This window comes from Natator depressus, chromosome 1, assembly GCF_965152275.1.
Source record: "Natator depressus isolate rNatDep1 chromosome 1, rNatDep2.hap1, whole genome shotgun sequence".
NCBI classification, from domain to species: domain Eukaryota; kingdom Metazoa; phylum Chordata; order Testudines; family Cheloniidae; genus Natator; species Natator depressus.
The window spans coordinates 11,630,345-11,702,433 of record NC_134234.1 but is presented as its reverse complement, the minus strand read 5'-3'; positions in this window follow the sequence as shown (position 1 = coordinate 11,702,433).

Here is a 72,089-nt window from a genome sequence, read left to right as displayed (position 1 = left end):
GTCGAACTCAAGGCATTGGGCCTGATTTTCAAGGATGTGGAGGACCCCCAGAGATCCCTTTGCAGCCAACAGGGATAATCAGGCACAAGGGCCTAGATCCACCAAGGTACTTACGTACCGTTGAGGATCTCAGCCAAGGAGCCTCAAGTTGGATGTCCAAAGACTGAGGCCCTGCAAGTTGGCAGACACCTCTAAAAATGGGATCGTCTCTGTGCTTCAGTTTCTCCTCCAGGGGATAACCTGGGGGCCAGGGGCTGCTAATCAGGTGATGCCTCACAGGAAAGCGGGGCTTCCCCCAGGAGAGCCAGCGCAGTGGGGAACGTTCCCTTTGGGGTGAGAGATTAGCCCCCCGTAGACTGAGGTGGACAGCAGGGCCATCCGCCCCGTTTTGTTTGGATCCAGCTCTCTGTTTTCTGAACCCTCGGGGTTGGCAGCAGTGGAGGAAAAGGCTCAAAAAAAAAAAAGAGAAAACAGCAGCCTAGAAGCAAAGGGAGAAGGAACGAGACAAGTCTGCGTTTGTGTCCTTTTGATGAAGGTAACTGAGAGGGTCGGAGCAGGCAGCATCCTTGGCTCCATGCGTCGCTGGGCTGTGAAGAAGAGGGAGCGGGAAGCCAAAACCCACCAGTCTGTGTGTGTCTCATTAAACATGACAGATACCATTAGATCACACCTGTCAGTTTAAGGTCAAGGCTGAGATGCCTGGGCAGACCTGTGGGGGAGCCCAGGACAGGCTCCAATCAGAGGTACATTGACACAGCTGTGTGTGGGCTCCAAGGATTTACCGCAGGCTTCACCTGGGGGTGCATTAGCAGAGCAGTGTGGGAGCCCAGGACTGCAATAGCGGGGCTAAGAACAGGCCATAAGTGAGGTGCATTAGCAGGGTGTGTGTGTGTGTGTGTGTGTGCTCAGCACTGGAATAGGGGAGGCAGGGGGCTCCAGGTCAAGGCTGAGGGGCACTAGCACAGCAGGGTGGGAGTCCAGCCCAAGAATCGAGTGGCTCAGGGCCTCAGCACTGACAGGCTTTAGGGGCTCAGGAACAGCCCAGCAAGGATTAGTACAGGTCACAACTGAGGGATATTAGTGGGAATGGAGGTCTGTGGGTGCACACTCAGGACTGGCATAGCAGGGCCACTGTAAACCAGGGCAGGGGGTTCACTAGCAGAGCTGTGGGGGAGCGCTGCACATGACCAGCAGGGGGTGCTGTAGCTCAGGGGCGAGGTGCATTAGCAGAGCTGTGGGGGAGCCCTGCACCTGCCCAGCAGGGGGTGCTGTAGCTCAGGGGCGAGGTGCATTAGCAGAGCTGTGGGGGAGCCCTGCACCTGCCCAGCAGGGCGTGCTGTAGCTCAGGGGCGAGGTGCATTAGCAGAGCTGTGGGGGAGCCCTGCACCTGCCCAGCAGGGGGTGCTGTAGCTCAGGGGCGAGGTGCATTAGCAGAGCTGTGGGGGAGCCCTGCACCTGCCCAGCAGGGGGTGCTGTAGCTCAGGGGCGAGGTGCATTAGCAGAGCTGTGGGGGAGCCCTGCACGTGCCCAGCAGGGGGTGCTGTAGCTCAGGGGAGAGGTGCATTAGCAAAGCTGTGGGGGAGCCCTGCACCTGCCCAGCAGGGGGTGCTGTAGCTCAGGGGCGAGGTGCATTAGCAGAGCTGTGGGGGAGCCCTGCACCTGCCCAGCAGGGCGTGCTGTAGCTCAGGGGCGAGGTGCATTAGCAAAGCTGTGGGGGAGCCCTGCACCTGCCCAGCAGGGGGTGCTGTAGCTCAGGGGAGAGGTGCATTAGCAAAGCTGTGGGGGAGCCCTGCACCTGCCCAGCAGGGGGTGCTGTAGCTCAGGGGCGAGGTGCATTAGCAGAGCTGTGGGGGAGCCCTGCACCTGCCCAGCAGGGCGTGCTGTAGCTCATGAGCAAGGTGCATTAGCAGAGCTGTGGGGGATAGACTAGATGACCCTTGCAGTCCCTTCTAACCCTATGATTCTATCTCTTCCCCCTCCCACCCCCAAGATCTATGTATGGGGGAGAGGGGAAACAGTGGCAGCAATTACCTTGGGGGTGCTAATTACCTTTCCTTGGGCCTATAATCTTGTCAGCAGAATTGTTTGTTTGGGGGAAGTCGATTGGTTTGGAGCCAGGCATCTCGGGAGGGACCCACGCTGTCCCGTCCCTCCAGGGATCTCTGTTTTACAGACTCAGGCAGCTCGGCTGTAGAGGGGCAGTGACTCACCCAAGGTCTCCCGTGTGCGTGCGACGGGAGTAGATGCCACTCTCCTACAAGGCCAGACTTGCCCTTCTGAGTGGCCCCATCCCCCAGGAGTCCAGCTCCTCGTTCTCCTAGTAACCTGCCTGGTGAGCCTGCAGCAGCTCCACACAGGCCCCTCATGATGGTGCTGAGAATAGCTGGGGCAGAGCTCCCAACCCCAGTGATGGGCACGGAGAGGAAGGCTGGGAGGTTTGGTTGGAGGGATGGGGTTAGGAGTGGGATCTGGGTTTTGAAGGGGGGATTGGAAGAGGCTCAGGTCGCCTCATAGCTCATGCCAACCGGTTCTCCTCCATCCTTCAGCCTGTGGGCGGGCAGTCAGGCACAATCCCGGAAGGTGGCAAAGGCTCTCAGCATGGCTGTGATGTTACCCACCAAGAGAGACGCTTGGCAGAGGTGAAGGCACTGTCGGTTCACGGGTCACTTACAAGTAGATCAGACAGTCTGGCTTCCATCAGCTGGTACCGGGGTGGTCCTCCCCATGCATGGCATTGCCATGGCAGGGGAACGTGAGGAGTTCAGCTCAGTGAGACTGGCATGACAGCAGAAGAACACTGGTGCTTCCTGACCGGATCAGAGCCAGGGTCCAGCTCCACTGGTCAGCACTTGCAGAGGAAGGTGTCCGATCTCCACAGGAGGCTGATGTGCCATACAAACTATACAAGTGTTACCTTCCTCCGAGGCATCTGTTGGCTGCAGCCAGAGGCAGGCTAGCTGGTTTGATGGGCCATTGGTGAGATCCTGCGTGGTGAATCCTACATTCCACCAGGCAGAGCCTCCTTCTATCCAAAGCACCATCGCCCGGGTGGCATAAACACTGCCCTCCCTGGTACCCTACAAAGCCAACAGCACGGGGCCGGCCCATAGGCTACAGCTATTTTTCATCCTGGCGGCCCTGTATGGGAACGCCAGGAAATCCAATAAAATTAAAACTTATTAAGCACTTAGAAAGGGGTTTGTATTTAAGGGCTTGGGGAACAGGGGCAAGGGAGGAAAGGGGTGGGGTGGGGCAGGGAAGGAGCCTGGTTCAATACTGTGCTATTTAGAAGAGCAGAATTCAATAACAGGGAGTTTGATTTTTATGGCAATAGATTTATTCCACCTGGGCTAAGAAATACATTCCACATCTGCTGAGCCGTGTAACCAGACGCTAATTAAAATCGTATGCCGAGTGAGCTCCCCGTTGTAAAATACAAAGCTGGCTTTTAGAGAGGGCTGGGAACAGTGGCCCGAGCTGAGCCCTGGCTCCGGGCCAAGCTGTGGAGGGGGGGCCAACCAGATCTCAGGAGATGATGACAGGGATAAATGAGAAACAAGGGGGAAACAGGCAGGGTTTGTTGGGTGCATTTATTTGTTTCTTTATTCGGAGGAGAGGCTCTCATAAAAGAGAGGGATGGCGGTGGGGGGAGATGGGCACTGCTGCTGGTCCCAGGTGCTTTCCTGAAACAACGTCTCCCTCACCAGCCCATCGCTGCCCCTCCACGGGGCACTTCTGCTGAGCGATCGCAGCGTCAAACAAGGGACCTGCACGTGAGCCACAGGGCAGCTCCCTTGGGCGCTGGGAGCCCTGTGGCAACATGGAGGGGAGCTATTATGATCCAATGGGGCACTGCTCCTGTTCCTTCTGTGCCCCTGCGGCTTTAGGCCACTGCAGAAGTCAAGACACTGAGGTCTGTCTGGGCAGGGATTCAGGTGACTTGGGCCCTGACCTGGCTCTGCTGTGGGCCCTGTGGCCTAATCTACACTTAAAAGTTAGGTCAACATAGCTCCAGTGGTCGGGGGGGCGGGGTGAAGAAGTCACACCCCTGAGCGCCGTAGTGAAGCCAACCTATGTGTAGACAAGGGAGGTGGATTACCACATGAATGAAAAAATCCCTTCTCTCGATCCAGGGAGCATCTACACTAGAGCACGTTAGTGGCAGAGCTGCAGCGCCCTAGCTGTGCCGATGTAGGGCCAGTAGCGTAGATATGGCCTTAAATGCCTCGGTGTTCCCTGCCATCTTTTGTATGTTTTGTCTGTAAGCGCCTTGAGGCAGGGACTGTCTCTTTTTATGTGTCTATGCAGCACCAAGCGCAACAGGGCACTGATCTCAGTGGGGACCTTCCTCCACTACTGGAACCCACATAACAGTTACGCTGCAGGGTTGGAAGCCGAGCAGGTGCATCCCAGTGACATGTGAAGGCAGACCAAAGGCTGTGTCCATGATTCCAGCCCGCTGAGAAGGTACTCAGGTGTAACTTGTGAACAGTGAGAATAATTAACCATTTGCACAATTCACCAAGGGTCGCAGTGGATTCTCCATCACTGACCATTTTTAAATCAAGATCGGAGGTTTTTCTAAAAGATCTCTGCTATTTTATACAGGGGATCAGACTAGATATCACAGTGTCCCTTCTGGCCTTGGGCTCTATGAATGGAGAGATGAAGGGAGGGAAAGAATTCTCGGAGATATAGCTTAGATGGAGCTACTATAAGGTGGGTGCAAAACTGGTTGGAAAACCATTCCCAGAGAGTAGTTATCAGTGGTTCACGGTCAAGCTGGAAGGGCATATCGAGTGGGGTCCTGCAGGGATCTGTCCTAGGTTCAGTTCAGTTCAATATCTTCATCAATGATTTAGATAATGGCAGAGAGAGTACACTTATAAAGTTTGTGGATGATACCAAGTTGGGAGGGGTTGTAAGTGCTTTGGAGGATAGGATTAAAATTAAAAATGATCTGGAAAAACTGGAGAAATGGTCTGAAGTAAATAGGATGAAATTCAATAAGGACAAATGCAAAGTACTCCACTTAGGAAGGAACAATCAGGTGCACACGTACAAAATGGGAAATGACTGCTTAGGAAGGAGTACTGCAGAAAGGGATCTGGGGGTTATAGTGGATCACAAGCTAAATATGAGTCAACAGTATAACACCTTTGCAAAAAAAGCAAACATCATTCTGGGATGTATAAGCAGGAATGCTGTAAGCAAGACACGAGAAGTAATTCTTCTGCTCTACTCCACATTGATAAGGCCTCAACTGGAGTATTGTGTCCTGTTCTGAACGCCACATTTCAGGAAAGATGGGGACAAATTGGAGAAAGTCCAGAGAAGAGAGACAAAATGAGTACAAGTCTAGAAAACGTGACCTATGAGTGAAGACTGAAAAAATTAGGTTTGTTTTGTCTGGAGAAGAGAAGACTGATAGGGGACATGATAACAGTTTTCAAGTACATAAAAGGTTGTTACAAGGAGGGAGAAAAATTGTTCTCTTTGACCTCTGAGGATGGGAGAAGCAATGGGCTTAAATTGCAGCAAGAGTGGTTTAGGCTGGACATTAAGAAAAACTTAAGTTAAACACTGGAACAAATTGCCGAGCGAGGTTGTGGAATCGCCGTCATTGGAGGGTTTTAAGAGCAGGTTAGACAAACACCTGTCAGGGATGGTTTAGCTATTACATAGTCCTGCCTTGAGTGCAGGGGACTGGACTAGACGACCTATTGCAGTCCCTTCCAGTCCTACACTGCTATGATTCACCTGCAAGGGCAGGGGGCAGGTGACCAAAGCCCACAGGTAAGTCAAGAATATGGAGACCTGGGAGAAGGTTTGGAATTTGGGGGGAGCATGGGCTGTTATAGCGGGGATAAAGGAGAGACAAGACAGAAAGGGGGGCGGGGGCAGGGGGTGGAATCAAGTCAGTATCTTAGATGTCTGTATACTAATGCAAGAAGTATGGGGAATAAGCAGGAAGAACTCGAAATGCTAGTAAGTAAACACAACTATGACATCGTTGGCATCACAGAGACTTGGTGGGATAATACGCATGACTTGAATATTGGTATAGAAGGGTACAGCTTGCTCAGGAAGGACAGGCAGGGGAAAAGGGGAGGAGGTGTTGCCTTATATATTAAAAATGTATACACTTGGACTGAGGTGAAGATGGAAATAGGAGACAGACTTATTGAAAGTAAAAGGGGTACAAAACAAGGGTCATGTCATGGTAGGGGTCTACTACAGACCACCAAACCAGGAAGAAGAGGTGGATGAGGCTTCTTTAAACAGCTATCAGCTGTTAAACAGCTAACAGAATCATCCAAAGCACAGGACTTGGTGGTGATGGGCGACTTCAACTACCCAGACATCTGTTGGGAAAATAACACAGCAGGGCACAGATTATCCAACAAGTTCTTGGAATGCATTGGAGACAATTTTTTATTTCAGAAGGTGGAGACAACTACCAGGGGAGAGGCTGTTCTAGATTTGATATTGACAAATAGGGAGGAACTGGCTGAGAATTTGAAAGTGGAAGGCAGCTTGGGTGAAAGTGATCGTGAAATGATAAGAGTTCATGATTCTAAGGAATGGTAGGAGGGAGAACAGCAAAATAAAGACAATGAATTTCAGGAAGGCAGACTTTAGCAAACTCAGGGAGTTGGTAGGTAAAATCCCATGGGAAGCAAGTCTAAGGGGAAAAACAATAGAAGACAGTTGGCAGTTTTTCAGAGACATTATTAAGGGCACAAGAGCAAACTATCCCACTGTGGAGGAAAGATAGGAAGTATGGCAAGGGACCATCCTCGCTTAACCAGGAGATCTTCAATCATCTGAAAATCAAAAAAGAGTCCCACATAAAGTGGAAACTAGGTCACATTACAAAGGATGAATATAAACAAATAACACAAGTACGTAGGGACCAAATTAGAAAGGCCCAGGCACAAAACGAGATTAAACTAGCTAGAGACATAAAGGGTAACAAGAAAACATTCTACAAACACATTAGAAGCAAGAGAAAGACCAAGGACAGGATAGGCCCATTACTCAATGAGGGGGAGAAAATAATAACAGAAAATGTGGAAATGGCAGAGGTGCTTAATGACTTCTTTATTTTGGTTTTCACCAAGAAGGTTGGTGGCTATTGCATGTCTAACGTAGTGAATGCCAGTGAAAATGAGGTAGGATCAGAGGCTAAAATAGGGAAAGAATGAGTTAAAAATGACTTAGACAAGTTAGATGTCTTCAAGTCACCAGGGTCTGATTAAATGCATCCTAGAATACTCAAGGAGCTGATTGAGGAGATATCTGAGCCATTAGCAATTATCTTTGAAAAGTCATGTAAGATGGGAGAGATTCCAGAAGACTGGAAAAGGACAAATATAGTGCCCATCTATAAAAAGGGAATAAAAACAACCCGGGGAATTGCAGACCAGTCAGCTTAACTTCTGTATCCGGAAAGATAATGGCGCAAATAAGTAAGCAATCAATATGCAAACATCTAGAAGATAACAAGGTGATAAGTAACAGTCAGCATGGATTTGTCAAAAACAAATCGTGTCAAACCAACCTGATAGCTTTCTTTGACAGGGTAACAAGCCTTGTGGATGGAGGGAAGTAGTAGATGTGGTATATCTTGACTTTAGTAAAGCTTTTGATACTGTCTCACATGACCTTCTCATAAATAAACTAGGGAAATGCAACCTAGATGGAGCTACTATAAGGTGGGTGCAAAACTGGTGGGAAAACCATTCCCAGAGAGTAGTTATCAGTGGTTCACAGTCATGCTGGAAGGGTTTGGCTTATCGAGTGGGGTCCCGCAGGGATCAGTTCCGGATCCGGTTCTGTTCAATATCTTCATCTGTGTTTTAGCATCTAAACAGTGGCCAATGGGAGCAGCAGGGGTGGTGCCTGCAGATGGGGCAGCACGCAGAGCCGTCTGGCTGCGCCACCGCATAGGAGTTGAGCGGGGACATGCTGTTGCTTCCGGGAGCTGCTTAAGGTACATGCCACCTGGAGCCTGCGCCCCCTGACTCCCTCCTGTGCCCCAACCCCCTACCCCAGTCCTGATCCCCCTCCTGCCCTCTGAACCCCTTGGTCCCAGCCTGGAGCACCCTCCTGCACCCCCAACCCCTCATCCCCATCCCAGAGTCTGCACCCCTAGCTGGAGCGCTCACCCCCCCCCGCACCCCAACATCCTTCCCCAGCCCAGAGCCCCCTCCTGCACCCTGAAATCCTCATTTCTGGCCTCACACCAGAGCCAGCACCCCCCGGCCAGAGCCCTCACGCCCTCCCACACCCTAACCCCCAATTTTGTGAGCATTCATGGCCCACCATACAATTTCCATATCCAGATGTGGCCCTCAGGCCAAAAAGTTTGCCCACCCCTGGTTTAGATAATGGCATAGAGAGCACACTTATAAAGTTTGCGGACAATACCAAGCTGGGAGAGGTTGCAAATGCTTTGGAGAATAGGATTAAAATTCAAAATAATCTGGACAAACTGGAGAAATGGTCTGAAGTAAATAGGATGAAATTCAATAAGGACAAATGCAAAGTACTCTACGTAGGAAGGAACAATCAATTGCACACTTACAAAATGGGAAATGCCTGCCTAGGAAGGAGTACTGCGGAAAGGGATCTGGGGGTCATAGTGGATCACAAGCTAAATATTAGTCAACAGTGTAACAGCTGTTGCAAAAAAAGCAAACATCATTCTGGGATGTATAAGCCAGGAGTGTTGTCAGCAAGACACGAGAAGTAATTCTTCCGTTCTACTCCGCGCTGATTAGGCCTCAACTGGAGTATTGTGTCCAGTTCTGGGTGTCACGTTTCAGGAAGGATGTGGACAAATTGGAGAGAGTCCAGAGAAGAGCAACAAAAATTATTAAAGGTCTAGAAAACATGACCTAAGTGAGAAGATTAAAAAAAATGGGTTTGTTTAGTCTGGAAAAGAGAAGACTGAGAGGGGACATGATAACAGTTCTCAAGTATGTAAAAAGTTGTTAGAAGAAGGAGGGAGAAAAATTGTTGTTCTTAACCTCTGAGGATAGGACAAGAAGCAATGGGCTTAAATTGCAGCAAGGGAGGTTTAGGTTGGACATTAGGAAAAACTTCCTATCTGCCAGGGTGGTCAAGCACTGGAATAAATTGCCTAAGGAGGTTGTGGAGTCTCCATCATTGGCGATTTTTAAGAGCAGGTTAGACAAACACCTGTCAGGGATGGTCTAGATAATTAGTCCTGCCACGAGTGCAGGGGATGGGACTAGATGACCTCTCGAGGTCATAAGAACATAAGACTGGCCCTACTGGGTCAGACCAAGGGTCCATCTAGCCCAGTGTCCTGTCTTCCAACCGTGACCAGTGCCAGGTACCCCAGAGGGAATGAACAGAACAGGAAATTATCAAGTGATCCATTCCCTGTCGCCCATTCCCAGCTTCTGGCAAACAGAGGCTAGGGACACCATCCCTGCCCATCCTGGCTATTAGCCATTGATGGACCTAGCCTCCATGAATTCATCTAGTTCGTTTTTGAACCCTATTATAGTCTTGGCCTTCACAACATCCTCCAGCAAGGAGTTCCACAGGTTGACTGTGCGTTGTGTGAAGAAATACTTCCTTTTGTTTGTTTTAAACCTGCTGCCTATTAATTTCATTTGGTGACCCCTAGTTCTTGTGTTATGAGAAGTAGTAAACAAACACTTCCTTATCTACTTTCTCTACACCAGTCATGATTTTATAGCCCTCAATCATATCTCCCCTTAGCCGTCTCTTTTCCAAGCTGAAAAGTCCCCGTCTTATTAATCTCTACCAGTCCCTACCAGTTCTATGGTTCTATGATTCTATGTAAGCTCCTGGGGGCAGGGACTGGGTCTGTTTGCATGGACAGAGCCTGGTGCATTGTGGGTGCACTATAAATAACAGTAATTCAGATAGTGCTGTGCTTTTGGACATCACTCCCTGACATATCTAGAGCCCAGATCTTAGCCTGGGGTCGGAGATGGGGTGGGGAACGCACCTGGGACCTTCCCTATTGCAAGGGCCAGCTTGCTCCCACTGAAGTCCACAGGGGTTATTCTCCCCCTGTGAGTGGTTCAGGTGGCGGAGGGAAGCAGCCCCACGAGCTGTTGTTTTCCAGTATCGTCCTTCGTAATTCAGTTCCCCTCCTCCTTCCTAAACAGCACAGAACCCGTTCTTCTTTTTCATGTTCCCCACAAAACTGGTCAGAGTGACCCTCTCCCGCTGAGAGGCGCCAGCCTCTGTCCTCTCCTTTCATCTGTGCCTAAGCTCTTTCTCCTGCCAAGAAGCCCTGTTAATTCTGGGGTCGAGTTGCAAGTGTGTTGCTGGCAGCCGGAGCTGGGGGCTGCTATGAGGGTCTGGTCTGCCATGATTATTAGGGCCAGAGCCTCCGCTGGTGCAAATCGCCATAGCTCCAGTGACTTCCAAGCCTCAGTGAACTGCCTCCTCCCCCATCCCATCTCCTCTCCCGCCCCCCCTTGCTGCCATCCTACCCTCTCCCCCACTCGCTCCTGTGCGTGCCCCTTGCCAGCTGCTGGTTCCAGTTTCATACTGGAGCTCAGACAGCTTGGGCGGGATCGCCTATATCCAAGGCTCTGGGCACGGTGGGGGCAAACTATCGAAGCCTTAGAGGTTAGGCTAACGAGAGGTGCAATTAATCCCAAATCAGTCAGCCGATCCCCACCCCAAGTGCTGCGTCCCAAGCCGAGAAAGGGGGTGAATAATAGACGTGGAATGTGTTTATACTGACTCTGGCGATGGCTTAGTGTAGGCTATAGTATAGCACAGTGTATAGTACAGTAGGAGCCTTTGTTATAAGCCATTCATGGAAATTGGGCAGCTAAATCCCTCACACAGCTTTGTAAATTTCAGCCTAAACCTTTGTCTGAAACATGAACTGTGATTCCGCTGCCCCTCACCCCCCGGCAATGTCAGTAATAGTCTTGTGGTGCCTTTTTCAGGAGTTAGATCTATAGCCCTGGGATCCTGTCCTGATTCCAGATAGGAAATTGCAATCTTCCTTGCTAATCCCGACCCCCACAGTTTCCGTTGGACATAAATGTTCTTCCTTACACCCTGATCTGTGCCGTGTTACTGTGTGCTGTAAGCTGCTCCACTGTTCCCCAGAGGTGGCTGCATTTCAGTGGTGGTTCTTGAGCATTTTAGGATCCTGCCAGGCAAAAGACCTTGGCTGCTAGGGCCACCAGACCCTCATTATTCACTGGTAAGTGAGAAACTAAAAAGAGAGGCCACACCCTCAGTAAGAACATAAGAACAGCCAGAGTGGGTCAGACCAAAGGCCCATCTGGCCCAGTCTCCTGTCTTCGGACAATGGCCAATATCATGTGCTTCAAAGGGAATGAACGGAACAGGGCAATCATCAAGTGATCCATCCCCCATTGTCCAGTCCCAGCAGTCAGACGTTTAGGGACACCCAGAGGATGGGGTTGCAGCCACTGATGGACCTGTCCTCCAGTGCAGGGCTTCTCAGCCATTGGTAAATCACTCCTGTGCCCTTCAGCCCATCTGTGTACACTACAGATCAAAGCAGGGTCCCAGCCTCAAACGCTATGTCTCCGCAAGCCAGTGTAGAAAGCTCAATTGTTTCCATACCTCTGTTGCCCAAGGGAATGTCCACAAAGCCCAGGGATAAATAACACTTCCCTAGTCACTTGCTCCAGGCTGTTCATAATTTTATAGACCTCTATCAGATCCCCTCTTCGTCGTCCCTTCACTAAGATGAATAGCCCCAGTTTTTTTAAATTTCTCCTTACACAGAAGCTGTTTTATTTGGGGTATACATATAGGTTGAGCCTCTATTGCCGTGTTTTTAAAGAGTTTCCATTCAGCTTGCAGGCATTTCACTCTTGTGACCGTTTCTTTTAATTTTCTTTTAACTAGCTTCCTCATTTTTGTGCAGTTTCCCTTTTTTGAAGTTAAATGCTACTGTGGTGGGTTTCTTTGGTATTTTCTCCCCTATAAGGATGTTAAATGTAATTACATTATTGCTATTACTGAGACGTTTAGCTATATTCACCTCTTGGACCAGATTATGTGCACCCTTTAGGACTAAATCAAGAACTGCCTCTCCTCTTGTGGGTTCCATGACTAGCTGCTCCAAGAAGCAGTCATTAATGGTTCCAGTGGTTAATTACCCTCACCCTTAAAAATTATGCCTTGTCTAGCTTCACCCTCCAGCCCAAATACAGAACAGAAATATTTATTGAACACTTCTGCCTGTTCTGCTTTATTGTTGATAATTCTACCCTTTCCATCTAGTAGTGGATCAATACCATTGTCAGGATTCTTTTTGTTCCTAATATATTTAAAAAACTCCCTTTTATGTCCTTATCTATGTTGGCCAAGTATTTCTCATTGTGTCCCTTTGCTTCCTTTATCAATTTTCTACAATTCCTAACTTCTGCTTTATATTCATTACTATGAACTTCTTTTTTTCCACTTGTTATATAATTTTTTTATATTTAGCCATATTCATTTCCCCTCTCAAGGAGGTTGTTTTTTTCACCAACACAGCCTTCTTCCTCTGTTGTGGGATTGTGGATTTTTGGGCATCTAGTGGGGTGTTCTTAAATTCAATTATCCAATTATCATTCACTAATAGGACACAGCATGGTGGCAGCCATCTCCATTCTACTATGAATCAGGTTTTTTCCCCCTCTCTGTATAGATGCTGCACCCAATCAGCAATGGTGTTTACGTGGAATGCACACAGTAGCTCTTTCCCATCTGGTGAGACGTGCTGCTGTGTAGATTAATCACATTTTTTGCATCTTAAAAGAAAGTCACTTTTTAAAATATTCTAGAAGGTTATCTCAGGTGTCATTGCCGGCTTTTGCCAAAGAAATGTCCTACGTTCCACAGCCTAAAGTCACTGTTCTTCGTCTGGATTCCATAATAATCCCCTCTAAGAAAAGTACTTGCTATATTAAGACACCAGACAAAAGCAATTGCAAAGTACAGTGCCAAAGGCTCACTTAAAATATACAAGAATATACAAAACTGGCTACTGTCACCTAGTCAAACTATCTGGCTAAACTGAGCCAATCTGTGAAATGGACCCCACCCCACAGATCATCAGCAGGGCTACAACTCAGGACCCCATAGCACAGATCTCTAGTGCTTGAGGAAAAGAAGTAGCACCATTTGCTGGTAGCAATAGTAGGCTGTTATCCTCTAAGCAGACCAGCCATTAGAGGGGGATGTAATACATTCTGCCAATGTGCTACATTGGTAGCCCATTGTTTTGGGTCACCAGGGTCCTGATTTAAAGACCTTTGAAATCAATGACAGACTTTCCATTGACTTCAAAGGGTTTTGGATCAGGTCTGCAACCGGGGACCTGTTGGAGGAGGGGGCAAACGTTGGAGGAGATTCTACCCTCTCCCTTATGGTGAGTTATGGCCTTTTGTGGCCTGGGGACCTTCCTCCTTCCCACCAGCTCAGAAATGGTCAAGAATATTCATTCAGGCCCACACATTAGAAAACACATCCCTGATCGCCCATGATGTTCCTGTGCCCAAACTGATTAACCATGTGGTTGCATAACTGGAACCTCTGTCCTCCCCTGCTGAGTGTTCGTCAGCCCACGCCCCATGGGTTATGTTTACACTGCAGCTGGGAGCAAGTCTCTGAGCCAGGACTGACTCACGCTAGTGGGGCTTGAGCTAGCATGCTAAATATAGCAGTGTGGATGTTGCACCTCAGGCAGGAGCTCAAGTTTGACCCCCCCAGGCATGACAGCCCAAGCTAAAATGTCCACACTGCTATGTTTAGTATAGTAGCACCTGGGCTGGGAGACTCACTCCCAGCTGCAGTGTCAACGTATCCACCGTGTCTCATCTCAAATGTAGATGGATGGTTTGGGGGCATGGACTGGTGTTACCCAAGGACCTCTTGATGCCACCCGGCAAGGGAGTTAGAGTAATTCCTGCTTCTGATATGTACATTCACCAGAACATGTGACGTGAGGTCTTAAATTAAAGCTGGGCTCGCCCGCGTCATTGCTGTCATTGTGAAATGTATGTACAGACACTGTGCAAGGAGTTATGTATATACACTGAACATATGTTCTTCCTTTCTTTAGCAAGGTGCGAAGCACCAGCATTGCTGGAGAAACAGGTTTTCCGCCAGACAAGGGATGTTTATTCACCGGTCTCTCTGTCAGGATGTTAATTAAGCACTGTAGCTAACACAATGGGTGCCCATTTACACACAAAGCCAATGGAGAGATGGGAAGTCAACAGGGAAGCAGCGCACAGGAAAATAAGCCCCGGGTGGTTATCCTGGCTCTGAGAACACACGATGACCATTTGGGGGTGTAAGCAGATGACAAAGAAGACACCCTCTTCTTCTGCCCCTAGGAAGTAAATCGACAGGATGATAAAAAAGGGACCTTGGCCAACTGTGGTTGAAAATGCCACAGAGGACTTTGGGAGTGGGATAAATGTCTTTAGACAGGAGGTTAGCCTGCTAGTTAGGTTTAGTCTCTAGAAAGCATGTTATGATTTTGTTTTATATGTAATCGACTTTGGAAATGGATTCAGCTAAACCAGAAAAGGGCACTCCTAATCTGGAATAAGAGCATCCACCTACGAAGTTATTGAGGAATAGCTATTCCCTTTTAAATTCACACCCTACCTTAATCCAAATTAACTTTTAAGTATAGACACACCCTAATTGCAGTCAGGGGAGGACTCCAGATTTACTCTGGCAGAGTATTTTTAAACTATCCTGCCTCACTATCTCTTGAAAATTAAATCTGTGGTAATAAACTTATCCTTGCTTTCACTGTAAATATATCTCAGTGCTGTGACTGCCTTGACACCTGTCAGGGAGAGTCTAGATAATACTTAGTCCTGCCATGAGTGCAGAGGACCAGACTAGATGACCTCTCGAGATCCCTTCCGATCATGATATTAAGCGAGGTGCTGATCCTGAGCCGTATCATGCAAGCTGGTGTGTACACTGTTCCCTGGGGTGCACTCATTTCTGTGAGGGTTCAGTGGATAAGGGTCTGAACGCTACAGGGGACCACTTCACAAAGAGCTGGGGTGCACTTATTGTTGACGTGCAAGGCAAAGTAAGGGCTGGCAGCATAGCCCAGAGGAGAGTGTGTGCGTGGCTAACAGGCTGACAGTGACATGGAGGTGTCACCCAGTTAAGCACAAGCAAGGCTCCCTCATGCTGGAGGCAGGCGGGGTGACAAGGTGACGTACAGCCCTGAGAACCGCAAGAACTGTCACGGTGGGGGAAATGCCTAATGCACCGTTGTGTGCTGGAAAATAACTAATAATGGTGCTAAATGGAATCTGCTTCCTGCCCCTGGTGGAGAGAACATTATACACAATGTCCTGGGAATGCGGCCACAAACACGCACCAATGGCAGCTTTCCGCCAAGCAGCTCGCATGTTAACAAATCTAGCCTCACACGTGGGGTGTGTTTGTATCCCATCTTAGGGCACAGCAAGGTGATGGGGTCACACAGCTAGTTAGGGTTACAGGTGGATGTGGAAGCCAGCATCCTAACACCGAGCTCTCTGCTCTAATCACGGCACACAAACCCCCTAAACTGGGAAGAGCACCCAGGAGGCCTGGCTCTTAGTTGCATCTGCTGTAGCCACTCAACTACACCTGTACTCTGCTCAAACCACATCCCTCCACTCTGCTGCATAAAAGAATTCTCAAGCAGCAGAATTCCCAGCCCTGCAGCATTGAAAGGAGTTTGGTTTACTGCTTGCACTTGCACTTATTTATTTGCACATGTGTTTGCCTGACACACACACACCGTTTTCCCCTTGGGTTTCGGTGTTTCCAAAGCCCCTCTTGAGAACTAATGATCTCACATCTCATTTCCCTGGGAGATCAGCATGCGAGGCCATGAAATTGCAGAGCGGGAGAAAAAAAAAGCGAGCGCCCTGTGAGCTCATCACCGGAGCACGTGCCAAGCCGGAGCACTCAGATTCCAGAGACCTGATTAATCTCGCAGTCCAGGGACTGTTAAACAATCGTGTTAGTCCGTCAGTGCACTCCGGCCCCACCCCACGCCGCCAGTTTCCAAAAGAAACCTGTTTTTACAACGCAGTCTAGAAACATGAGCTCTGGCAGGGAAGGGGGCTGTACAAATGCAGAGTAATACGGAGGGCTAGGAGTTGAAAGATGTCCCCCCGCCCTGCAATCCAGAATGGTAGGACCCAAATATGGTGTGTGTCCCCCTTAGATTTGCAGCTTTACCTTTTAAGTGGGTCCTTAATGTGAACCGCCCGCAGAGTCCACTACCCATTTTGCTCTCAGGTCCCTGGACTTTGCACTGATATAGTGCTTCCTGTCTGAGCACCACAAGCCTCTTTGCAAACATGAACAAGTCCCCTGAGAGGCAGCAATGCATCATGAGCCCCACTGTCCAGGAGTGGAAACTGAGGCACAGATAGGCCAAGGCCACCATGTTCAAAAGTGGACATTGGTTTTGGGTGCCTCAGTTTCTGGGTCTTCTATCTGAGATGCCTGGGGCCTGATTTTCCAACCAGTGGCTTTTTCAGCTCCTTTAATTATTGGGCCCAAATTCATCCCTGATCCAATGAGGCCAGCACAGGGACCAACCAATGGGAGAGGCAATGAGCCCCACCTACCAAGGGGTGAATTTGCGCCCAGGTGAAGGTAATGGCAGCCCTGAGGGTCACTCAGACCCACCTCCAAAATTCCGTCCATACCAGGAAGCATGGGAAGGAGGGAACCAGCATGTTATTAATAATGTAGCTCCACTGCCCAGCAGTAGCAGATGTCAGAGCCTTGCAAGTCAGTTTCCTATTGGAGAAGAAATCAGTGACTTTGGCATTCTACCTTCTTAGGGTATGTCTACACTTCATGCTGGGGGTGATTCCCGGATCATGGAGCCATACCCACACTAGTTTGAATTGAACTAGCATGCTAAAAATAGTATGGCTGGGCAGCATTTACTGTGGGGCAGGCTAGCCTCTCAGAAGGCAGGTTTTTGGGGTGGCTAACCCTTCCTGCTGCTCACGCTGCTGCGGCTTCCCTGCTGTTATTGGCATGCTAGCTTGATCATGTCTCCTGAAGCTGGGAATCACACCACCAGCTTGAAGAGTAGACATGCCCTTAGTGTAACTTGCTTATTTACACTATATGCACCAGTCCTGGAACAAAGGTGGTCACAAACAGCATGCAGGCGATCCCCTCTTTCAGGAACCTCAGCCCAGACACGAATGCCTGGTTCCCAGGGAGAAAGCACTGACTTTAGTTTTAGTTTAGATTAAGGCAGACTGCGAACTCCCTTGCTGCTTGCCCAGGTTTACCCCTCTCCACACAAAAAAATGGCATCACAAACTAACCCCCCAGCTTTTCTTCACAGCCTGCACACTCTCCCAAAGCAACAACTATAGCGCCTGGGAATTTCCACCATGACAACAGCCCCGAACAACAACCTTTGTAGCATCACCGTATACTGGGCTGCAGGTGGCACCTACCAGAGCACCCAAACAACCTGTGAATTTCATCCAATTCCACTTGAATAAAGTTTCCATGCCACATATCCCAGCTCACCTACAACGCGGTTCCACAGGTTAGGGACCACTTCCCCGTTAGTACAATAGGGCCAGAAGAAATGCTTTAGTCAAAGAAGTCACTGGGCTCAGGACAGGGATAACTGGGTGAAATGTAATGGCCTGTGATAGATAGGAGGTCAGACTAGATGATCTAATGGTGGCTTCTGGTCTTAAACTCTATGAAATCCCTGATCCAGTAAGAGTTACAGCAGGACTTGTAGCCAGACAGTATAATCACCCAGCCTGGAATCTGGCCAGGGCACGGCAGCTACTCTTGTAAAAAGTGACATGAGAACTTTAAGGACCCAAAGTGACCAGGACCTCGGATTTCATCTCATTGGAAAAGTGGTGCCGTGGGGCCTGGGCTCTGTCGTGACTCACTGAGAAGAGACTGCCTTGTGAATTACTAACCCGGCTCTCTACAGTAGCTGAGTTTTCCTTGGCTCCTTCCCATCCAAGCCCTGACCCTGCTTAGCTTGTGAGACTTGACAAGTTCACAGCCCCAGGTGGGTATTATGGCCACAGGCAGGGATATCCTGGGGGTGAATCGCATGGATTAGAAATTCAGATTCCCAGCTGGCGGTTGGTTTCCTCAGCTCTCCAAACACACAAAGTGCCCGGCTGCAGCTGATCTTGTTGCAGAGAGTGGAAACTTCTAACACTGAGGGTGCGTTTGGAAGACCGGCTCTCAGCCTGGACGTGTGTGCCTTAATGATGCTGAAGAATTCTTGCACTCGGTACAGCACACAGGGCTGGTGCTGCCCGGTAGCCCTGGGAACACCATGGCAGCAGCAGGGGCAGGGCTGGCTCTGAGCAGTTGTTCTATCTCAGGTACTTCTATTCCCTGTAGCATCTGAGCACCTCACCATCGGTAATGCATTTAATCTCATAACACCCCTGTGAGGCAGGGCAGGGCTGTTATCCTCATTGTACAGACGGGGAACTGAGGCACAGAGAGACTGACAGAGCGCATTGGTGGAGGAGGGAATTAACCCAGGCCTCAAGGCCCCACCCTATGTACTGGCTCACCTCCCCTCACAGCAATGCAGTGGCCCAGGGCTCCTTGGGCAATCAGGAACTCAGGGCTCGTTCTGCCCACCGGCCACGAGACCAGCAGGGCAAGGGAGATTGCCAGGCTGGTGCAGTGCCTGGGTGCACGTTCTAACCCTGTCCCCTGGCCCCCATGGCCCTGTCTGTTGCATGTAGGCCAGGCTCCTGACTGCATCTGTCCAATGAGTGTAACATACACGGGGCTTGGGGGAGTTACCGGAGTAGTTGCTGCAACCATCAGCTCGAAAGACTCAAATGTGCAACCAAACCTGGGGGTGGAACCTCTGCAGCAGACGTGCCGGGCACGGTGGGATAGAATGTCGTGCGTGATAAGTAGGATGCCTGGCCACCCATCAAGGCCCTCCGGAGGCGCTAGGCCTCAATTCCTGCTTTAAAAAGTGACTTGGTGTTGGCATTTACCCCCATTTTACAGAGCAGCTGGTTTCTACCCTTTAGTAGATCTCTGTGCCTTATTTTCTATCCCCCAAACAGCCACGTGGTTTGCTCCTCACAGCAGTTCGCCCCCATGCCACAGCCCTGGTGTGTTTGATTCTTAGTTATTCCACAGCAGCAGCTACAGGCCCCCTGTGAGATCAGGGTCCATTGTGCTGATTGCTGCACAGACACATCATGAGACCCAGTGCCTGCCCCAAAGAGCTCACAAGCTGAACAGCCAAGGAAACTGAGAGGGGAAGTGACTTGTCCAAAGTCACACATCCAATCAGTGGCAGAGGTGGGATTAGAACCAGGGCTGCCCAGAGGACTGAAGGGGCACTTTGTCGTTCCCCCTGCCCCCCCGCCACATTTGAGAGGGCCTCCAAACGTTAGTGGCACCAAGACCCCGTGTGCTGGATCGCATCTCCACACACTGGAATTTGGGCCTCCCGTCCCTCTGTGGGGTGGGAGGGGTGGCCGGGCCACACCCTGAGCTGTGCTGCAACCCCACATACCAGGTAACAACGCCCCGCGGTGGGGCGCTGAGCCATGCGGCCTCTCGGGTTACGCTGCATGCACAGGAGTGAAGTTTCGTTTGCACAGGAGAGGGTGTTTATTTAACAGGTCGCGTGGCATGTGGGATTAAAGGAAAACGAGCAAAAAAATGAAACCAGCGCTTGGAGGAGTTTAAACACCTACCAAAAGAAAAAACAGTGTTGGCAGACGGGCTCTTCGGCGCTGACAGTATTATAGGTTAATCTTATTGTTGATTACAGCGTGGCTGAAGGCCAGAAATCCGAAGCTTAAAATGTGTACATTAGCAGCCAGTAAAAAGAAAGGGGAAAAAAAAAAAATGAGAGAGAGAGAGACACACACACACACAACGCTGCACATCTGGGAATAGCTGAGTCTTTGCAGCATTATCACACATAGCAAAGAAATGGCTTCACCCCTATCCCCCATCTGGGAGCAGACCCACGGCGCTGAGATCTCTGTCTCAGAGCTGGCTACCATCAGATCTTAAAGAGACACGTTCCATCTCTTAGCTCTTCCCCTGCCCACTGGCTAGCACCCGCTCCCCAATCCTCCGCCGCGCAGGGAGCACCTCGCAGGCTGTTGGCCTCGGGGTCACTCTGTCAGACTGGGAATCAGGTGAATTGGGGGTGCCTTCCTGGCTGGGTTGCAGCCTTCTCATGTGGCCCTGAGCAAGTCAATTCATCTCTCATTGCCTCAGTTCCCCAGCTGTAAGATAGAGGAAACGATCCTTCCTTTGGCTGCCTGGTCTATTTAGACTATAAGCTCTTTGGAGCAGGGACTGTCTCTTAATGTATGTCTGTACGGCACCCAGTGCAATGGGGCCCTGATCTTGGTTAGGCCTCCAAGCACTGTTGTAATACAGCTAATAATTAAGTACAAGGCAAGAATAAACTCAAGTTCATTTTTCAAGTGTGCAGCAAGGCAAGGAGTTATGTCCTATGGCCTATGAGATCTTTGGGGCAGGGACTCTCTCTTACGATCCACAAGTACAGTGCCTACTGTTACAGGAGTTATACATAGACGAGATGTAGCAGTACGTATGTGCGTGTGGGTAGATAGTTAATATATAGAGTGCCCTCTAGTGGTACATAAGAATGTGTAAAATTGTTCATAACGTTATAGGACCAATAAAGCTGTTATCGTGCATTGCAAATGGCTTCTGGATTACACTGTGCTGAAAACCTGTGACCCCCGGGAGTGATCCTGACTGGGAGCTGTAGACCCTACTGGAATGCAAATACTCATAATAATCAGCCCACAGCTAGGATTTCACAATTATTGCTAGGCCCATCAGAGTCATTGGTAAACCAGCTTGGGGTTCCTGTTTTAATCTCTCGTTACCTGCGTTTCGTCCGGTGTTCATCTGAAGGTGTATCCCCACTGTAGCAACCTGCATGGAACTTGGAGGGAGGAGCACAAGTTGGAGGGGGAAGAGCTTGGAGGAGGCACCAGGAAATCAGTTTCTATGCACATGGTTGGAATGCTAGCTGCCGTTGCTGCAGCTCTGTAAATAGTTCTCTTAACAAAGAATCAGTTTCGTTTTACAAGCATGGAGTCCTCTCATGTTATCACTCAGCACGTGGTACAAGAAACACTCACCACAGTTACCTTTTCAGCCCATATATGCAATGTCTTACACTCTGAGTGACGCTCGCTAGACCTTTCAAATGTGTATGGTCCACTGGCCAAAGGTCTTAACCTTCAAACCAACTCGCCCACGGCCTCTTGAAGAGACCAGAGCCCAGGCCCTCAGCTAGTGCAAATTAGCTCCACTGAAGTCAATGGAACTATGCTAATTTATACGAGCTGAGAATCTGGCACAGATTGTTTCTCTATATTTTTATAATTCCCTTTTATTGGTATTTCACCCTGCCAGAAATGTGAACTACTGACAGATTAACACCTATCTGAACTTGCATTTTAATTTGTTAAAAGTGTATTTAATAAAGCAAATATGATTAAACTTCCATGTAGAACCACACCAAAACCAGAATGTGACTGGTCTAATGGGGGTTAAGAAGCAGCTTTCCAATGAGCAGCTTATTCTATAGCTACCAACTAAGGGGTCTGTGACCGGGTATATTAGGCCCAGAGGCCCCCTGCTGGAAGCCTCAGGTCCTATCACACCCATCACAGAAAAGGAGCAGTAGAGAAGCCCTCCAAATGGCCTAGAGTGGCTGCAGGGGAAGCAGCCAATCAGCGAGGCTGCAGGGAGCAACCAATCAGGGCCCAGGAGGGTCACATAAAAGGAACAACAGGGCCAGAGTCACTCAGTTGCTGTATGGAGCTGGAGGAGTGAGCACCATATTCCTGGTTGGCTGAGAGAGTGGCAGGGCCATGGACAGATCAGTTGCTGGCAGGGACTTGGGGACCAAGAGGGAGCTCCTGGCTGGCTGCTGGGACTGAAGATAGAAGAACAGCTGAGGCCAGAAAGGCCCATAAAGAGCAAAGAATCTCCAGGGAGGAAGCCCTGGGGGCATGGCCCCATACCAGGGTGGAGGGATTATTTGAAAGCTTGCCCAGAAGGGGCTGTGGGACTGGATAAGGACTGCACCCAAGGAGGGCTGTAGGAAGTCAGTGTCTCCAGGGAGGAAGCCCTGGGGGTACAGCCCCATAACAGGAACGGGACTATTTAAAGACTGAGCACGGGGAGGGCTACAGAGATATCACCGGGGGGATTCTGAGCTAGCCCCTGGTGGGCTGTATACCCCGGAAGAGGTCTGGTTTGTTTCCCATACAGATGGTGTGTGACTTGGCCAGCGGGCTGAGTCACTGAAAACCACCTGAGAAACCACGGACAGAGGTCACCACAAACAGAGAGTGCAGGCACCCGCACTCGGCGAGGGGTTGCTCACAAGAAGTGGGTACCACGCCGTTACAGGTTCTCATACCTGCCTCTGGAACAGCTGGTAGGGATCACTGTCAGATGCAGGATACTGGTCTAGCTGGACCTCTGGACTGATCCAATCTGGCAGTTCCTATATCCCCATCTTTAAACATCTCGCTGCCCAAGGTTTGTTCTGTTTTTACAGTGCTTAGCCCAGTGAGGTCCCAGGCTATGACCGGGGCCCCTACATGCTACAGTGATACAATTACTGCTACTACTAAAGCAAATCTGCACCATCATCTGCAAATGCCTCGACGGCTCCTCACGTACAGCCGCGGAGGAAAGAGAACCACTTACTCGTACACCACAAGGGGCTTACTGATGTGTTTATATTTGGCTGCTCACTTTCCCAGGAAAGCTGAGCTCAGAGGCAGCCTACGGTTTTTAATGAGGCCCTGCTGGTTTCGTACCCAAGAGAAGCCAGAGAGCCGTTGGCCAAGTCAATTGCTTTTTGTATCACTCAAAGCCCCTCTTGTGGTTAAACTCCAGAAGGGGGTGATGCCACTTCTGCCGGGGCTTGAGAATGACTCAACGATTTCCAGCCTGACAGAGCGTCTCTCTGACCTCACCTGAGCCAGCGCAGCTTACGAAGAAAAACCCAGCCTTGCGTCCCAAACTGGACGGGCTTCAATAGGTGCTGACACCCGGAGCCGGCTGCCCCCCTCGAGAGACAATAATGCCTCTTGAGGAGGAGATGGATTTGTCCTGACTGGAACCTCTTTGGTTGACCCACAGCAGCGCCTGACAGGCCCCAGGGAGACTCGGCAGCACCAGCAGGAAAGGAGCTGAGACTGGAACTGCCCGTTGGAGCACAAGCAGGTACGTGAAAAGGCCTGGCCCCCGCGGGGGCATCGTGGTGCATGGAGGGACCCAGTCTCAGCATCTCTTCGGCTGGCACTGCTGTGTCTTCCCAACTCCTGTCGGGAGCCACTGTGGGCTGGGCCGGGGCTCCTAATTGTCACATTATCACCGCTGTCCCCCCGCTTCCCGCTGGCTGGACAGGGAGCTGTGGCGGGAACTGAGCACAGGACGAGGTGGGCCCTAATCCCTTCCCCAGGCCAGGCTGGACCTGCCTCCTCCGGGCCGGGACCGACCCCGCCCCCGGCCTCCTCCATGCCCTGTCCTCCAGGCTGGGACCGGCCTGCTAAGCCCCCCCAAGAAGAAGCTGCAGCCTTAGCGGGGAGGAGGAAGAAGGGATGTCTGCTTCTGCCTCCCCACTGTAGGGGGAAAAAATCACCAAAGTTTGGGGGAGGGGACTGGGCAGCTGCATATAGCCCCTGAAATTCAAACATTTCCCTGGGACGCTGCCCTGAATTCAACCAACCAATCAAATCAAATCCTTGATTTCCTCCGGGCCTTAGTTATAAAATAGACTGGTACCGATTCAGCAGTGTTGCTAAGTCTGCCCCTAGTGGCGGCTGCCATTTACTGCTTGCAATTTGTTGGGTAGTGAGGTGTCCGTGACGTCTTCCTAGAATTCGTGGGGGGCCTGCATTTGTGTGGCGCATGCGTGTGCACATGTGACACTTCTCCTGTGTCTCCAGCTTCTAAGAGATCCGAGGCCACCCAAGTCCTATCCTGTCCCTGTGCGAAAAACACATAGGTGCTTATCACGTGGGCGATAGCTGGCTTATCCGTGACATCATGGTACCCTGGAGCAGGTTTGATTCCATCCAGTGGAGGGCTCAGGTGCCAAACACATGCACTGCCCCTAATGTTACTGCTCCCTGGCTGCTGCTGCTCCCGTGCTTGTGAAGTGTGGTCCAAAGCAGAGTACTAGGGCAACAACTGTTCTCAGCCCAGCACTACTGAGTGACGATGGACAATCAAACCACGGCAAGACCAGCCCATCCGCCTTCACGCTGATTTTTGGGGAAAGAGATGATGCAGTGCCTCGTTTACAAGCCAATGCTTGTAAAACTAGCCCCCTACTGCTCCTTGGGTGGGGCACATTACTGTCTGCAGCAGTGGTGCGGTAGCAGCCAGGGGAGGAGGACCCTCCAATCTGATCATACATGTCTTGGCTTGTACACAAATGCAGATGGCAAGTTACTTTTTTTCTGGTAAGCATGGGATTCAGGCCACACACCGTTACAGCTGGGAGAACTGTTGCTGCCCAATGCACTGCAGATCATGAGTTTATGGAGTGATTGGCCTTTCTGAACCCAATTATACTTTTGGCCTTCACAACATCCCCTGGCAAGGAGTTCCACAGGTTGACTGTGCATTGTGTGAAGAAATACTTCTTTTTGTTTGGTTTTACATCTGCTGCCTATTAATTTCATTGGATGACCCCTGGTTCTTGTGTTATGTGAAGGGGTAAATAACACTTCCTTATTTACTTTCTCCACACCACACATGATTTGATAGACCTCTATCGTATCCTGCCTCACTCATCTCTTTTCTAATCTTAACAGTCCCAGCCTTTTAAATGTGCCCTCATACGGAAGCTGTTCCATACCCCTAAACATTTTTGTTGCCCTTCTCTGCATCTTTTCCAATTCTAATATATCTTTTTTGAGATGGGGTGACCAGACCAGCATGCAGTATTCAAAAGTGTGGGCGTACAATGGATTTATATAGTGGCATTATGATATTTTGTCTTATTATCTATCCCTTTCCTAATGGTCCCTAACAGTCTGTTAGATCTTTTGACTGCCACTGCACATTGAGCGGCTGTTTTACAGAGAACTATCCACGATGACTTCAAGATTGCTTTCTTGAGTGGTAACAGCCAATTGAGGGCCAGGGTCACTGCTCCAAGAGGGGCTGGGCCCTGCCTCTGCCAGCTGGAATCATTTATTAACCATTGCTTGTCTCTGTACACAGCATAAGACCTCCGAGACAGTGAGTCATAATACTGCCCATGCAGTGTGTAACATACAGCCCTGTTCTCATTTCTAATGCTGCCGTTAAAATAAAATCAGTCTGTTTTCATTGAAATAAAAAACTTCTTAAACTTTTCTACACCTATTTGGTAGGGCTGGTGTCATGGTGACAAGACTCCCTGCACCCCATCCCCTCTCTGGTCTCTGAGGGCATCCCCTCAGGTATCAGCCTTGTGCTTTTACTGACCTCAGGGCCAAATTATGCACTTATCCCACTCTTAGACTGGTCCCCAGGCTACAGTCAGCACCAGGTGTATTCAGCACGTTTACCCAGCAGGTCCACCTGAGTTCAGGCACCGGCGGTTCTACCCTTCAGGAGTCTGTGCCCAGTGGAGAACCAACATATTGTTCATGGTAACAAATGAAACAAAGCGTTTAGAGAAAGTGTTTTAAAACAACAGTCTACACTCACATCTATCCTACCTAGAGGCTTATCCTACCCTGATGGTAAACTAGGCAGGCCTAGCATCTTCAGACACCCCAGCATTGCCTGTGACACAGTGGGTTCCCCCAAAACAACTACCTCTCCTCTCTTGGGAGAGTCCTTTTAAGCCTGCTGGAGTCCTTTTGATCTCCTGTGTTCATGGGCCTCTTCCTGTTCTGGTCAAAACCAATGTTGTAAATTGGCTGGAGATACAGGCAAATAGCTCTGGCATTGTCCCTTAACCACTCCTGGCTTATCTTAAGCCGCTCTTTACTTCCCTGCCTGTTTTTTCCAGGCCAATTCCAGCTGAATTAGACCAGTGTTGTTGGATGAAGCCAGTTCTGCTGTAGTTAAGAACAGTTTTCATACAGGATACACCCCAGAAATCAGGCAGGTGTACACTAGCCATAAATTACAGAGCCACGCCAAACTCCAATATTTGTTGTCAAACCTGTTTCTGATAGAAAATTAGATTTTCTCTAAAACGAGATTAAATTTTGTTTTTCTATCAAAAAACCCACTGTCCAAAACCTGAAATGTTTCAGCCAAAATTTGTCAGCATTTGAATTCCTGCCAAATATTGAAGTTTTCTACAGAAAATTGAGACAAAACCACTTTTCATTTTTGTTTTTCTTCCCCCCCCCTCCAAAATCAGTCTTTTGACCCACGCTCATATTAGGATTTAGCAAAAGCCCTTTAAAGAAATAAATAAAACATAAATTTGGGCCCATCTGCTCCCCAAGACACCCTGAAAACTGTCCTCTGACAACAGTTTCAGGGATGGTACTTTGTGATCACTGCTCTTGACTGGCTAAGAACTGTCCACAGCCTTTTATTTTTGTTACCCAACCCTCACCCTAGCCCCTTACTTCTCTTATCCACCTGCTATGTCTTGTCTTTTGGATTGTAAACTTTTGGGGGCAGGGATTATCTTTAATTCTGTGTCTGTACAGTGCCTCACACAAAGGGACCCCTCCCGGTTGGTCAATAGATGCTACCATTATATAAATGTTAATAAAATAATTCACTTAACAGTTCCTCTTTAATATTTATGTTACCCAGAGGTTGACTGAGAAGCCACATGATGCCCTTGGATTCCTGTGAAAATGAAGGATGGGCCTAAACCAAACCCCTGGATCTGAAATCTGTCAACTCCAGGGAAGATCTGGCTGCAAACTCACAGCCAGTCCCCTCTTTTAAATGGATCCATATGCTGCTGACAACATTATTTGGTAAATCATACACATGGGGAACTGGGAGCAGAACCCTTGACCTTTCAATTCTAACACACAGGCCCCATCACAGGGGGAACTCTATTGGCATTAGCAGAAACTGGTTCCTTAGCCTCTCCTTGATCCCTGACTCTAGCAGGCAGCATCCCGTGCTCCCTCCCCCCATCCCCCCCAAGCCAGTACAGATTGCACAGTCTCTACAGTGGGCCAACCCCTGGTTCCTGCAGAAGGGTGAGGGAGCGATAAAGTACCACCAAAATCTTTTAGTCAATATTTCACCAGGACTGAAGGCCGGACTGGTAAGAGGTAAAGGGAAGCTAGTGGCTGGACATTCGCCTTAGCCTGAGGCAATGCCCTTATCCCAATTCATTTGAAAAACACAGCTCAAAAGAGGCTTCTTAACGTCATGATTTAAAAGCACAGATCCAGTAGTTGCATTGTTTGGGGGGTGGGGGGTGTGCAAGAGACTGACTGAAAGAGGCAGCATGATCGAATGGGCAGAGCCCTAGATCTGCACTCAGGAAAGTTGAGTTTTACCCTCTGCCCTGCCACTTGCCTTGCCCAAGTCACTGCCCCTCTCTGTGGCCCCTTCCCACTCTTTGTCTGTCTTCTCTGTTTGGGCTGTGAACTCTTCAGGGCGGGGAGGCTCTCTTACAGGGCAGGGAGGGTGTATAGCACCTGCCCCAGTGGCCCTGATCTCAGCTGGAGTTTCTAAATCCTACTGTGTGATTTCAGTGGGCAGTGGATTGGGCCCAGAGATTAAAGGAGTTACCCAAGGTCCCACAGCTAGTCTGTGGCAGATTCAAGCATTAAACATAAATCTTCCAAGTCCCAGTCCAGCACCTCTGCCACAAACCCACTGTACCTATTTTCCAGCCTCCCTGTCCTGTTGCATTGATCATTGTGAGGCTGGGTGAATACAAACTCCATGAAAAGCCAGCTCAACTACTACATAACCTGAAAAAAGAAAAGGAGGACTTGTGGCACCTTAGAGACTAACAAATTTATTTGATGCATCCGGATGCATCCGATGAAGTGAGCTGTAGCTCACGAAAGCATCCGATGAAGTGAGCTGTAGCTCACGAAAGCATCCGATGAAGTGAGCTGTAGCTCATGAAAGCTTATGCTCAAATAAATTGGTTAGTCTCTAAGGTGCCACAAGTCCTCCTTTTCTTTTTGCGGATACAGACTCACACAGCTGCTTCTCTGATACATAACCTGAGATGTTTTAAAAATCACAAACATTATTGTTCAGGTCTGGCCTCCCTGTATTTGGCTATTAGAATAATCTTGTTTTCTTAGGAAAAAAAATAAGTAATTTTCCTTTGGCCTAGATGAGCCAATAGGTAACAAACTGAATCTTTGAACGGTATTTGAGTAGCACTTTAACAAGGCTTCCAGACGGCCCTGCTGTCTGAATGGGTCCCCTGTGCTTTGTATATCAGGACACCCACTGTATAATTTTACAGTCCTGTGAAGTCAGGCTAATATTTGCTGAACAAATAAGGTTTCTGTCTCCAGTTTAATAGACTGGTACTCCAGACAGAAGCAAAAAGTGCCAGTTCTGATGAAGAAACTCTAATGAGCCCTTCGAAATAGTTTGTGAAGAAAAAAAAAAAAAGCACCAAGTGCCAGCACAAAAACCGCAATCCGTGCCAAGCAAAATACACCTCACCTATTAAAGTATGACTAATCAAGTGGCACTTTTTGCAGTGCAAAGACATAACTTTTCATGAAAACACCAAATAAGGCTGTGTGTGAAAGGTGGACAAGCGATTTTTTTCCCCCCGCAAGACGAGCGCGTGTTTTTGATGAGGATTTATTTCACTATTTAGTCTATTTATTTCTGATAGGCTGTCCCGTCATTTGCATCAGAAGCTGGGGAGAGAGAAACATACCGGTTGTGCCATAATATGAAATGAAAAGGGAATGGAAAATATAACCCAATGTTATTCACGATTGTTATTTTTAAAAAGGTAAAATAGCTTCAGAAAGCTGGTCAGAAAGATTTGGGGTTGAAATTCACCAGCGAGACAAGTGGGGAGTGGACGTCCAAAGGATAACTTAAACCCTGCAGAAAGCCACAAAAATGTTCAAAATATATAATGATATGTTGCATTTGTATCAGAGATGTGTCTGAACTGCCCTCAGTTACCAGGAGGATGAATGAGTCAGGTTGATTGACTCACCCCATTTATTATCAGGTGTTTGCACTGCAGTAGCACCTGCAGGGCCCCATTGTGCAAGTTGCTGTACAGACATAGTAGGAGACAGTCCCGGCCTTGAGGAGCTTACAGTCTTCACAGACAAGACAAAGAGAGCATGGGAGGGGAAACACGAGCACGGAGTGGGGCAGTCACTTGCCCAAGGGCCCACGGAAATTCAATGGCAGAGCCTAGAATCCTGGCTCCCCATCTGGTACCCTATCCACTGGGCACTGCTCCCCAGTTTTATTCCAGTCTGTGGAGTGCCTTTCATTCCAAAATATCTTTCACACACCACACGACACACACTGCACCCCCACCCACCCCCGACGGACTGTACTTCACCCCCAGTTGCCAGGCAGTGGAACATGGCAGCCGCCTGGCTACGGACAGCCCTAGTGCACGACAGAGGCAGAAGATGGGCTGGAACTACACTTCACTATGCCACAGAGCAGAACTCGCGTCAGACCCATCGTTAAGCACTTCATGGCTGGCCTGCTGCTTCAGGAGCTGAGATACCATTGCCGCCCATCGATAACCCGTTGACAACCCAACGGTGCCCCAGGCCTTGGCTGGCCCAAGCAGCAGCACTGGAGATGTGCCTGGCATGTGAGGAAGTGGGGCAGTATAATAAACCCATCACTGTCCGCAAACAGACCTCACAGTCCTGAGGGAACAGAATCCGAGACCTACTGTTCCCAAACCATCTAACTGACATTTACAAAAGTGGCTTCAGGTTTTGGGCGCCCAAAGTGGGACACTGTTGCTCTGATTTACAAACGAGCTGAGCACCCTCCCAATGGCACCCTGACTTTAAGCTCGGTTCACCGAGTGCCTGTATGTCTCTCAGACACAAGATGTTCTACACTGTGCCACACACTTTCTGATTTTCTAGGGGCAACATTTTTTGTCACAACTCTTCTCCCTCAGGCCGTTTATGAACACACAGCTAGGTGTCAATATACATAAAGGTCAGCTACGAGATCATGGTCATGATACTGCATTACAGCCACTGAAGACTTAATTTCAGCAACAGGAATAAAACAGGATGTACTTGCTTCCACACACAAGCCCTATCACTTGATCTAAAGAAGTATCACCATTAGCTGTTAGCATTATAGGGCATATGACACAGTTGAGAAGTTCTGATTGCATCCAGTAGAGGGCAGTGGTGCATGCGGACACCCCCCAAAGGATGGGCTAGATGTCATAATAGACCTTTGCAGCTCCAATTTCTCTGATCTAACAGCACACGCTGCATTAGCTAGCCATCATATTGTACAATGGCATGTCCATTTTGGGAGATTAGGGGGTTGGGAGCTGCACAATGAATTGGTTGGTGTGGGTACCAATTTCATATTTCTGGTTACACCCTGATATAGATTATATAGATATAGATACCATCACTGGAAACACAAGCAAGGCTAGAAACACAAATATAAGAAGAAAGGCATCACCCATCACAAAAATGGCTCTGATACGATTCTCGCAGTTTTTATTTAGAACAGGATTAAGGGAAAGGCATTGGTGGTTACGTGAAATTAGGGAGAGAAAGAAAAGAGTATTTGGCCCTAAATAAATCAACAATTATGTCAAGTACCATGATTCATCCTCTTTCTCCACATATCAGATGCAGCTCCTAATCAGCAAAGGGGGAGGGATAGCTCAGTGGTTTGAGCATTGGCCTGCTAAACCCAGGGTTGTGAGTTCAATCCCTGAGGGGGCCATTTAGAGATCTGGGGCAAAAATTGGGGATTGGTCCTGCTTTGAGCAGGGGGTTGGACTAGATGACCTCCTGAGGTCCCTTCCAACCCTGATATTCTATGATTCTATGACTACAAAGCCACAAAAAATAATCCAAACTACACATATATAATGATGGGGTCTACAGAATGTTAGGAACTATTAGGAAAGGGACAGAAAATATCATAATGCCAATATATAAGACATACGAACGGTCATACTGGGTCAGACCAAAGGTCCATCTAGCCCAGTATACTGTCTTCCAACAGTAGCCAATGCCAGGTGCTTCAGAGGGAATGAACAGAACAGGTAAGCATCAAGTGATCTATCCCCTGTCGCCCATTCCCAGCTTCTGGCAAACAGAGGCTAGGAACACCATACCTGCTATCCATCAATAGCCATTGATGGACCTATCCTCCATGAATTTATCTAGTTCTTTTTTGAACCCTGTTATAGTCTTGGCCTTCACAACATCCTCTGGCAAGGAGTTCCACAGGTTGACTGTGTGTTATGCGAAGAAATACTTCCTTTTGTTTGTTTTAAACTGGCTGCCTATTAATTTCATTTGGTGACCTCCAGTTCTTGTGCTATGAGGAGTAAATAACACTTCAAGATTCACTTTCTCCACACCTGTCATGACTTTATAGACCTCAATCATATCCCTCCTTAGTGGTCTCTTTTCCAAGCTGAAAAGTCCCAGTCTTATTAATCTCTCCTCATACGAAAGCTGTTCCATACCCCCAATCATTTTTGTTGCCCTTTTCTGAACCTTTTCCAATTCCAATATAAATCCATGGTTTACCCACACCTTGAATGCTGCGTCCAGTTCTGGTTGCCCCATCTTGAAAAGGAGAGAGTGGAACTGAAAAAGATCAAAAATGATCAAGGGTATGGAACTGATTCCCTATGAGGAGAGACTAAAAATATTAGGGCTGTTCATATTAGAAAAGGGGGGCTATGACAGTGGTCTATAAAATCATGAATGGGGTGGGAAAAGTGAATGGAGAAGTGTTATTTACCCTTTTCCACAATACAAAAACCAGGGGTCACCTGATGAAATTAATAGGTTGTAGGTTTAATACAAACAAGAGGAAGTACTTTTCCAACACAATGCACAATTAACCTGTGGAACTCATTGCCTTGGGATGTTGCGATGGCCAAAAGTATAACAACCGAATCAGTTCATGGAGGATAGGTCCAGCAATGTCTATTGGCCAAGATTGTCAGGGATGCAAACTATCCTTGGGGCAATCCTAAACCTCTGAATGCCAGAAGTTGGGATGGGAAGACATGGGTGGAGCTCTCCAAAACTATCCTGTTCTGTACAGTCTCTGGGAAGCTCTGGTAGTAGCCACTGTCAGAGACAGGTATGGCCCAGGGAGCCCCCCAATGCCAGCCAGTGCACCATACCATAATTCTCTTCAGGCATTACACAATCATTCCCCCAGCTCACAGTTGTCATAATCTGTAGATAAAAGGTGTTGTGTAAGGTGCCATATGCAAACCAGTAACACTCTGGTCATTAATATTAGTGCACAACGTATATATGGGGGATGTACAAAGAATTATAAGTTTGTGCTGGAAATATGTTACTAAAAATATGTGCCCAAGTCCAGCTGGTCCTAGACAAAGGAACGTTCTTTCATCAGCTTGACTGGGGCTCCAACGTAAATTAAGCAAGGTGAGACCAAAGACAGTGAAAAGCACATTTATATGTCAGGCAAACAAACCCATCAGGTGAACTAGTGGCGGGGAAGACGACCATTTAACGATGTCAACGGGGTGTGGAGACTGCATCCCCAAGAAGCCTTCCTGCCTCTTGAAATGGGGTCAAGTTAGAAGCAGAGGCAAAAGGCCATTTGCTTACCCATCAGTGGATGGGCACAAGGGGCCAGGGCTCTTGTAATCCAAGACAGTTGGATCCTTCAACCAAGGGGGCTGAAGTCTCTGGGAACCGATTACAGACGAGAAACCTGCTTAGGCAAAGATTGTAACTTGCTGAAGGTAAGTTCTAGTCACTAGAAAACATGTCTAGTTTTACTTGTAACCAGATCTGTGTCTTCTGTTCTGACTGCTTATCACTTACATCCCTGTCCTTTGTTAATAAACACCTTGTTTTATTACAAAACCATCTCAGTGATGTGTACTAAAGCGAAAGGTAAAATCCTCCGCCAAACTCACAGGCTGGTGTGTGCCCTGTCTCTTGGGAGGCGGCTTAACTTCTGTGAGGGTCCAGTGGCAGGGACTGGACACTGCAGGGCGATGTCTCTGAGGCACGCAGGAATTGGGGTTCACTGCTTGGTACCTGCGAGGCAAGGTTTGGACTGGCAGAGTCCTGAGGAGTTTGCTAGCAAGGCAGACAAGCCGGCACGTCAGGGAGCTGACTCACAGCTTAGCAGCAGCAAAGCTCACTCCTGACGCAGCAGAGCGAGAACACGGTGGCTCACAGTTCTGGGTGAGTGGAGCAAGGTGTCCCAACAGGATACGCGGCTAAATGAGCCATCGGTCTGACCCAGTACGGCTATTCTTATGGATGAAACAAGCTTTGAAATCTTAAGCCTTAGCCTGGCTTCCAAAGTCTCCATCGGAGCTTGGGTGAAAAGATGAGCCATTATTGTAAGAGTTTCTTCTCTTTTCCCTCTTGATTTCTTTCTTTCTGGTATTCCTGTCAATGGGACTCTCAGTAGCTGATGTCCAGAATTTGGTGGGAATTTACTTTGGTGAAAGCAAATAGCTTTTTTTAAAAAAACTGTACCGAGAGGAAGAGTGTTCTGGTGGGTGAGGCTGTAACTTTGGGGCGCTAGATTCAAATCACCATTCTTCCAGTGCTCCTTTATAACCCTACATGTGTCACTTAACACGACATCTCAATTCCCTATCTGTAAGATTCTTTCTCTTTCCCTGTCTTCTCTACGTAGTTCAGTATGTGTTCGTACAGCACCTAGCACAATGGCACCCTGATCTCAATGAAGACCTCTTGGTGGTGGTGTCATCAAATAATAATAAAAATGCTTTTATGATTTTTTAAAATGTCAAGTAATACATTTTTGCCTCTATTCTTTTTTCGTGTTCTTATGCCACACCCACCACCGTGGTTTTGAGTATTTGGATTTAAACATTCTCCTGCAGAGTCTGCAACCCAAACGTTGCAGGATCAGGGTAGTGAACAAGAACTAGGAAGCGAAACTAGACACTAGTTTCTCATTTCTGTGGTCCAAGAGAAGGAGAATGTAAGAATGTACAGAAACAACATAAATAGTAAAAAAATAAATAAGCTTTTTACATACTTTTCAGTTTTGAATCATGCGGGTTGTCATTATTCACACAGGTAAGGCCAACGTTTTTATTATATGATTTTTAGAATGACATGAAACTGGCAACTTTCAGACCTAGCTCCAGCTCCAAGCATTCCTGAGGTTTGGAGTGATCTGGATCTGGGGAGGTTTGGCTCAATCCTTTTAGAGATGTCGCCAGCAGAAATTGAAAACCATGACTCGTGGTAGAAAGGCCATAAAGGAGCCTGATTTTCAGAAAGTGCTGAGCACCTGCTGTGACAGATAGGGCAGTTTCCTTCAAAAGCCTTGCAAAACCTCATTGGAGTGAGCTTAATCTTTAGAGTCCATTGTATTAAATGCAAAGTGTATGTATTATTATGGGATTGTATGTAACTTCTCAGGAGGTGGAGATGTGGCCAGTGTAAACCTTGGGACGCGACATGAGCTTGAAAGGATTATTTTCAACAATGTGCCAGACAACAGGAAACTTTTGGTGCAAAGTTAAGTGGGATTCCTAGGAAATACCCAGGGAGAGGTGAGTGCAAACTCCCACCTCTGGATCCAGCCTTTTGAAGCTGCACCCTGAGGAGAGAACCGTTGCCTTCCGATTACCTGCTGCTGGAATTGGAAGATCAGAGGCCCAAATGGTGTAACGGAGAAACTGACTTATTCATAGTTGTTCTTGTTCTGAGCAACAGCTGTAAGGAATTTACACCCACAGAATAATCCTGGGGAGGGGTTTGAAGGACTGATTACCCCCCAGAGTCCTTGCTGGAGCTGGAGTGATCTCAGGTAAGCTTATTAGCAAGTGTGTAGATTCTTTTATTGTTTAAATATGTTTTCTCTTTCTTGCTTTCACCTTAAGAATATATGGGCTTGCTTAGCAAGGGCTGTGTAGTCACTTATAACTGGGAGCAGTTACACTGCATAGTGCCTCTGGAGAGAAAACAAAGTGTAGCTACCGGCCAGAGAGGCTGTCTGGCTTGCTGGGGTTAGTGTAGGCAGGAGACTATGCAGCCTGGAAGTACTCCAGGCAAGAAGGAGAGAGATGCATTTTCTCCACCCAAGAAAGGAGGTGGCTGGGGAGCCAGCCGTAAAGAGTGAGTGTCCTTACTGGATCACTAGAGGGAAATAAGATTGCCTGAGCCGTGACATCTGCCTGCTGAAAATAAGGCCCTTTAAGGTGTTTCAAGTGGGGCACTGGAAAACGGAAGCCCCCTAAAATCACTAGTGACTTTTGCAAATCTTGGCCAGTGAGTTTGATTCTGAGCTCAGCTACCCTGGTGTAAATCTGGAGTCACTCCATTGACCTCACTTACACAAGGGTACTGGAGATCAGAATCCAGTGAAAAGATGTGAGAGAGATGCGCTGAAAGGGAAAATTCTAACGTCATCCAGAAATGAGCTGTGGAAATTGTAGTTTTATTGTAATTGTCAGCTGCATCACTCACATGCCATAGGGAGAGGCCCCGCATCCAGAGCTTCTGCTTGTTCTTTGTTGCAGTCATGAATGACTCAAGAGGGGTGATAATAAGCGAGGTATAGTGCAGAGAGGGACTGTGAAGGTTCCCTACGCAACTCTGACAATGCCCTTCAGCCCTGACATGCCGCATTCCTGCTGTCCCAGTTCTGGGCCTCCCACTCCCTTCACAGCTCTACCAAAGCACCTGAGGCCATGTCGACACTTAAAAATCAGATCGACCTCGCAATGCTGCTCAGGCTGTGAAAAGTCTGCACCCTGCGCGACATAACTAGGTCGACCTAACCGCCTGCGTAGATGCAGCGAAGGTCAATGGAAAAATTCTTACGTCCACCTAGCTGTCCCCTCTCGGGGAGGTGAATTAACTACGTCAATGGAAAAACCCCTTCTATCGATGCCAGAAGCATCTACGCTACAGTGGTACAGCTGTAGCGCCCTAGCTGCTGTGGTCTAGACAGTCACTCAGTCTTGACCGGCAGCTCCGCTTGGAATTCCAGTTCTGGGCCTCATTTCATCTCCGCCGTGACCGTCAGACCTCCCCACGACTCCAATTCTGGTGCTCGCGCAGCTCTGCTAATGCGCCTTCATCTCGCCAAGCAGCATCCACCGCTATTCCTGTTTCGGGCCCCACACGAACCCCGCTAAGGCATCTTAACCAGAACTTCAGTGCTGTGGGCTCCCCCAGGGCTAGGCTCCACACTCCTCTGCCAACGCATCCCCATCCTGCTCTGCAAACTTCCTCCTCTTCCTGGCCTGGGCCCCACAGAGCTCTGCCAACGTACGTCAGTGCTGACCTGTAACAGCCCCCTGCCATTCCTGTCCTGGACTCCACACACCTCTGCCATTACACCTGATTCCTGACCTGTGACCACCCCCTGCTGTTCCAGGGCAGGACCCCACACTGCTCTGGCAATGCACCTCCATCCTGACCTGCAACAACCTCTGCTAGCCCGGCTGCAGGCCCCATGAAGCTTTTGTCAATGTACATCAGTGCTGACCTGCACCAGCCCCCTGCTAGCTCCGCCCCGGGGTTTAGCAGTTGCAGACCTGTAATTCTTTTGTAACTTGTGTTTACTGTTGTTATCCACGTTGCTATTGCACACAGAGGGTAATCTGGGGAGAACCTGGAGCAATTCCCAGACGGCTAAAAAGCAAAAGACCTTCATGCTGCTATTACTGAGAAAGTTGCCTTTTTTGAGGGGGATGAGACAGTAGCTTCATGATATCCTGGACAAGATCCATATGCCACCAGGTTTCCTCGCACTGTCTTACACACCAGTTAGGAGCGGCTTTTACCAGGATTGTTCTCCCAGCAACCTCTGATTTGCCCATCTGTGATTCCAGCAGCCCAGTAAATCCAGGAAGGAACCTTCTGTGCAAAGCCGAAGAGGTTCATCCAGAAGCAGAAAGCGCCCTGACTGCCCTGCACTAGCGGTCCTTCTGGATCCATCCCCGGAGATGGGCACGAGGGTCGTCTATATCACAGCAAGCCGCTCACTCACCGAGCACTTGCAACACTGCAAGTCTTCCCGTACCTTCTTCTGTACCACGGTCGGAGACAGGATACAGGACTAGATGGACCGTGGATCTGACCAGGTACAGCAATTCCTATGGAGGAGAGATGGCACTTCGCACACATGCCCAGCGTGACCTAGTAGTGCAAGCGGCAATCTCAGGATGTTGAGAGACCCCGTATGATGAGCAGAGGCTGTGTCCAGCATCAGTCAGACTGGGAGCCAGGGAGAACTGCGGAGTCTATGTCCAGCAGCCTCAGTACAGAATCTACTTTCAATCTGTTAGAGCCAAGTTGTGTCTCTTCTCTGCTGCGTCCCAGAAAGCACTGGAGGAAGGAGATGGGGAGAGCTGTGCTTCTCTCACAGGGTAGGGCTGCCCCTGCCCAGGGTTTCCCAGGATTGTCCCTTGTTTCTGAGGTAGCTGTCCTGGGAAGTCTGTCCGGGTGCTCCATACACACTGCCAGCTGTCCAGTCTGATGAGCTCAGATTCCTCCGAGCTGGCCCATCTTTTTGTACTCCAGAGGTGGCAGCCCCACCCGGGGGTCAATGAAAAGTAAACTCAAAATGGGCCAAGCCTGTTAAAAGGAAGCAGGCGGGAGATGTTTTCTTTACAAGCGCACACAGCCTAACCACACAAGCTCACTGATGTCTAATGCACCTTCTACTCCACATAATGGGCCAAAGCCAAATCTCAGGACAAACAGGCAGGATGAGGAAGGCTGCTCTTGTGTTTGGTGCACTGGACTAGGACTCTAGAGATCAGAGCTCAGTTCCTGGCTGTGCCACAGATTCACCATGTAGCCTTGGACAAATCACTTAATCTCTCTGGCCCAGATCCTCAGCGCCACTGACTTCAGTGGAACTTAGGAGCCTAGATATCTTTGTGGATCTGGGCCTCAGTTTGCCATCTGTAAAATAGGGATAATGCTACTGTATTTCTCCTACCCTTTGTTTCCCTGGGCTACTTAAGTTGCCAGCACTTTTGGGGTAGGGGCTGTCTCTTGCTTTACATTGACACTGGTCCCAGTCCATCACTGCCTTGTGGCTGCTCCCAAGACTATTGTGAAGGAACCGAGCCACTGGCTCCCCAGGTGTTTTAAGCCTCCAGAGCCCGATCGGAATGCAACCACTGTCCCAGTCTTTGGGATCCCTAGGCAAGCTCATAAGGTGCAGACTTTTTCTCTGGCATCCTCTCTTGGAAGCTGGAACCCACCATCCAGCTGCCTAGTCCCTAGGCTCAGTTCTCACCCTTCACACTCTACCATTTGGCTGAGAATTCTAACTCCACCGCTCTTTTACTTAACAGATAAAACAGAGAGCACATCTCATGTAGAAAACAAGTCACCTTAACGGCAATGCCTCTAGCTCACCCTGCCCAAGGGTCCATCTGGGATCAGGCAGGCAGCGTCCCCACCCCTGCTTCATCCGGCTCCTCTTGCAGCTCTCATCAGTAGGAGCTGCTGAAAATGGCCAAAGACCAAGAGCAAATAACAAGTTTCTGCCTTTTTATTACTTTCCAGTCCCTGAGTCAGGTGACTCCCTGGTCAGCCTCAATAGATGACCACAGAGTGCTACCATGTGACTTCATTGCCAAGGCAAGCTCTGCCCTGTTGAACTGGTTCTCCTGATTGGGAGCTGTTCTGTTGTTGAGAGCTATTCCATTTCAACAGGAGAGCACTTTAAGTCAACAACCCACTTGTTGTTCTTTTGCCACCAGCCCTTGGAATTTCAGTGTAACATGGAGGCAACCAGACAGCAGAGAAGGCCAAGGGGACGCACATTCAAAATGGAGTTTGAAACTTGGTAAAGATACAGACAGAGAGTTCATTGGCTCACACAGACTTCATAAATTGTACTGCTAGATTCCCCAAATTGTCATGCGCCTGGGCAGTATTGTAGACTAATGGACAGAGTGTTGCCCTGGGAATCCAGATATCTGTGTTCTAATCACAGCTCTGCCACTGATCTTCTGTGTGACCTTGGCCAAGTCATTTGGCCTCTGTTGCCCTTCCCTCCCTATGTCTGCTTAGGCTGTAAATGCTCAGCAGAAGGGACTGTCTCCTGCTGTGTGTATGTACAGCACGTGGCACACTGGGGGCTTGACCTCAGCCAGGGCCCTAAGGCATACAAATAAATATAAGATGCTGGTGGTTTAGTGAATATGTGTGTGCTTACACAGCTTTGGATTTGACTCATTGGTCTTATAAGGCTGGGGACTGGCAGCTAGATTGCCAAGCATGGTTTAGAGCTGACTCATAGAAAACCATGATTAAATATATTTGAGTAAAATTTTCAAAAGTATCTAAGTGTTTTAGAAGCTTAAGTTCCATTTTCAAAAGGGACTTTGGCAGATTCACTGGAGTCCATGGAACTTAGTCTCTTCACTGCCTAGGTCACATTTCACAATGTTACTCCCTGTGTTTTGTGGCTTTGCCTTCCAGCCCCTCTCAGCTTCAGGTGGATCAACTAGTTCTAACTTATGCATTTCCAAACCATCAATTATAAGGCATTAGAATCATAGGCCTAGAAGGGACCTCTAGAGGTCATCTAATCCAGTCCCCTGCACTCGTGGCAGGACTAAGTATTATCTAGACCAACCCTGACAGGTGTTTGTCTAACCTGCTCTTAAAAATCTCCAATGATGGAGATTCCACAACCTCCCTACACAATTTATTCCAGTGCTTAACCACCCTGACAGTTAGGAAGCTTTTCCTAACGTCCAACCTAAACCTCTCTTGCTGCAATTTAAGCACATTGCTTCTTCTCCGATCCTCAGAGATCAACGCGAACAATTTTTCTCCCTCTTCCTTGTAACAACCTTTTATGTACTTGAAAACTGTTATCATGTCCCCCCTCAGTCTTCTCTTCTCCAGACTAAACAACCCCACTTTTTCTGTCTTTCATTGTAGGTCATGTTTTCTAGATCTTTAATCATATTTGTAGCTCTTCTCTCGAGTTTCTCCAATTTGTCCACATCTTTCCTGAAATGTGGCGCCCAGAACTGAGCACAATACTCCAGCTGAGGCCTAATCAGTGCGGAGTAGAGCGGAAGAATTACTTCTCATGTCTTCCTGACAACACTCCTGCTAATACAGCCCAGAATGATGTTTGCTTTTTTTGCACAGTGTTACATTGTTGGCTCATATTAAGCTTGTGATCCACTATAACCCCCAGATCCCTTTCCGCAGTACTCCTTCCTAGGCAGTCATTTCCCATTTTGTATGTCTGCAATTGATTGTTCCTTCCTAAGTGGAATACTTTGCATTTGTCCTTATTGAATTTCAGCCTATTTACTTCCAACCCTTTCTCCAGTTTGTCCAGATCATTTTGAATTTTAATCCTAGCCTCCAAAGCACTTGCAGCCCCTCCTAGCTTGCTATCATCCACAAATTTTATAGGTGTCCTCTCTATGCCATTATCTAAATCATTTATGAAGATATTGAACAGAACCGGACCCAGGACCGATATCTGTGGGACCCCACGCGATATGCCCTTCCAGCTTGACTGTGGACCACTGATAACTGCTCTCTGGGAATGGTTTTCCAGACAGTTATGCACCCACCTTAGAGTAGCTCCATCTAGGTTGTATTTCCCTAGTTTGTTTATGAGGTCATGCGAGACCATATAAAAGCCTTACTAAAGTCAAGATATACCACATCTACCGCTTCCCTCCATCCACAAGGCTTGTTACCCTGTCAAAGAAAGCTATCAGGTTGGTTTGACACAATTTGTTCTTGACAAATACATGCTGACTGTTACTTATCACCTTATTATCTTCTAGATGTTTGCAAATTGATTGCTTCATTATTTGCTCCATTATCTTTCTGAAAAAAGAAAAGGCGTACTTGTGGCACCTTAGAGACTAACCAATTTATTTGAGCATAAGCTTTCGTGAGCTACAGCTCACTTCATCGGATGCATTCTGTGGAAAGTGTAGAAGATCTTTTTATACACACAAAGCATGAAAAAATACCTCCCCTCACCCCACTCTCCTGCTGGTAATAGCTTGTCTAAAGTGATCACTCTCCTTACAATGTGTATGATAGTCAAGTTGGGCCATTTCCAGCACAAATCCAGGTTTTCTCCCCCCCCCCACACACACAAACCCACTCTCCTGCTGGTAATAGCTTATCTAAAGTGACCACTCTCCTTACAATGTGTATGATAATCAAGGTGGGCCATTTCCAGCACAAATCCAGGGTTTAACAAGAATGTCTGAGGAAGGGTGGGGGGGGGGAGGAGGAAAAAACAAGGGGAAATAGGTTACCTTGCATAATGACTTAGCCACTCCCAGTCTCTATTTAAGCCTAAGTTAATTGTATCCAATTTGCAAATGAATTCCAATTCAACAGTCTCTCGCTGGAGTCTGGATTTGAAGTTTTTTTGTTGTAATATCGCAACTTTCATGTCTGTAATCGCGTGACCAGAGAGATTGAAGGGTTCTCCAACTGGTTTATGAATGTAATAATTCTTGACATCTGATTTGTGTCCATTTATTCTTTTACGTAGAGACTGTCCAGTTTGACCAATGTACATGGCAGAGGGGCATTGCTGGCACATGATGGCATATATCACATTGGTGGATGTGCAGGTGAACGAGCCTCTGATAGTGTGGCTGATGTTATTAGGCCCTGTGATGGTGTCCCCTGAATAGATATGTGGGCACAGTTGGCAACAGGCTTTGTTGCAAGGATAGGTTCCTGGGTTAGTGGTTCTGTTGTGTGGTATGTGGTTGTTGGTGAGTATTTGCTTCAGGTTGGGGGGCTGTCTGTAGGCAAGGACTGGCCTGTCTCCCAAGATTTGTGAGAGTGTTGGGTCATCCTTCAGGATAGGTTGTAGATCCTTAATAATGCGTTGGAGGGGTTTTAGTTGGGGGCTGAAGGTGACGGCTAGTGGCGTTCTGTTATTTTCTTTGTTAGGCCTGTCCTGTAGCAGGTGACTTCTGGGAACTTTTGTGGCTCTATCAGTCTGTTTCTTCACTTCCGCAGGTGGGTATTGTAGTTGTAAGAATGCTTGATAGAGATCTTGTAGGTGTTTGTCTCTGTCTGAGGGGTTGGAGCAAAATAACAGAACAGAAGGGGGTGGGTGAGAAAACCTGGATTTGTGCTGGAAATGGCCCAACTTGACTATCATACACATTGTAAGGAGAGTGATCACTTTAGACAAGCTATTACCAGCAGGAGAGTGGGGTGGAGGGAGGTATTTTTTCATGCTTTGTGTGTATAAAAAGATCTTCTACACTTTCCACAGTATGCATCCGATGAAGTGAGCTGTAGCTCACGAAAGCTTATGCTCAAATAAATTGGTTAGTCTCTAAGGTGCCACAAGTACTCCTTTTCTTTTTGCGAATACAGACTAACACGGCTGTTACTCTGAAACCTGTCATTATCTTTCTGGGTACTGAAGTTAAGCTGACTGGTCTGTAATTCCCTGGGTTGTCCTTATTCCCCTCTTTATAGATAGGCACTATATTTGCTCTTTTCCAGTCCTCTGGAATCTCTCCCATCTTCCATGACTTTTTGAAGATAATCACTAATGGCTCAGATATCTCTTCAGTCAGCTCCTTGAGTATTCTAGGATGTATTTTGGCAGGCCCTGGTGACTTTTAAGACATCTAAGTTGTCCAAATAATTTTAACTTGTTCTTTCCCTATTTTAGTCTCTTCTGATCCTACCTCATTTTCACTGGCATTCACTAAGTTAGAATCCAATTGCTACTAACTTTTCTGGTGAAAACTGAAACAAAAAAGTCAATAAGCACCTCTGCCATTTCCACATTTTCTGTTATTATTTTCGCCCCCCCGCCATTGAGTAATGGGTCTACCCTGTCCTTGGTCTTCCTCTTGCTTCTAATGTATTTATAGACTCTTTTATTGTCACCCTTTATGTCTCTAGCTAGTTTAATCTCATTTTGTGCCTGAGCCTTTCTAATTTTGTCCCTACATACTTGTGTTATTTGTTTATATTCATCCTTTATAATTTGACCTAGTTTCCACTTCCTCTTTTTTGAGTTTTAGATCATTGAAGATCTCCTGGTTAAGCCAGCATGGTCTCTTGCCAGACTTCCTGTCTTTCCTACACAGTGGGATACTTTGCTCTTGTGACCTTAATAATATCTCTTTGAAAAACTGCCAACTGTCTTCAGTTGTTTTTCCCCTTAAACTTGCTTCCCATGGGATCTTATCTACCAACTACCTGGGTTTTCTAAAGTCTGCCTTCTTGGAATCCATTATCTTGATTGTGCTATTTTCCCTCCTACCATTCCTTAGAATCATGAACTCTACCATTTAATGATCACTTTCACCCAAGCTGCCTTCCACTTTCAAAGTCTCAACCAGTTCCTTCCTATTTGTCAAAATCAAATTTGAACAGCCTCTCCCCTAATAGCTTTCTCCACCGTCTGAAAAAAAATATTGTCTCCAATGCATTCCAAGAACTTATTGGATAATCTGTGCCCTGCTGTCTTATTTTCCCAACACATGTCTGGGTAGTTGAAGTCGCCCATCACCACCAAGTCCTGTGCTTTGGATGATTCTGTTAGTTTTTCAAAAAAACATCATCCACCTCTTCTTCCTGGTTACGTGGTCTGTAAGAGACCCCTACCATGACATCACCCTTGGTTTTTACTCCTTTTATCCTTACCCAGAGACTTTCTATAAGTCTGTCTCCTGTTTCCATCTACACCTGCTCAGTCCAAGTGTATACATTTTTTATATAAAGCAACACCTCCTCCATATTTTTCCCTGTCTATCCTTCCTGAGCAAGCTGTACCCTTCTATACCAATATTCCAGTCATGAGCAATATCCCACCATGTAATGCCAACTATGTCATAGTTCTGTTTATTAACTAGCATTTCAAGTTCTTCCTGCTTGTTCCCCATACTTCTCGCATTAGTATACAGACATCTAAGATACTGATTTGATTTCCCATCTATGTTCTCTCTGTCTCTCCCTTAGCCCCACTGTAATGGCCCGTGCTCCCCGCAGATTCCGACCCTTCTCCCAGGTCTCCATGTTTTTGACTTACCTGTGGGCTTTTGTCACCTGCCCCTGTTGAACCTAGTTTAAATCTCTCCTCACTAGGTTAGCCAGTCTGTATCCAGATATGTTCTTCCCCTTCCTCGATAGGTGGACCCCACTTCTGCTTAGCAGTCCTTCTTCCTGGAACAGCATCCCATGGTCAAGGAATAAAGTCCTCCTGGTGACACTGTCTTCACAGCCAGGCATTCACCTCCCGGATGCATATGTCTCTGTCTGGGCCTCTACCCTTGATCTCTGGGAAGCAGAAGGCCTCTAAATGGACAGAGCAGTCTCATCTCAGTGTCATTTTGCTATTTAGTACAGTGTAGGCTTTGTTTAATGGGAAATCTTGGCGCTTTCGTTATGTTTTTTCTTATTGGGCTGTCCCAACCCCTGCCCAGGAGCATCGCTGAAACAAGCCACGCCTGCACAATCATTCTTACCACGCACTGAAAAACCACTCGCTCGCTAGGACATTGTGCCATTCTCCCCCCTGCGGCAATGCCCCAGAGTGGTGCTAGGGGGCATCAGAGGTGCTGTCTTTGGGAGCAGAGCTGTAACTCTCTGCACTTTATTGACCCCAAAGATCTCATGGTATTTTTCAGAAGAGCAGGAGTGGTAGAACCCGCTGAGCTGGCCAGGTTCCAGATCAAGAATTAACTTCTTATTAACAGAAATTATTTGTTTAACCCGTCATGGTGCTGAGCCCTGCCCAAAGCAGAGACCTCAACAGCCCCTGCTCCAAAAAGCTTACAGTGTAAGGGACACAATATAAGATCATTCTATCTACCTACCTACCTAAAATCCCCTTGCAATTTAAACTAGACAGGGCATCCTTTGTCACTTCCTGTCCTCAGCTGTTCCATACAACTGCTGTGTGCTGGCCACAGATGCTAAGTCCTATCCCACTGCAGGCTGAATGTCAGGGGAGAGGTCTGAATAATTACATAGTGCATGGAGAAGCCTGGAAACCATTGAGATGGAACATGCTGTATAAACACAGGATGGTTTCAGGCTTGTCTACACATGAAGTTGTTCCTGATTAACGCCATGTGTGGACACATTTATTCTGGCATGTAGCTCCTTGTTCCACTGGGTTAAGTTAAACAGGAACTCAAGGAGTTAACCAGGTGCAACTCAATGTGTACACAAGTCCTTGCTTTTGGGTGCATGTCCTCCACTGAGTGCAATCTGCAAACCAGTAGTATTAACATTTCCAGTCATCAACAGCTTTCCTTTGAAAAGAGAGCTTGCCTTTCTCCCCTGAACCCCCCCCCACACCCCCAGTAACAGTGCTTCCACATAGTATTAATACAGTCACTGTCAGCTACAGCATCACATGAAATTCAACCGGTGCAGATTTGAATCAGCTACACACTCAAAAACTCAAAGTCCTTCATAATCAGGGTCCTTAGACCTTATCTAGTCTTATCTTTTAACCATCTTAGATGGACCCTTTTAACACAGTTTTAATCCTGCTGACTCGATGTGAGTGGGGCCTGCATTTAGCAACCGTCATGTAACTGTTAGGACCTTATTTTCTGTCTCTTTACACGCCCAAGAAGTCTGCCTGTCCAGTTTGTGTGGTGCCACAGTGTTTCGCACACATGGGAAAATTCCTTCCTGACCATGCAGGTGAAGATCTGACACCCTGAAGCATGAGGGAGACTCATAACACCTGCCCGCCAATGGGTTATATACCCACCACCAATCCTCATCACTTGCACCTTAAGGAGCCCCCTCACGCCATCCCGACACACACACTCAGAGTTCTCACTCATGGAGACTTTGTGTTTGTCCTTTCTCATTATTGAATCAAAATTAAACTCCATTCATACTGAAAGCTGAGGGTTTCTCTTTGTGGGTGGAGAGCAACACAGTGAAGCACACTACTAGCAATATTTAGGATGGAGATTTAGAGTAGAAAGGACTCTACTGATTCACGGGGGAAGGAGCCACAGCCCTCGATGAGAGTCAGAAAGTAAAGACGTGCCAGGTATATTAACATGAAATGCTAAATAACATTCTGCTAAAAATAACTCTTCACAATAGTGCCAGGCCTGGATTTGGCCACACTACTGAATCATTGCCCAGCTACAGAGCCTTGATTCTTTGAGATTTTCCAAGGCGTGTGGGGAACGGGCTCCCATTTCAACCTCTTCCGACCAGTACAAATGGACCATAGAAATATTCTCAAGCTGGTCCTGGAGCCATGGCAGCGTGTCAAGGCTTCATTCTGCTAATGGGTAAGAGGAGCTTTCAGGACATTTTTGATGCTTTTGGTTATCCACATGGATTCCAACACAGGCAATCCAAACACATCTGAAAGTGGGCTGCAGATGGTTTTCCGAACTGGGATCAGGATACAAAGTTTGGGCTTGGACTCTCTCACGGGCTGAACTGAACTTTGGATCCAAATGCCTCCTGCAGCCCTGGAGAGTTTGAAATCTGGATCCAGGCCTGAATTTTGCAGCCCAAATGCCTTTTAATTACAACCTATTGATCCCGTTGCTTATAAAGGGAGATTTCTTCAGCCTCTTCCCCACTCCTTGAAATACCAACCAGCCAGTGTCGTGCACTTGTAAAGTGTGTGTTGCTTCTAGCAGCTATTCCATATAGATAACAGCCAACTACTGCTTCCAACTAAGAGAGTGACTCCTTCAGTTCAAATGAACTATGTTTTGGGGCTGAAGGTAATGAGTTCAAACCTTGAGGGTGAAGGACTTACACCAGCAAATAAGAGGGTGAAACCTGCGTTGGTAGATTTTGCAGGCTACATGCTAGGTGTTTCTGCTCACATTGTTCAATCTGCACATTTTCAAGATGGATTTGGACTTGCGGTGACTTTTCAAACCAAGCAGGACCTTGTGCAGATTGCGCAGGGATCCAGACATGCCAGCCACAGCTACCATCCAGTACCCAGCTTGTGAGAGAGTGAGCTGTCATGAGGAAAAGGAAGGGCCTATCAGAAGAGGAGTCCATGCTCTTTAAGAAGCTGGACTTATTCTCCCTAATCATATTATTAAAGCCCTGTGATTGGACCCCTGGGAGAAGGAGGTCAGGACTCCTTTTTCCTTAGTGTTACCTTTCAGGAAAAAACAGGAAATAGATCCTGAAGTTTGTCATCGGTTCAGCAATAGACTCGGAGCATGACATAAAGCAGGCTACTCCCATTGAAACATGGCGAAAGGAAAAGTCTGCCTAGTGAGTTCCTTTTAGCAAGGAATGCTGGGAATGGGAGGAGCCAAGGGCCCTATACAATACAAACTTTTCTACCTGCTGGGTAGTACTAGAGAAAGCAGCAGAGATAGTGTGGTGATATGCCCGGGGATGGTGGAACCTGCTGAAGGCCAATACATAGGGGCTTTCTTATTTGGAAAAAAGACTTTCTGGCTTTTTTAGGGGAGCCAACAATATTTTGATTCATAGATTCCAAGGCTCCAAGGGACCATTGTGACAATCTAATCTGACCTCCTGTATAAAACAGGCCAGAGAACTTTCTCAAAACTATTGATAGAGCAGATCTTTTAGAAAGACATTCAATCTTGATTTAAAAGTTGTCAGTGATGGAAAATCCACCTTATTTCCAGTCTGAACTTGTCTAACCTCAACTTCCAGACATTGGATCGTGTTACGCCTCTCTCTGCTAGATTGAAGAGCCCATTATTAAATATTTGTTCCCCATGTAGATTCTTATAGACTGTAATCAAGTCACCCCTTAATCTTCTCTTTTGGGAAACTAAATAGATTGAGATCCTTAAGTCTATCAATAAAGACCTGTTTACTAATCCTTTAATCATTCTGGTACCTCTTCTCTGAAATCTTTTCAATTTATCAACATTCTTCTTGAATTGTGGGCAACAGCACTAGACAGTATTCCAATAGGGGTCGCACCAGTGTCAAATACAGGGGTAAAATAATTTCTCTGCTCCTACTCGATATTCCTGTTTATGCATCCCAGGATCATATTAGCTCTTCCGGCCACAGTGACACATTGGGAGCTCATGTTCAGCTGATTATCCATCATGACTCCCAAATCTTTTTCAGAGTCACTGCTGCCCAGGATAGAGTCCCCTATCCTGTAAGTATAGCCTGCATTCTTTGTTCCTAGACATATAGATTTACATTTAGCCATATTAAAAATACATATTGTTTGCTTGCACCCGGTTTATCAAGAAATTCAGATTGCTCTGTATCAGTGACCTGTCCCCTTCATTATTCAGCACTCCACCAATTTTTGGTTCATCTGCAAACTTTATAAGTAATGATTTTATGTTTTCTTTCATGTCATTGATAAAAATGTTATATCATGTAGGGCCAAGACCGATCCCTGTGGGACCCCACTGGAAACCCACCTGCTTGACGATTCCTCATTTACAGCTACATTTTGAGATCTATCAGCTGGCCAGTTTTGAATCCATTTTATGTGTGCCAGGTTAATTTTATATCATTCTGGTTTTTTAATCAAAATGTCATTAAGCACCTTTGTGGGACTGGATTCTTTGTAGTTTTGTGTTTCTGCTGGAGTAATAAACATCTGTGATTAAAAATTTCCCCATATTTTCTGTGGTAGAGAAGGCACCCTCACCCTGACCCACTGTGCTGACAGTTTCAGCTCAGGGATTAGACAGAGTGGAATCAGTTTTCATTTATTAATAGTTCCTTCATTCAGTAGGTTAGCACAGGCGTAGATATTATTGTCAGCATCAGTAGCACACTGAGCTCTTATTTATGTAAGAAGGAAGGCAATGCTCACAGAACAGCTACATGTGGTATAATAAAAACCCATGCGCCTGCTAGCACCAGTACACTGCCTGATACACCAAAGGGTTATTGAGCAGCTGGGGAAGCATAATGGACAGCCCCACCACCAGTACAAATGCAGGGACGGGTCCTTAATACAACACAACAAGGAAAAAGGAAGGGCCCATGATGAGGCAGGTCTTGTGCAAACATGTCAGATGATGAGTGGAACTGGAGGAATGAGGGTTAGGTTTCAGGAGAGATGTAGTTTGGTGTGGCACCAGGGGTTCACCAACGTAATACAGGGTCAGACTCATCAAACACTAGAGCCTCAGCATATGTGATAAAGTTCTGTTCTGGGCAGCGTGGCATCCTACATGTCACCTCTTGGCATGTCCTCCACTAGCAAGGGCTGTTAACCAAGAAGGCCTTCCCTGGCCTGCTGCTGGCTGATGCTAGGAACTGAGAGTAAGTGTCCTGGCTGCCCCTAAATGGGTTCTGAGAGCCGAGGCAGAAAACTAGAGTGTATGCACCGTAAGAAACCTATTGATTATTCTACATTAAGCACCAACAAAGTGCTCAGTGCTGGGCAAATCAGAGGAAGCCACGTCCACTACCTCAAGGAGCTCACTGTCTAAAGATCTTGCCCTGCTTTTGCTGAAGATGAACCATGTTGCCTACAATCTTGCGATATTTAGTGGTGTTCTTAAAGCCCCAGCTCAAGGGATCCAGTGGTTACATGAGGATTTTCGCTTTCATTGTTTTAGAAACACGGAACGTGTCTAGTTCTCAAGGCTGCAGTCGGAAATTGTGCGAACATGATTCGAGCGGAACCTAAAGACTCAGAAACCAGAAAGCAAAGAAAAAACCCCAGAGGGATTTAAAAAGAGGGAAAAAAGGCCCGCCGGGTTCTTAAGCCAGTCTCATGAGTTTTTGAGGCCTGACTCATGACATTTGAACATGTAGGGCTGGCAGTGCTGGATGAATATGATGCCCCACAGCACTCCCAGCCTCCACCCACTCGGGGATCTGAAGCCTGGTCTCGGGCATAAACACATTGCAGCTGGGCCCTCCAGACAGATAGAGATGTAGATAGAACAGCGATCCCCCTGCCAAGCATGGAGCTGCAATTAAGTCCTAGACAGAAGCTGTTTGGTTAGACTCTGTCAGCCTGCGAGATGCTGAACCGAAAGGCTCCTGCTGCAGCCTGACAGACTCCTTCTCCTCAATGTGACGGGCCAAGTTGGGGAGAAGCCATTTCTTACCCGTGGGTGGTAGATTCTGGCAGCAGCCCAGGGACTCAAGGGAACACATCAATATGGGAGCACATCGTCTGCCGGTCCCAGCTTGTATTTCCTGATGGAAAATGTAATTAACCAGCGCAAAGGAATGAGGCTGACTGTACAAAGAGGGGCTGCTGCGCTTTCCAGCCTGCTTATTCCAGCGGCCACAGTGCTCTCCAGCGTGCCTTCCAGGGCCGTGTTTGGGGATGGGACAGCAGGGGTCCCGGGCTACCCTCAGCTGTACTGTAGTAAGGCTCCGTCTGCGTCTCCCTTGTCCTTCTCCTTTCCTTGCTGCACCTTTCATGGAAACCAGCACCCCTTAACCGAAAGCATGGTCTTTTATCCTGACGTTTCGCATACGTTATTTCAGTGGCCCCTAGGAACCATGATTAATAAACAGAGGAACTTCCCCCTTCGGGAGGTCTCTAGTTGCTGTTTAAGGCATGGCTCTTTGTGTTTATGTCCTCATGCTACCTGGGGTCTGCAGTAAGTGAATCGCTCTTGCTAAAGGAAGAGGAAAGAAAAGAGACCCTAGCCTGCCAGAGGAGGAAAGTGGCAAATCAGGGAGGACACCTGTGGAAGTTGCAACAGGAAGGAGGCAGAGTCCTATCTCAGCACAGCAATGGAGGTCAGAGCAAGCTGGCTCTGCTAGAGAAGTTTGATTTTGGCAACGCAGGCAGCTGGCCTTGCTGGATCCAAAGATTTGAGTGATCGCAGATAGCTTCTGGTTTAACAGAAAAGGCGCCAGTTAAATGCCATGCTAATTTCCATGGTTGGTGCTGCTATCCTATGTGCCCTACACCTCTCTGATGAGGATACACCAAAGTGAAGGAGGCTTTCGACGCTCATTCCAAGGCAGACAGAATGCTGTATATGAAAGGGCCTCAATTTCCCTCTGAAAGATTTCTAGCGTTTGCATGGGGCTTTAATTTTGACCATTGTACTAGCGGTCCACAGTACCCCAGAGCAACAGGGCAGTGGAGAGAGCAGGGTCATCTAGTCCATGGTTCTCAACCTTTTTGCTTTCAGGACCCATTTGTCAGGACCCAGTAAATAGCCAGGGGGTGGAGGCCCTGAGGTGGTTTCAGTTGGATCCTGCCCCCTGGAGGGTTGGGTCCTGCCCGGCACTCACCCCACAGTGGTGGCTCCTGCAGCTCCTGTGCTGTGGGGCTGGCTGGGCTTGGCTCTCAGCTCCAGGTGTTGCAACCTCTGGGGTTGCAGCGCCACTCAGGTTTGGCCCCACCCTCCTGACTGGACCAAATCTGTGCGAGTGGAGTTGTGACCTGGTGCATGGGGTTGCAGGGCCACTCACTCACATTTGGCCTACCCGGACTCCCGTCATCATGACAGCTGGGCTGAGTGGCACTGGGACTCCAGAGGTTGCAATGCCTGGAGCAGGAAGGCGAGTCCAGCCAGCCCCGTGAGGCAGGAGCTGCCACGTAACCCTTTGAAACATTCTGGTGACCTTATTTTGGGTCCCGTCCCATTGACTGAGAAACCCTGAGCTAGTCTAACCCCCAAGCTTAGCATGAGGGAGCTGCTGCAAGGGCAGGATAGGCAAGGGGGGCAGAGGACCCTGCCTGCCCCATGGAACACCCGAGGGACGGGTGAGCTAGTGCGGAACATGGCGGTTAGGGTGCGTCACTGGTTTGCACGATCTGAGCTCTCCTGTGTTTACATGATTAAATATAAAAGCTGTTGCATGATGCAAACTGTGTGTGCTGACTGCTTCACAACCGCTGCATGCCCCCTGCGAGAGGTAAACCGTAACCAGAAGCGTCCCACCTGGTGGGTGGAGTTCTGTGCGAGGCAGGTATTTAAGTTCCAGGGAGACTGAAAGGTCAGCGCTGCGCCCAGGGGGGCTAGACGGCTGGTTCCAACACTTGAAAGGGGGGTGCCAAGTAGAAGGTCTATGCCCTGAGTGTGTGCCGAGGCACCCTGAGACTGCGGCGGTGGCTTGAGTCTGTTCAGGCACCAGGCGCTTGGAACATCCTTGGGACCCCGAACAGAAGCTTGGATTCCCGTCACAGTAGTCCCAGTGGGTGGCCAGGAAGGAGCACTCGCTCGGATCTGTGACATCGACACGGAGCAAAGGCACCACCTGAACTGAGACCAGGGAACAAAGTTTGCTCAAAAACTCCCAGACAGTTGGAACGGTTCTGAACTCACCAGAAACATCCAGCTCTTATCTAGTGGATACTCCACAAGGACTTCTCTGGAGGAACTGGGTTCAGTGCTTCTGAACACCACCAAGAGAGGATCTGAGACCGGCGGGTACTCTGCCAGGAAGTCAGCCCCTTCCACAGGGAACTCCACCCACAAACCTAACAGACATGAGAACACGGCCTGGAGGGCTGATCAGAGCCTCTCAAAGAGGCTCTTTAAATGAAATTGCTAAGGGGACATAGTGATGTACAGAGTTTATTTTGAATGGTTGTGTGTTTATACATTGGCTTATAATTTCAGATTTAATCTTTTATTGTAAAGAACAAGAGAAAACCAGGAGGTGTTGCAGGGGGAGCTTTATAAATGTAGGAACCTCCCAGTCATGGAGTTAACTACCTGCTGCTTAAGGCTCTTTGTGTGAATGTCCTCGCACCATCGGTTCTATTCCCAGCTCCACCAATGACCTACTGTGTTACCCTCCTTGGGCAAGTGAGTTCACCTCTCTCTACTTTGTCTCCATCGAGTGTAAGCTCCTGAAGGTGGGGATTGTCTCTGATTCATGGAGTATGAGGCCAGAAGGGACCATTAGAGCATCTTGCCTGACTTCCTATATATTACAGGCCATTGAATTTCATTCAGTTACCCCAGAATTAAGCCAAATAACTTGTGTTTGACTAAAGCCTCTCCTGCAGAAAGGCAGGATCTGAAACCATCCAGAGTGGAGAATCCACCTGTTTCTTTGCTAGTTTGTTCCAATGCTTGATCCCCCTCAGGGTTAAAAAATGCATGCCTTACTTCCAGTTTGAATTTGTCTGGCTTCAGCTTCCAGACATTGATTCTTGTTCTTGGCAACTGTCGGAAGACAGGATACTGGGCTAAATGGACCTTTGATCTGACCCAATCTGGCCATTCGTATGTTCTGCTTTTCTGTGCTCAATTAAAGAGCCCTTGCTCCCAGGTATTTTCTCCTCATGAAGGTGCTTATCCACTAATCAAGTCACCTCTCCCTTTTCTTCTGGATAAGCTGAACAGCTGGATCTCTTGGAGTTTCTCCCTGCAAGGCATTTCCCCGCAATGTTCCAATCATTTTTGTGGCTCTTTTCTGCCCCCTCTCCAGTGTCTCAACATCCTTTTGAAAACGTGGACCCCACAACAATATGGCGCATTCCCGCATCGGTCTCACCAATGCGGTTTACCGAGGTGCGGCACCTCCCTGCTCCTACTCGCTACTCACGTTGCTCATCCGCTAGGATCCCTATATCCTAGTCAAAGTCACAGGCTTCCATTATACAGACCCCATTCTGTAGGGAGAGCCGGCATTCCTTGTTCCTCCAAGTGGAACTTTGGCTGTATGCAAACGCATGTTGTTTGAAGGGGCCCAGCTTACCAAGCGATCCTGACTGCTCTGGCCTCAACGTTATTCACCACTCCACCCATCTTTGTGTCATCTGCAGATTTTATTACCAGTGGGTTTACATTTACTTTTCGATTGTTGATGAAAGAGTTGAACAGCATCAGGTCTAGTATCAATCCCTGCACAACCCTCCTAGAAACACCCCTGTTCAGTGATGATTCCCCATTGACAACTGCTTCTTGAGATCTGTCACATAGCCAGTTCTTGATCCATTTCGTGTGTGCTCTATTGATATTGTATAGTACTAATTGTTAATTAGAATAGTGTGTCAAACACCTTACAAAAGCTTACGTATGTTACACCTATGCAAAAAGAAAAGGAGGACCTGTGGCACCTTAGAGACTAACAAATTTATTTGTAGCATAAGCTTTCGTGAGCTACAGCTCACTTCATTGGATGTATTCACCTATGCAGTTACCTTTTTCAACTAAACTTGGAATCTCGAAGAATGAAATCAGATTTGTGTGACAAGACCTATTTTCTGTAAAACCATGTTGACTGTCATTAATTGTATTCCTATCCTTTATTTCTGCGGAATCCTGTATCAGCTTTTCCATTATTTTGCCCAAAGTTGATGTCAGGCTAACTGGGCTATAGTTACCAGGGTCATCCCACTTGTCTTTTCTGAATATTGGCACATTAGCACTCTTCCAGTCTTCTGGAATTTCCCCAGAATTCCAAGATTTATTAAAATTTAACATCATCGGGCGAGAGGTCTCCTCATCAATACTTTTTTTTAGGACTCTTGGGTACAAGTTATCTGGCTTGTGATTTAAAAATGTTTATTCCCTTGAAGGATGTTAGACAAAAATCTTCTCAGTTGCTAAAGAACTGGAATATATTTTGTTACTCTCATATGATACGAGTACATCATCCGTGTTCTTTCCAAATACAGAACAGAAATATTTACAGAATACTTCTGCCTTTTCTGCATCACTGTTAACAATTTTGCCATCTCCATGAGTAATGGGTCTATACCATTGCTAGGATTTCATTTGTTCCTAATACATTTTAAAAACTCCTTATTGTTCGTAGCCCTGCAATCAACGGAGTTTTGTCTGATGTCTTTAGCTTCCCTTATCAATTTTCTGCACTTCATAACTTCTAATTTATGTTGATTGCTAGTTCCCCTTTTTATGTAGTATTTTTATTTCTAATTTCTGCTTTCACTTTGTCACTGAATCAGGATGGGTTTTGAGCCAAAGGTGTCTTGTTTCTTGATTGAGGAATCATGGCTTTTTGCCCATCTTGTAAACTCTTCTTAAAGACCTCCCAATTTTCATTGACATTTTTCTGTCTACATTTTCACTCCCAGTCAATTTTGTTCATAGTTTTCCTCAGCTTTTGGAAGTCAGCCATTTCTAAGCATCAAATATATGTATTATTGGTTGGGACTGTTCTCTGTTTTCCCATAGTGAATGCAATTGGGTCATGATCATTGATCCCGAGGCAACCTTTTATCCATCATAAAGAGGTCCACTACTCTTTATAATGAATGCAATACTTTGGGTGCAACACATTGTGTTAGAAAATTGTCATCTATAATTTTTAGACACTCCAGTGATGTTTTATTACTGGAGACCTCCAGCATGTCTCCCGCAAACTAGAGTTCCCCATAACGCAGTTTTTCTTTCCACGCATTACAGACAGGAATGTAATGAGTCATTCATCCTGTTCTCTGGTTTGTGTCAGTGGGCTGTAACAGACCCTCACCAGTACCCCCTTTGGGCTTTGTTAATAGCACAGAGATCCCAAGCATTCGAGATCCTGTGGTTCTGAGTTACTGATAACTCTAGGAGAGGTATTGTGTATGTATGCTGTGTTTATACAGTGTTTGGCACCACTGGGCTCTGATCTCAGCTGGCACTCTGAAACCCTACTGTAATACAGATAATGAATGATAACAGTATAAAGTCCAAGGCAGTTCTATGCCACCAGGAGGTTGTCTGCTAACTTTACCTGCAGTGCTAGACAGATTGGGTCTCCTTTCCCCACTGCCCCCATCACTGTAATATTTTCTTCCTTCCTTTGATGTCAGACCTGTTTTCTCTGGGATGGAGCCCGCCCGGCCACCGTGCTCTGAGCTGCACTGCAGGGCCTGCATCACAGGCTGCGAGGAAGCACGGAGCAGCCCAACACCACTGCAGGTTAGAGCACACTGAATGGCCTGGCAGGGAATAACAGCAAACTGGGAACCAAAGGGAAAGCAGCCAGCCAAGCACCAGAACCGTAGGAATGACCATGCTGGATCAGACCCAAGGTCCGTCTAGCCCAGCGTCCCATCTCCAACAATGGCCAGGACCAGCTGCTTCCAAGGGAGATGCAAGAACCCAAACCTGCCCCCAGAGAAAGCTTCCTCAAGCAACACAGCAATCACCGCCTGCCTTACTAGGACACTGATTTACAATCTTTCCTGCTCAGTATTTATATGGAGCCCTTGTCACAGTATCTCAGCACCATCAGGAGCCCCACCTGCTGAGTCGCCGCTTCCCACAACACCTAAATCTTCCTTAGAGGTTCCCCATCCACATATTAGCTTAACTTACTGCTGCATAGCTAGGGAGAGCTGACCACTGTACATTTCAGGGCTCTAGTTGAAGGCTATGGTACTGCTGGCTAAGTTTGCCTGACTGCTAATTGAATCGCATCTACCGTGTTCGTCAGGGGAACCTCTGTGTTTTTTATGTAAAGAACCTTATTTATCTGAACCCAATTGGTCTGATCACTTTAGCTACATTAACAAACCTTCAGTGCATAAGTACAATTGGACACGCCACCCAGCTGGCAGCCTGGTGCCTCTGTCTGACTGGCTCCTCACAGAGAGACATAATTAATGTCCATTGTTGTAGGGAATGCTTTAACATCATTAAATCTAATGACATTTAATGACTTCCCAATTAGAAACATCAGAGCTTTTTCTGCCCTGCTGGGTGAGATGACATCAGCGTCTCTCTTTCTCTAGACCACATTATTATTGAATTAGAGGGGAAATGTTAGATAAAGGGAACACACACACACACACACGTCCGGCCCAGGGCATGAGCAGTCTTGCCTAGGGGTTAGCATCAGCACAGGCTGAGGGTCTAGGACCAGGAGCCAATAACCAGGAATTGGGCCAGGCTGGAAGGCCAGGAGATCAGAATCAAAAGACAAACCACAGGACAAGGATCAAGAGCCAGTTACCAGGCCAAGTCAGAATACAAGGAGGTCAAGACCAGCCAACAGAACCAGAGGACAGAAGCCAGAAGGCAGTTCGCAGGAGCTCAGGATCAGAAGGCAGGAACAGGTAAACACCTAGCAAACTATCCACAGTGGGATGCAGCTCAACTGTTCAGAAAACTTCCTGTTTCCTCCTCTGGCTCAAATAGGGGCTGTGGCCCAATCAGGAGCCCTGGAAATCTCCCAATGAGAGTATGGGGGTGGGGCTTGTGCCCTAATTGGACTTCATGGACCCCAATCCCAGGTGCTGTTTGTGGGCTGCTGGAGGATTGGAGTGTGCTGCCTTCCCAGAACCCCACAGACCCAGGTTCAAGACCCATGGGACCTGGCACCACTCTGTTTCTGTTAGTTTAATGACACATGTTATTTCAAGATATAAAATTAGATTTCTCTGTGACAACAATCTGGAGAGTAAAACTAAACCTAATAATAAATTTGTACGAGTACCACTGAAATGTAACAGTGCTGGTGACATTCCTAGTCAACATCATTATCTTGTTCACGACGCTGATGGGCCAGCTCATGGCCCAATAGGTCAATTCAATTGTGTATAAATATCAAAGAAGTGTTAAGTATTAGTATGTGTTCAGAAAAAAGAAAAGGAGGACTTGTGGCACCTTAGAGACTAACAAATTTGTTTGAGCATAAGCTTTCGTGAGCTACAGCTCACTTCATCGGATGCATACTGTGAAAAATACAGACTAATTCACTCCTATGCGAATAGAGATCAAAACAGATGCTAATGTTATTGTATTCACTTATCTGTAACTGGTTGTCTGTTACTACATTACATTTGCATTGCATATACCCCTATAATTACAGTTACATTAGTATACCCAGTAATTAAATAACCCTAGATCAAAGGTGTGTTAAGATAAGAATGTACTTGATGTGTAAACTTCATGAAAACTAATGAAGGATTATTGGGTGCCGTTACATTACAACTGGCATCTATGACAGGTTTCAGAGTAGCAGCCGTGTTAGTCAGTATTCGCAAAAAGAAAAGGAGTACTTGTGGCACCTTAGAGACTAACCAATTTATTTGAGCATGAGCTTTCGTGAGCTACAGCTCACTTCATCGGATGCATACTGTGGAAAATGTAGAAGATCGTTTTATATACACACAAAGCATGAAAAAATACCTCCTCCCACCCCGCTCTCCTGCTGCTAATAGCTTATCTAAAGTGATCACTCTCCTTACAATGTGTACGATAATCAAGTTGGGCCATTTCCAGCACAAATCCAGGTTTTCTCACCCCCCCCCCCGCCCACACACACACACAAACCCACTCTCCTGCTGGTAATAGCTTATCTAAAGTTAGGTTTCAGAGTAACAGCCGTGTTAGTCTGTATTCGCAAAAAGAAAAGGAGGACTTGTGGCACCTTAGAGACTAACCAATTTATTTGAGCATGAGCTTTCGTGAGCTTAAGTGACCACTCTCCTTACAATGGCATCTAGTATATCTCTGTAATTACATTTACCCATCAAACACGACTGGAACCTTGGAAATGTAAATGAAGAAGGTTGCTAACTTCAAAGCACGCGTCATCGTGTTCGACAATGGAAATTCACATACGCAGTCTGCATTCAATCAACAAAGGAAAAGCCCATGCTGTGAATGACAACACTTGCCAGATTGCTCTCAGTGGAAAGGAGCTTTAAGAGTGGATCCGGGGAATGATCCTGTATCTCTGAACTATTTGGTCAGTCACAGGGAAACTTTCCAGATGCAAGCCAGAGATCCCCCATGTTATTCTGGGTAACCCCGAGAGACTTATGGAAAACTAGCAGATTACGACATCTCTGCTATCATTTTGGACTTAGACTCACCTGTTAATGTATTTTACCTGCTTTCACCTCTCAATAACTCTCATTTCTTTTTCTTAGCTAATAAACCTTTAGCTAGTTTACTAGAGAAATTGGTTTCAGAGTAACAGCCGTGTTAGTCTGTATTCGCAAAAAGAAAAGGAGGACTTGTGGCACCTTAGAGACTAACCAATTTATTTGAGCATGAGCTTTCGTGAGCTACAGCTCACTTCATCGGATGCATACTGTGGAAATTGCAGAAGACATTATATACACAGACACCATGAAACAATACCTCCTCCCACCCCACTCTCCTGCTGGTAATAGCTTATCTAAAGTGATCATCAAGTTGGGCCATTTCCAGCACAAATCCAGGTTTTCTCACCCTCCGCCCCCCCACAGACAAACTCACTCTCTTGCTGGTAATACCCCATCAAAGGTGACCACTGTCTTCACAATGTGTATGATAATCAAGGTGTTGTCTTTGGTGTGAGATCCAGAGTATCCATTGACCTGGGGTAAGTGACTGACCCTTTGGGGTTGGGAGTAACCTGAAGTGGCATCATTTTTGGTTTTAATACCCTTTTATCACTAAGTTCAGTTTATCTGGGTGGCAAGACAGGCTGGAGGGTCTAAGGGGACTGTCCGTGACTCCATGGTAAGACTTGTGGCACCTTAGAGACTAACCAATGTATTTGAGCATAAGCTTTCGTGAGCTACAGCTCACTTCATCGGATGCAAGTGAGCTGTAGCTCACGAAAGCTTATGCTCAAATAAATTGGTTAGTCTCTAAGGTGCCACAAGTACTCCTTTTCTTTTTGCGAATACAGACTAACACGGCTGTTACTCTGAAACCTGTCATGGTAAGACTGGCATAGTGATCCAAAAGTGCACATTTGTTACTGGCCTGGTGAAATCATAGAATCATAGAATATCAGGGTTGGAAGGGACCTCAGGAGGTCATCTAGTCCAACCCCCTGCTCAAAGCAGGACCAATCCCCAATTAAATCATCCCAGCCAGGACTTTGTCAAGCCTGACCTTAAAAACTTCTAAGGAAGGAGATTCCACCACCTCCCTAGGTAACACATTCCAGTTATAAATCTAATTATAGAACACACCACCAGTTTTTCTGACAGTCTGACCTGAGATTGGCACGCACAGTTGTGAGCCACCCCAGACACCATGACACATATGCTCTCTGTGAAGAGTGTGTGGGTTATCACTGCGTTCATTACCTTGGCGTGTACGCAGTTCTGACTACACACACAGTTGATTGTGCAGCGACCCCTACTGGTAGAGGCACAAAAAAGGCCTTGTAGAAGTTCAGCGGCCACTGGGACCTGGAAGTAGTTCATCATCCTCATGTGTCCATCCACGTTGCAATGGTGATCCAATATCTGGTTTACTTATGTGCGAAGACATCCAAATCCTTGTTTGCCAAGATGCTATTCTGACACATTCTTCAAAACTGTCCTCCCGTGGTGGGAGTTTGTTCAGTGACTTGTCCTTTGTGAGGGCTAGACTGAGGCACAAGTAATTCAGGTCTCTGTGGGTCTCCTTTTCTTTCCCACTCTGGTCATGCAGCACGGCTACCAACTTCCTGGCTGCAGAAATGGCCGTTTGTCCGTCACTCTCTCCCAATTTGGCAGGATCTCTGAAGCGGTAAGTTCCCTTTGTTTTGACAAGATAAAACACAGATTTCCCCCCCACCACCACCCCGCCCCAATACCAAATAGAGATGACAGAGAGTCACATCTTGCTAATGTGGGCACAGCAGGAAGTAAGTTGCGGAAGGCAGGAGGGAACGCATCACAAATTGCGTGCACAGATATGAAGCGAAGCTTGTCACTTGTGCTGGTAATGGGGCCTGGACAGCAAGGACCAAAACATCTGTATCAGCTCACCTAGTTTGATGTCCTGTCCCTTTAAATGTCATGGGGGCTCAGTACTCTCCCCACCCCAATTAAAAGCATCACGTTTGTGTTCGTTTCAGTTTTGCAGCCAGAACAATAAAGCTACCACAGCAGACTAGTGTGTATCCATCAGCTCCCTCTGTATCTGTCTGTCTGTCTCTGTCTCTGCTGGCTCCAGAAATACCATATTTGGCGACATGGAATTTATATCCCATGAGTGTCCAGTGCTCCCAATGCCTGAACAAGAAGAGTCAGCCAGCTAGAGAGGGGGAAGTAGGCAAATAAAGGCAGAACACAGGATAAGAGTACTTGCAATTACTGCCAGGACTGTTCAAATAAAGAAGCAGTGAGGGGGAGCAAGCAGCCATCTTGACTGGACTCGTGCAAGGTGGCAGAGAAACAGAACTTAGCCCACTACACTGAGGCTCTGTAGCCAGTAGAGGGAGCCCAAGTACAGCCAAAGGAGTGTGTAAGCACACAGCCAGCAGAGGGTGGTCGAGTGCAGATATTCCACAGTTCAAAATAAAGGGAAAAAAAGAACTTCCCTGAGGAAAAGACGTCCAGGAAGCCTGAAGTCCCACAGGACAGCAGAGAAATGGCACCTTTTGTGGGCAACGCTGGCGAGTTCAATAAAAACTGCAAATCATGGGTGGGGTACTGCAAACATTTTGAGCAATTTGTTACCTGCAGCTGCATTCCAGATGGACGACGAGTTTCAACCTCGCGGACAGTGACAGGTCGGAGGGCGTATGGATTGTTTGTGTGACCTATTGTCACCAACTGTGCCTGGAGCTGCCAGGCATGCCACAAGCTCTGCAGCAATGCAGGACCATTTTCCTCCAACCCCATCGGTGATAGCAGACCGATGTCAGTTTCGCCAGGGACATCAAGGAAGTGGAGATTGAGTAGCACAGTTTGTTGCAGCTTCAAGAAAGGTATCAGAGCATTGTCAGTTCAGGCAAACATTAAGTGGTGCCCTGTATGGCCAGTGAGTCTCTATGTTACACAATGACCAGGTCCGGAAGAAGTTACTGACTGTATCAGCGCTTACATTCAAGAAGGCCGTTGCAGTAGCAGTTGCAATGGAGACCACAGAGAAGGATTCTTTGGAATTTAGTGTAAACCGAGAAGTTCTCCTCCTGCATCGGCAAGACAGAAGACTATGGGAATGTAAGAAATTTCCGTGTGGCCATCGTGAACAAATGACGCATGCTAAGAAGGACTGCTGGGCACATCAGGTTGTTTGCAGAAAGTGCCAGAAGAAAAGACACATCTCCGTGACCTACCACACAATTCAACGACCAGCAACACAGAATCATAGAATCATAGAACTGGAAGGGACCTCGAGAGGTCATCTAGTCCAGTCCCCTGCACTCAGGGCAGGACTAAGTATTATCTAGATTCATAGATATTTAGGTCAGAAGGGACCATTATGATCATCTAGTCTGACCTCCTGCACAACGCAGGCCACAGAATCCCACCCACCTCTCTAGACCATCCCTGAGAGGGGTTTGTCCAACCTGCTCTTAAAAATTCACAATGATGGAGCGTCCACCACCTCCCTAGCCAATTGATTCCAGTGCTTAACCACTCTGACAGTTAGGAAGTTTTTCCTGCAGCCCTTGCTGCAATTTAAGCCCATTGCTTCTTGTCCTATCCTCAGAGGTTAAGAAAAACAATTTTTCTCCTCCATGTAACAACCTTTTATGTACTTGAAAACTGTTATGTCCCCTCTCAGTCTTCTCTTCTCCAGATTAAACAAACCCCATGTTTTCAATCTTCCCTCATAGGTCATGTTTTCTAGACCTTTAATAATTTTTGTTGCTCTTCTCTGGACTTTCTCCAATTTGTCCACATCTTTCCTGAAATGTGGCACCCAGAACTGGACACAATACTCCAGTTGAGGCCTAATCAGCGTGGAGTAGAGTAGAAGAATTACTTCTCATGTCTGGCTGACAACACTCCTGGCTTATACATCCCAGAATGATGTTTGCTTTTTTTGCAACAGTGTTACACTGTTGACTGATATTTAGCCTGTGATCCACTATGACCCCTGTTAGGGGGCTTATTCCTTCACCCACTCACTTCCCTGGTCCTTCTCGCATGAACAGAGAGCAACAATACCCGAAGTCCAAAGGTGCAAACAATTCAATGTTTATTGGGGTGAACTTCCAGCAAGCATGATTCCAGTTTCCTTCCTTAGTATCCTCCTTCCCAGCTCTGACACCACAGAGCCTTACACCTGTGTCCCTGTTCCCATTCCTGCCCTTAGCCAAACATGATTCCAGTTTCCTTATCCCCATTCCCTGTTCCCATTTCCCCCACCCGCATGCCCACCCCCACCCCCCTACTTCCTGATTGACTGCAGACTATATAATAAAACTTGACTTCTGTTTTGCTATACCTTAACCAATCATGTTCCTGAAATTTAACTAACCAATCCTAACATACTGTAACATGATTATGTACCCAATTATATCCCACCACCTTAATTAGTTTACACCCAGCAAAATTAATTATACAGCAGACAGAAACAATGACAGAACCAGACAGAGATTATACAGACAAACAATAGCAAAGTGGGAACTATAATGACAAAACAATACAGAAGTGAGGATTTCACATCCCAGCTATTGATAAGTGAGTTCTTGCCAGACAGGATGCTATCAAACTAAGTTTCCTTTTACATTTTCTAGGCACTTCCCTTTCTCTGGAGGTGATAGGCATTATCAGGACAGGATTGTATTCCTAACAGCCCAATAGCACCTTCTTTCAAAGTGACTAGTTTGGAATGTGAAGATGTGACCGTTCGCTTCCCAGCTTATGGCTGCCTCTGTTGCTTAGCCAAAGGCCTTAGCCTAAGAACAGGGCCTCAGACTGTCACAGTAAGAAAAGGTCCTTACACCGGCAGACAGTGATTTTGATTCTCTTTTGTACCTCTATAACTAGCCAAGTGATAAGAATACACCTAAATTCTTAGAGTATAGGCCTTTACAGACAGGCCTGAATATCTATATCCTAACAACCCCCAGATCCCTTTCCACAGTACTCCTGCAGAAAGTGCAGAGTAACTGTACATCCAAGCAGACACCTATAAATACTGAACCTAAGAAAGAATCTAAGTTGAGAATTCATAATGTGGAAAAAGACAAGACCTAGCACAACATGTGTTATTGGAAGCCGGAGTCAGAGATGGCATCTGGGTCACACCATTGATGAAAAGAGTTCCTACAAGAATGGAGTTTGATACTGGAGCTGCAGTTTCACTGATTTCTGCATCTGCCTATCACTTTGCAACAAGTTCTCCTGGAAGAAACCTCCACAGTTTTGAAGACTTTCACCTGGAGAATCGCTTTTGGGGCTAACTTTTCTCCAGTATAAGTTCTTCACCCTTGGTCATGGTCTCAGACTCCTTGGACACATATTAGCTGGGCCTTTAGAAGGTTATATATTTTTGGTTGTAGTTGATGCCCATTGAAAATGGCCAGAAGTTTTCAGATTCACTTCTACTACAGCTACCAAGACCGTTGGACATCTTTATACCTTGTTTAGCCAGTTTGGTTTACTGTTACGTTGGTGAGTGACAATGGACCTCAATTCTGTTCTGAAGAATTTCAGAGGTTCCTAATCTTCAAATGGAGTTCAGCACGTACACTCAGCTCCTCACCATCCTGCTACACATGGATGGGTGGAATGCTTTGTACAAACACTTAAGCATAGCTTAAAAGCTAACAAGTCTATTCCAAGGCGTGCAGAAATTGGACAATTTCATGCTTCTCTACAGGAACACGCCACATGCTATTACCCAGGAGTTACCCATAATGATTTCTCAAAGTGATCGTTGCAGACCTGTTGGGACCTGCTATGTCCTGATATTGCCTCTCATGTAGCCAAATCCCAAGGTATGCAAGTTGATCGACTATGTGAGATTTGTCATTATTCTTTTCAAGTTGGAGACTTCATGTGGCCTCGCAACTACAGTTCTGGAAAGAAAGGGGTCCCTGGAGAACTTGTTAAATGCCCGGGACCTGTTTCATTCATGGTAAAACTTTCAGATGGTATTTTATGGAAATGACATATGGACCAGTTCAGCCTCAACTGAACTGGTCCATAAAATACCATCCTACTGAAGCAGCCCGCAGAATCCGGGGATGCTTCAGTAGGACTTTCTGTTCCTCCGATCAAACCTCCTTCTTCTACGATTCCTAATTTTGATGGCTTGGTGGGAAAAGCTTTGGTACCAGATCCAGCTGATTCCATGTCAGATCCAGTTAATTCCTTACCTCCAACTGTTCCTGCTGTTCAGAACACTGCCTCACCACCATCACCACGCTATCCCAACAGAGTGAGAAAACCAATTGTGTGCCTGAGCTTATACGTTGTTTTGGTTAGTGAATTGCTATCCCAGGGAAGAATAATCCCTTGCAATTTAAGAGTCTGCAGAAGTCCACCTGCAAATGTTAGTTAGGTTACACAGTGTTTCATGTTAGCCATGTAACCGCTAATGTAGATGTGTTTGGAAAGCTTTTTAAAGTAGGGTGATGTCCTGTCTCTTTAAATGTTCAGGGGACTCTGCACTCTCCGATGCAAAGCCTCACTTTCCTGTTAGTTCCAGTTTTGCAGCCAGAACAAAAAAGCTACCATAGGAGACAGCTGTGTGTCCAGCAGCTCTCTCTGCCTCTGTGTGTTTATCCCCTTCTCCGCTGGCTCCAGAAATACAACACTAGTTACTATGGGTTTCTTTGACACCAGGAGACTCAAGCGCCATACTGGCATATAGGGCATGAAGAAGCATCCTTGTGCCCGCTTCCTCTTGAGTACAGCACCTCTCACAAATCTCTCCATTTGTTCTTCATCAACATCGGCTATTTTCAGTAGAAACTTGTGTACATCTGATGTCCCATGCAGTCCAGCAGATATGTCGATAAAGCATTTTTGGATGTGATTTAGGGTCAAAAGGGAATTAAAAAACTAGTGTCTAGACTATTTCAAAGGCTAGTACTGCATGTATAGGCAGTTACAAATTAAAACCGTCTACTGGGCAATCTACATGCTACACTGTGTATACAGAAAGCTTACAAATGGAGACGCATTACCCACTATGCTGCACAAACTGTGGGCACACCATCTCCTGCTCCTGGTGCACATCCTTCAGTGTGAGGCTGATCTGGTGAGCAAATGTCAATTGAAAATATAGAAAATTATTATTATAATTTGTGAGATTCTGTGATAATTAACAAAACACGATGTGAAAACATTTCATGTTAGTATATTGCAAAAGGTTGATATTTACCATTTTTGCCATACGGTAAACACCTTCATCATTTCTGAGGAAAAGAAATACTTGCCCATGCAAAACCAATACAAATTTTGTAATACATTGTCATTTGGTAGCTTTGACCAATAAACACCACATTAATAGAGCCCTGCATGGATACAATATTTGGATCTGCATCCATCCATGATCTGCAAAAATGGTCAGATGTGGGTATCGGCGGATATAAAGCAGATATCCGTGGATTTGCAGGACTCCACACATTAAGGTGCTGAAATTAACTTAAACAGTAAAAACTGTAGTCATTTCATCTTGCAGTGTTTCTGGGACTGTGCAAAAAATGACACTTTCTCATTTTGGGTCCCATTGTTTCACTTCACCTACAGGCTAATGGTACCATTTCATTGCTCCACATCATATCTCATCTAAACATGCATAAAATACGCTTTCAAACGCTATATGATGTTGGTACAGGTGGGGTGGCTACATTAAACTCCAAAAATATGGTCCTTCTTGGCAGATTTCAACAATGGCGCTTCCGTGATCCCGTCTCTTTCCCAAGCTCATCCCCCCATCCCACACGTACATTCCCAGATGAAACCCTGGGGGGCTAAGTGTCCCCTCCGAATACCACCAGCAATAGCTCCTTCATCTGCAGTCATGTCCTAGGAGATGAGCTGCTGGATGGGCTGGGGTGGCAGGTGCTTGTTAATAAGCCCCACATGCAGCTAAAAGCTTTTTAGCCTTCACCCTTAGCTTTTGCCTCCCCAGGGGATATTTTTTTTATTATCCTCAATGCACAGCAGAGTCACAAAGCACCTCCCAGGGGGAGTCAGACTTTCGGCCTGTTTGCCTTGTGTGCTGGGGGGAATCTATATTTTGGTGCATCCCCCTTTCTCCTCCTCCACCCCCGATGGCCCAGTTTTGCATTTTCCCAAAATGAACTAGAGATCTCTGTCCCAACAATAACCACCACTGACAATAGAAAAAGGTCTAGTTATTACTTAGTCATAAGAACATAAGAGCGGCCATAATGGGTCAGACCAAAGGTCCATCTAGCCCAGTGTCCAGTCTTCTGACAGTGGCCAATGCCTTGTGCCCAAGAGGGAATGAACAGAACAGGTAATCACCAAGTGATCCATCCCCTGTCACCTGTCGATCTTGAGTGCAGGGGACTGGACGAGGTGACTTATTGAGGTCCCTTCCAGTCTATGATTCTAAGAAACTCGTTGGCCTTATTAATGGACTGGGCTGGGTCTGAATTGTATTCCCCATGTGATGGGGGGCAAGTCCCATAGGACTAGGGTGACCATACATCCTGTTTTGGCCAGGACAGTCGCCTTTTTAAGCCCTGTCCCGGCCGTCCTGACTTTTTTGGCAAAAGTGGGCATTTGTCCTGTTTGCTCTTGCTGACTTGATCAGTTGGCAAGAGCAAATGGGACAAATGCCCACTTCCGTCAAAACAGTGGGGTGCGGTGAGGAGGAATGTGGGAGGGGGGAAGCGGTGATGCCAGCCCCGCGTGGGGAGGGGGCTCGGAAGAGCGGCTCAGGCCAACCCACGCGGGGTGGGGGGGGTGTCCTGTTTTCCCTTTGGGAAATATGGTCACCCTACATAGGACCTCATTCTCAGAAATGCTGAGCACTTAACGACTGCAAAGGTAGTCAGAGAGTGGTGGGTGTGCAGGATCCCAGCAAAACAGGCCCATCACCTTCTTGTGCCTTGGCTCCCCGTGTGTAAGGTAGGGATAAAAATACTGATCTACCCCGGGGGAATGTGAGGAGATTCAAATCTTGAATGGGTGTGAGGTTCTGAGATAATACCGTGATGGCGGGGGGGGAGGGGGCGGTGATGCTGTGTGGAACGTGTGAGACACTTTATGATATTGTTGATACCAGTTATAAAATTACAAGGAATCTTACCAGATATGCCCTGTGAGGTATCTGTGAAAATGTTATGATTTGCCAAATAAGATAATCTTGTTTATATGTTTGTATCACCTTTGTATTATGAGTTATAGATATGTAAGGTATATCTGTATTTCCAAACTTGTGCTGTGTTTCTGGTGACACCCCCAGACAGATTGGCATCAGCACGGCCTAGCCTGTTCGATGGCCCATCAAGGGTCATCAGCTGTACAGTGAACCCATTGAAAGACAAGGAACTACACCTTAGGAGTCAGCAAGACATGTTGGGGCATGTCTATCGACAGAACTCTAAGGCTTTTCCATGCCATGTGCTGTGACGCTTGTGTTTGGGACACAGGAAGTACAAGCCACATGGCAAAAGAATATAAAGGGCAGCTGCAGCATCTCCATTTTGTTTTCATTACTGCTTCTTCCCTCTGGAAGAACTTTGCTACAAACTGAAGCTCTGAACAAAGGACTGAATGACCCATCCAAGCTGGGGATGTGTTCCAGAGGGACTGGTTCAGAAGAACATTTTGCATATGTGAGCAGAATTTTTAAATAACTCTCACTGTACTGGACCTCTGACTGGGAGCCAGAGAGCTGGAATGCAATAAAGGGGGCTGCATGCTTTTTTTTTTTCTTTTTTTCTTCTTGATAACCAGTCAGAGGGATCAGAAGCACAGTTTGTGACTGGTTGGTGAGTTTACTTGTGTTAACCACCAGTGTTTGGGAAACTTTGTTCTCTTTTTTGCAGTCTTCCCTGACCGTAGCATTTTCAGTGAAGGCTACCCCACTCACCTCCGGTCACAGGGGGCCGTAGCCTGATCTGTGGCTGCTAGTATTGAGTACAAGCTCCATCTGGAAGGTCAGTATTGTGGCCTTCTTCTTAGCAAGGCACTGAGAGCTTGTATTGAGCAACTAAACTCTTCTGATTTAAGCAATACATAACACAGCACTCAGGGCCTGCTGTATGCTGCAGCCAGCCACAGGGTGCTCCCTGTCCCTGCCTTCCCAAATGGAGGAATGACAGCTGCTCCACACAGGCTTCAACCCTCCCTAGTATCCCTGGACTACAAAGTACCTGGTTTAGACCTTTTTTCTGAGGGCTCTGGAGGAGAGGGGTGAAGGATCCTTGGATGCATAAACCGGCAAATCTCGAGTAGGAGCAGAGGTTATTTTACCTCTGTATTGGCTTCTGGTGCATCCGCTACTGGAATCTTGTGTCCAGACCTCATGTTCACAGTTCAAGACGGACGTTGATAAATTGGGGAGGGCTCAGAGAAGAGCCACGAGAATGATTAAAGGATTAGAAAGCAAGCCTTAAAGTGATAGACGCAAGAAGCTTAATGTATTTAGTCTAACAAAGAGAAGATTAAAGGATGACTTGATTACAGTCTATAAGAACCAACATGAGGAACAAATATTTACTAATGGGCTCTTCAATCTAGCAGAGAAAGGTCTAACCCGATCCAATGGCTGCAAGTTGAAGCTAGACAAATTCAGACTGAAAATAAGAAGTCAAGTGAGGGTACTTAACCATTGGAACAATGTACCAAGGGTCATGGTGGATTGAATTATTCTGAGGGTAGTTCTCTGGCCTGTGTTATACAGGAGATCAGACTAGATGATCAGAATGGTCCCTTCTGCCATTGGAATCTAGGAAAGGAGAGAGGTAGGAAGGGACAGAATTCTAGGACAAACCCCTCCCAGACCATGGAAATCACCCAGGTGCCTGAGGTGAGCCTGCCCCGGTGTGAAGGAACTGGAAGAGCTGAAAGAGCTGAGGTGGGATAGGAGTAACTAGAATTGGTTCTAGCTGGTTGTCCTCTGCCTGGAGAAAGCTTTAGATGTAGCATCCAGCTTGTGAATGAGGCTTGTCCTCAGGGCCATACTTCACCAGCATTTCCTCCCTGGAAGGTGGGCCTCTTTCCTTCCTTCTCTCCTTGTTTTGTTTCTCCTTCCTTGCCAATCCTTCTCTTTCTTTCCGACATGGGGGAGCCTCTTCCCTGATGAGGGGTTTTCTTAGTACTGGGTACTAAGGGGCTCTTTAATCTAATGGAGGAAGGTATAAGGAGACCCAGTGGCTGGATGCTGAAGCCAGACAAATTCAAGTTAGAAATAAGGCACTTTTTTTTTTAACAGTGTGGGGGATGAACCATTGGAACCAACTACAAAGGGAAGGGGTGGATCCTCCGTCTCTTGATGTCTTCACATCAGGACATCTTTCTGGAAGAGATGCTTTAGTTCAACACACGTGATTCAGCTCAATGCCAGGGTAACTGGGTAAAATGCAGTGGCCTGGGATAGACAGGAGGAGGTCAGGCTAGATGATCTAATGGTTCCTTCTAGCCTTAAACTCTGTGTATGACTTTAGTTAAAGTCTTCAGATTCAGTTCTCCCCGCCCTGGCCTGTTGAGGCACCTTGGAAAATTCACATGGGCCTGGGTCCTCAGTGGTATGTCATTTGATAGATATTAGGAACCTAAATACCGAGGATCTGGGCCTTCCCTCTCTGTGCCTCCATTTCCCTGGTTGTAAATAGGGGCAATGATATTTAAGTACCTTACAGGGTGTCCGGAAGCTGAACTCATTAGAATGAGCAGTGTGCTAAGAGGAAGGGTGGTGCAGCAGTTAGGGTGGTAACCCTTGACTTTCAAGACCTGGATTCACTACCCAGTGCTGCTACAGGCTTCCTGCATGACCTTGGGCAAGTCAGTTAGCCTATTGGGCCCAGATCCACAAACGTATTTAGGCTCCTGCCTGCCACTGAAATCAAGCCTTTATGGATCTGGGCCTGCGCGTCTCTGTTCTCCACCAGCAAAATGAATAACAGGACTTCTCCAGGTTAGTACTACTAGATACATGAATGACTGTGCAGCGCTTAGATACTATGATAAGACAGAGATGGAAGCTTCACAGCAGGATGATATATGTATTACATTCACTAAACCAATCAAACGCTTTAATCTCAGGGCTGAAGCTGAAATGTACGTGAACTCTGTGATGAAGACATCTCTGGGGGAGTGAAGAACAAAAGGGCTCCCCCCTTCCCTGTGTTTATAATATAATCTGTCCCAATATGCTTTCCAGCCACAATGCAACTGTGAGCTACCTGACCCTTCAGGTGAAGAGCCTGTCCTCTACTGGAGGGAACGGAGGTTTGCTGTTTCCCCTCTTCCCCAAAAGAGTCTTTCACAGAAGCATCACCAGATGTACCAGCTTTGAGCTGGGAGCGTGATGTGTGCTATGGACTGCAGCCCACCAGAATTTGAGCCGACATGAGATCATGAAATTCATTCCACTGGGGACCCCTTGCTGCCATCTGATTTGTATAAAATTTCTGTCACTCTGCTCAGCACTAGAATCAAGCTGGGGTTCTGGCTGTGACAAACCAGTGATTAATGCACTGAGCTAACCTGCTTTGAACTGCACAATGCTCCTTTCTATGGGAAAAATAACAGAGACCAGACGGGTGAGAGGAGACACCCAGCCCCTGAACACACCCCTTGTCAGCTACCAAAAAGCATTTGGAAACTCAGAGAAGCAGTGAAAACACATCAAGAGAGCTTGCTCAGCACACAGCATCATTACCTTCCACCTTCATTATACAGCTGTATTGTGGCTATAAGGTAGATCTTGAATCCAGGCCTTTAGCCATACAGCTACCCTTAGCTCTTCAGTGGGAGTTTTTGTAGATTCCAAGGCCAGATGGGACCATCGTGATCATCTAGTCTAACCTCATGGAGATTCCAGCACATCGCTAGGTATGTAGTTCCAATGGTAAATTACATAGGCGCTGACTCCGTGGGTGCTCCGGTGCTGGAGCACCCACGGGGAAAAATTAGTGAGTGCTCTGCACCCACCAGCAGCCAAGCTCCCCCCACCCCCCACTCCACCTCCTTCTCCTCCCCCGAGGGCACCGCATCTCCGCTCTTCCGCCTATCTCCCAGTGTTTCCTGCCCAGCCACCGCCAAACAGCTGTTTGGCAGCATTTATTTGCTCCGGAGTGGGGCGTGAGGAGCGGGAACGTGCCGCACTCAGGGGAGGAGGCAGGGAAGAGGTGGGGATTTGGGGAAGGAGT